This window comes from Canis lupus, unplaced genomic scaffold, assembly GCF_011100685.1.
Source record: "Canis lupus familiaris isolate Mischka breed German Shepherd unplaced genomic scaffold, alternate assembly UU_Cfam_GSD_1.0 chrUn_S1883H2082, whole genome shotgun sequence".
Classification (NCBI taxonomy): domain Eukaryota; kingdom Metazoa; phylum Chordata; class Mammalia; order Carnivora; family Canidae; genus Canis; species Canis lupus.
Genome location: NW_023330746.1, coordinates 97,611 through 160,276, shown reverse-complemented (window position 1 = coordinate 160,276; position 62,666 = coordinate 97,611). Strand labels below are relative to the sequence as shown.

General features: G+C 42.2%; 3 protein-coding genes and 1 pseudogene across 3 annotated transcripts; 1 reads left to right on the top strand and 3 right to left on the bottom strand.

Annotated features, from left to right (window-relative positions):
* The first annotated feature begins 2,210 nt into the window (after window positions 1–2,210).
* On the top strand, window positions 2,211–4,010 carry LOC119878762 (annotated as a pseudogene).
* A 4,317-nt stretch (window positions 4,011–8,327) lies between these two features.
* LOC119878755 (zinc finger protein 512-like) lies at window positions 8,328–31,379 on the bottom strand. The gene is made up of 6 exons (XM_038589330.1): window positions 31,369–31,379; window positions 21,655–21,898; window positions 15,721–15,822; window positions 14,731–14,793; window positions 13,523–13,621; window positions 8,328–10,349 (listed from the first exon to the last, which is right to left on the bottom strand). The coding sequence occupies exons 1-6, from the start codon at window positions 31,377–31,379 to the stop codon at window positions 10,041–10,043; spliced, it is 828 nt and encodes a 275-aa protein (XP_038445258.1). The 3' UTR covers window positions 8,328–10,040.
* Window positions 31,380–34,543: 3,164 nt separating this feature from the next.
* On the bottom strand, window positions 34,544–42,586 carry LOC119878761 (uncharacterized protein C2orf16-like). The gene has a single exon (XM_038589349.1). It carries the CDS (start codon window positions 42,525–42,527, stop codon window positions 35,175–35,177), a length of 7,353 nt encoding a protein of 2,450 aa, XP_038445277.1. The 5' UTR covers window positions 42,528–42,586; the 3' UTR covers window positions 34,544–35,174.
* Window positions 42,551–58,235, bottom strand: LOC119878754. The gene is made up of 6 exons (XM_038589329.1): window positions 57,743–58,235; window positions 53,831–53,873; window positions 53,129–53,183; window positions 52,819–52,914; window positions 42,598–52,266; window positions 42,551–42,554 (listed from the first exon to the last, which is right to left on the bottom strand). Exons 1-6 carry the CDS (start codon window positions 57,884–57,886, stop codon window positions 42,551–42,553), a joined length of 10,011 nt encoding a protein of 3,336 aa, XP_038445257.1. The 5' UTR covers window positions 57,887–58,235.
* Window positions 58,236–62,666: the final 4,431 nt, after the last annotated feature.

The following is a 62,666-nucleotide window of genomic DNA, read 5'->3' as shown; positions in this document are numbered from 1 at the left end:
CCCGGACTCCAGGATCATGCCCTGGGCCGAAGGCAGGCACTAAACCGCTGAGCCACCCGGGGATCCCAGGCTCCTAGATTCAATCAAGAATCATGACAATGCATCATATTCACCCTTAATTTCTGTCAGAGTCACAGATTTCTCTGGAAGTCTGATGATAACCGGAAACCTTTCCCCAAAACAATGCATATATGCATATCTATGTATATGCCTGTGTCTCTGCCTCTCTCTCTCTCACGAATAAAGAAAATCTTTTTTTTCTTCTTTTTAAAGATTTTATTTATGTATTCACGAGTGACACAGACACGACCCCGGGGGTTGCGTGTCTCCAGGGTCACGCCCTAGACTGAAGGCGGCGCTAAACCGCTGAGCCACCCGGGCTGTCCAAGAAATAAGATGTTTAAAAAATACAAATGAAGTAACAATAGCCTGCCACCCTCGGATCAGAACGAGCGGAGACACGAGAGTGAGAGGTAAGGAAACTAATATACTTAGGGAAAGGAGTCAACAAAGAAAATGGTTTAGAAGTCTTAGGAAATTCAAGGAAAATGAAAGATAGTTTAGAGAAAACGAAAAATGAAAGCATTAGAGATTTGCCCGGCTGGAGGCTTTTGGTTTTCTGAAGAACTTCAGAGTTCTGTTCCAGTTTACTCACCAATATTGGCAGGAAAGGGTACTTCATGTACAGCCGGGTCCAGATTAACCACATAAGGTGGAGAGCCTCGGCTATGCAGATGTCCAGTAAGCCTCTGCAGAGACGCGAGAAGAGCGGTGGAGTGAGGCCGAGGGAATGATAAGGGGCCGAGATTCCTTTATGGATCACAGCTGAAGACTTCTGCACTACGTGTCCCTCCCTCTACCTGAAACGCTCGTCCCCAGGATCCGCCTCCAGCATTCAACTCTCAGGTGAAATGCTTTCTTTTCTTGATCATCCCGCCAACAGGGCCTCCCCTATTGTCGGTCGATCACTTAATCACTTGATTCGTGTGAGGTTTCTCCCCATCACTCCCATTAAAACATCAGCTCCGATAAAGCGGGAACCTTGTCAAATTCGATCGCGGTCTCTCCAGCGCTCGAGACGGAAGAGCCGCGCAAGAAGCCACACCGTAGTAATCCCCACCCAGGGCCTGGGCGCCAGCACCGCACTAACTGCCGGCGACGTGGGAGCCCCCCCTTCCAGGGGGCGGCAGTGTCAGCGGCAAGACGATTCCAGAACAACGTGGCAAGCTGTAGCAAATACGAACTGAGGGTGCGGAGAAGAGAGCCCTAACCGAACCAGGCTAGAGCCCGAAAAGGCTCGGGGCCGGAGCTGCTGGCGAGGTCCTGAAAGCCCCACGCGGATCCCCTTCAACTCGCGAGCGCGTCCTCGAGGTCCCCCTGGCCTTCCGCCCACCACTGACAACCTCTCGAGCGCACCTCCTACTCCCGCGCCCTGTACGTCACCTGTACAAAGGTGGTCTTCCCAGATCCCGCCATTCCTAACACCAACAGACACACTGGGGGCCGAGGACCCCCCGAAGCCCGCTCCTCAGCGGCCTCCGCGGGCGCCGCCATCTTCCTCGCGCTCCGCCCGCTCCACCATAGAGACGCCGCGCACCTAGAGAGGCTTCCGTGCCGCCGCGGGCCGCAAGGGACGCTAGAGCCTCCGCCGCGCGGCCGGGGAAGGCGGAGGGGCGGGCCGCTCGCCAGAGCATCCTCGCCTCCGGGCCAACCAGGGGCAGGGGCGGGGAAATGGAGGGCAGGGGAGGAAGGGGAGGACCCGGGGGACAGGCGCTCACCGCCGCAACGGAACGAAGGGTCTGGGAGAGACGACGCTCTGGTCCCCAGGAGGGCAAGACGAGATGCGGTCCCCAAGGCAGGGCGCCCCCAGGTCGCAAATGAGGAGAGTGCGCTTCTCCTTCCGCCCCCAAGGAGCGGGGGACGGAGCCGCCGGGGAACTGGCTGCTGGGCCTTATTCGGCAGCCGACGAGGTTCAGGAGCTCAGGGCTGGACAGGCTGGGACTGGGGCGGAGTGCGACCCCGGGGGTTGCTGGGCGGCGCCGACCCCCGGGAGCACAGAACCGAGAAACTGCGGAAACGTTCCGCAAGGGGGCCGCGTCCGCGCGTCGGGGGCCCCTGACTCGAGCGCTCCTTCCTTGGCGGTCCCCCTCGGTGAGCCTCACCGTCGCCTTGGAGACGGACGCTCGGATTCCGGGAGCAAGTAGGTACTGAAAGGGGCGCTTTTCCCTCCACGGAAGTGTCCCCGGATACCGGGAAGGGGCTGGAAAAGCCGGGAAATGTATTGCTGCTCTCGCCCACCTCAGCGGGTCCCGTCGCCCTTTGTGGCTACTGCAGTGTTCAGTGAATCTTAAACTCGAGGTTTCACACCCACGCGCTGCCACTGCTGGCGTCGTTTAAATTCTCTGAACTTGTTTTCTCCTCTCTAAAACGGAGGGAATGCCTTACGGGGGTTGTAGTGAATGCGTGCTTGTAAATTGTAAGCCACATTCATTCATCTCTACCCTGGTGCCTCGCAGAGTGCAGAACCATAATAGGTACTCAAAAAATTTTTCTCATGTGAATTAAAGTATACTTGTGCATTTTGTGTTTACTAAACTTTCATTAAGAATTGATGGGGAGGGGCAGCCCGGGTGGCTCAGCGGTGTGGCGTCGGCCTTTGGCTCCAGGCACGATCCCCGAGTCCCGGGATGGAGTCTCAGGTCAGGCTCTCTGCCTGTGTGTGTGTGTGTGTGTGTGTGTGTCTAATGAATAAATAAATAAAATCTTAAGAAAAAAAAAGAATTGATGGGGGAATGTCTTACTTGTTCTTCCTTCAGGTTTGCTAAGGACTCTAGGAGTTCCTCTCCACCGTATCTTAGTTTAATAAATGATTTTTTCAAGCCAGAGAAGCTAAGCAAGTCAGAGATGAGGTTTAAAGAAAAGGCAGTGGTGGAAATGACAAAGCTGAACAACCAAATAAAACAAGCTCAAAGCCAGCAAGAGTCACTAATGGAGGAAACCAAGCAGCTATATGCTGAGAAGTTACTTGTCCAGACTGAAAACAAATTCTTCCTGGAATATCTAACCAACAAAACTGAAGAGTATAGAATGCAGCCTGAAAAGCTGTGGAACAGCTATTTACAAAAAAGTCAGGAGATTGAACAAAGGAGACGAGACTATGCCTCCAAATATGCGAAACAAACTTCAGTGTTTAAAAGGGAGCTTTTGCAGAAGGAAAAGATCCAATGCAACTTAAAGCAGCAGTTGCAGACACTGAGGAAAATTTCACTGTTAAAGGAGAAACAGGAGAGAGAAATCCAGATATTACAGGACGAGAAAAAGAAAACCCCAGCTGAGACAGATGCCAAGAAACAGGAAATCCAGGTCCAGTTACTCCAGGAAAAAGCATTTCTAGAGAAACAACTGAGTGAGCCAGACATGGGGCAGTTGGGAAAGAGGAAAAGAAAGGAGCTTGACGGGAAGGCCCAGGCCTTGGAGTTGGAAGCAAAGCAGTATACTTTTGAGTTCTACCGTGGCATCAGGAGAGAGAACCGGGAGTTACGGAAAAGAAGTTACTGCAGCAAACTCAGCAGTGCCAGGAGTTGCAAGCTACTAAAAGCCAGTTAGAAAATCAGAAGCAGCAGCTGCAGCTGGAACAGTGGTATGTGGAGGGCTTAATCCGGGCGAGGCAACGATTGCAAAGAAGGCGTAATTGGTGCCCAGGACAGGATGCTCCAAGGACCACATTAACCTCTGAGTACCAAACCAAAGATTAATCCAAACCAATTCCTAAAATAACACTGCGTAAATAAAGACTGGAGCAAGTATTCTTATAAACCGATGGCTGCATAAACTTAGTTAGGAAGGCTTTAGGATCTCAGATTGCTATGGCAAAGTATCCATCATGATGTGTTAGTGTGAAATATTAGGTGCATTTTTCCAGCAGTACTGCTGGATATTTGTGCCACCAGCTTCCTTTAATTAGATTTTTCCTTAATTAGATCTTGTTAATAAATGGGATGTTCCTCAAATCTCTAGATAACACCATTTCCCAAACACCAGTACATTAAACTAGCTCAAGAGACCACCTGGAGGTAGTGAAAGGAAGACAGTGGTGTGATTATTTCGTGTGGCCAAGTTAGATTTCTAAGAGTAGCATTTCAGATTGACTTTATATAATACCTTCCTCTCTGTAAACAAACTGCTTATCCTCATGCCTCCTGGCCAGCTCCACACAGAAAAGGGAAAGTGATCAAAAAAAAAAAAAAAACAACAACAAAAAAAAAGGCAAAGTGCTTTTAAGGTCTTTTTCAAGTTTGCACCACTGACCAGGCAGCTGCTTCTATAGTTTTGTCAAGAGTGGAAAAGTAATTTAAGCAATATGTTCATTAAGAGCTAGGCAAAAAAAAAAAAAAAAAAACACTGGGCAGAATGACCTTTTGTCTAATGCTCAGCCCCTACAATTTTAGCTTTGAGTAAATTAAGGGAAGAGCAGATATTAGGTCAACTCTTAACTTTTGAAAAACCTTTTCTGTCAAGAAATACATCTAGCATTAATGAGGTAACTGAATGCCTCTACTTATTTCAGGAAAATATGTGAAAAACGTTTTAAAATATTGGGACAACTGTAAAGAGTCTTGTGCCGTCTATTTCCCTAACAACATTCTGAATTCTAAGACAACGAGTAAGATTACTTAAATATAAGTACTTCAGGTTTAGGTCACTTCTACATTTTCTTACTATGTGTGTACCTGATAGTACATTTTGAAATGCCTTTTATAATTAAAAGTGCCTTATATTTATGTCTATTGAGAAGAACAAGCTTTGTGCAGTGGCAGTATCCATCATAGCCAAAGAAGTTTATTGCTAATTTAGAAGAACTGGAAATAATATTTTTAATTAGTAAGACTTTTATGGTAGTTTTTAAAAATTTTTTTGCACTGAGGACATATAGACGGTTAGACTAGTTATTTATTTGCATGCTGAATCCTAGTACAGAAATATAATCCCACATTTTAACATTGCTCCTCTATGGGAAAATAAAGTCAACTTTATGTAATCCAGAAATTGTCAGTGATTAAAAACTTCAAAATAATTTTCCTGAGTTTTCAGTTTCATGCCTAGGTAAAAATGAATTCCTTTAAAATTGTGGAGTAAAACGTTTTTTCTCCCTCAATGCCTTCACCGTCTACCTTTAACAATGTTTTTAATGTGTAGCTTATTAGAAATAAAAACCTTAGATTATACTGTATCCGTTGACTTTTCCCCAGTAACGGATTTCCTGTTTCATCACTTTTCTCTTACTACTGCTTCTGTATATCTCATTCATACTAGTATGGATATAATAAAACCAATTTCGATACAGAAAGTAGAATTTTAGATAGTATGCAGGTAACTTAACCTTCAGTTCTTGAGCCGAAAATACAGAAAGACTGAATCTGAAAAATGGTAACCAACACAAATTTGAAGCCTTATTCTCTGTAGATGCAAAAATGTGCCAAAAAGCGTAGGAAAATACATACCAAGGCTCGATAAGGAGTTAGAAAGCAAGAGGGATTTAGAATCTTAGTATTCTGCTGTTAATTTCCCTCCTGCCTTTGCTGTCCCAGTTACCTAAGTGGGGAGTGGATAATTTCCATCTCATACGTTTCTTTTTCATTCCTATTATCCCAGATCATGAATCTGGTGTATTGCTGCTTTACGTCTGTCCCTTTCCAAGTGAGGCTTTGAGAGCCTGAAGACTATTTAGAGAGTGAATCATCTGATAAAGATAATTTGAAATGCATACCTGCAAGTGAGCAGTAGGCTGGCCAACTAATACTTCAATCTACTTTGAATCTGCTTTGCAATGAAGAAAACTAAACACAGTGATGTTACAGAAAGTGCATTTAGGTGGAAAAGGACCTCCGAGGTGAAATGTAGGTTAAGACCTAAATGATACAATGAAGCCTACCTTGCAAAGCCCAAGGAAGAAGCCATTCCAGGCAATGGGAACAGTGTATGCAAAGGTCCTAAGATGGGAATGAGCTTACTAGGTTCCAGGAACAAAAAGGTCAATATGGCTAAAGGTTAGCTGGGGAATGGTCAGAGAACAAAGGAGTAGGGGAAGAAGAGGCTAAATGGGTTGGCAGGAGGAGGAGAAGGCCTTGTGGGACAAGGAGGGAGTGATTTGGATTCTAAGTGGAATGGGAAACCAGCAGGCTTTGAGCTGGTGAACGAGCTCTGATTTACAAGTTTAAAAACTCACTAAGGCTGTTATGTGGAGTGTATCCAAACCAGTAAAAATCAGAAGGAAACAATTAGGAAACTTATAGTCTAGGCAAGAGGTGATGATGGTTTGGAGTAGGGCGCTGAAATAGACGTAAATAGAAAGAAGAGCAGACTAAAGGGTGAAGGGAAAATGAAAGGTTAAGACAAGTAACATTTCTAAGGTGTTCCCTATTAAAGGAGGTGAGCAGAACAGTTTGTGGGCACTGATTTTTTAAAAGAAGTATTTCAGACACAAAATACAGAAGATCAGAACAAACTCACTATCCACCTTAAGAAATAAGAACTTAAAAATTCACTTGTAGTCCTTCTGAGTCCCAGAAGCACTGTCCTAAATTTGGTGTTTATCATTCCTGTGCATGTTTTCATGCCACGTATACATATACATATGATATTAAACTATAAATGTATACTACATACACATATTTACATATATAGCATATAAATATATTTTTATATATCCATAAACCATATAGAGCATTGTCTTTAAGCCTTTTATAAATGGCCTACTTCATGTATTCTGTAACTTGCTTTTCCCAGGAATTATTTTTGAGATGTATTCATGAAACAAGGAGCCTTAATTTTATCGCTGTATAGTATTTCAGTATATAACTGTATCCCGATTTATCCCTTCTCCTGATGGAAGATTAGATTAGTTTTAAAGTAGGTTAACAAAGAGACCCAAGAAGGTATAGTGCCTCAAATAACAGATCTTTTTTCTCTTCAGATAGATGTTCCTGGTTGGTGATTAGTTCTTCATGGGGTGATTCGGGGCATCAACCATTTCCATTTTGTGCTCTGCCACCCTCTAAAGCCATTTTATCATCTGCATCTGGCCCAAGGAAGGGGGAAAAGAAGCATAGAAGTACACTCATTTTCTTAAAAATTCTAGCTTGGATGTGACACCCTCACTTCCATTCACATTCTACTGGAGAGAAGTGAGTTGGCTACCCCTTCGATACAGGGGCAGGGGGTTAGAGAGCTGGGAAACATAATCTAACCATTTGTCCTGTAATCCTATAACTCTGCAAGGTGAGAGCAGATTATGGTGGACAGCTATTCGTCTCTGCTATGTGGTATCAACCGTACTACAGTATCATTCTTTGTTTATGTCTCCTGGTATACCTGGGCAGGAGGATTTCCCTCTGTATATACCCAGGAGTAAAACTGCTGCATCTTAAGGCATATTTTCAGCTTGACTAGATACTAACAAATCGTTTCCAAAGTGATTGTACCATGTTACATTCCAAACCGTGCATGAGAGTTCACATTCGCTACAACCTGGCTATGTTCGATATTGTCAAATTTGTATTCTAATGAACTTTGTTTAAAAACTTAAAAACTCAGTAGAATGATTATGATACTCTCTACTGAGACTTGCTGAGACCTGGCCTCAGGAAGGAAAAGTTTTTTTTCACAAATTTTCTTTCTTTTTTTTTTTTTAAGATTTTATTTATTTATTCATGAGGGACACGAGAGAGAGAGAGAGAGAGAGAGAGAGAGAGAGAGAGAGAGAGAGAGAGGCAGAGACACAGGCAGAGGGAGAGGCAGGCTCCATGCAAGAAGCCTGATATGGGACTCGATCCCCAGTCTCCAGGATCACAACCTGGCTGCAGGCGGCGCTAAACCGCTGCGCCACTGGGGCTGCCCTCTTTCTTTAAGAGAAGGAGAGAGAGAGATAGAGAGCATGAGCAGGAGGAGGGGCAGAGGGACAAGCAGACTCCCTGCCGAGTGAAGATCCCGACGTGGGGCTTGATCCCAGGACCCCAAGATCATGACCTACACCTAAGTCAGGTGCTTAACCAACTGAGCCACCGAGGCACCCCAGGAAGGAAAATTTTTTTAAAGTGCCTACAATGGCACTAGATGGACTGGACAAGTTTCCTATACTAATTCACTTTAACCTCAAACAAATTACTCGTTTTAGCCAACACATTTCAGGAACTAAAAAACTACTGAGACACCGCATTTGGTACTTATTTCAAACCCACTCCCATGTCTAGCCATCTTCTTATCCCCATACACTGTGTCGGCAAGGAGTCGGGCAGCAGGTTGGAGTCAATGAACACCTGGAAACATCATTCTAACCGACAGTCATTTATTTCTTTTGTCATTGCCCAACATTCCCCAAGTCTTACTCACCAGAAATTAATATAGCTTCTTCATTTCTCCTCCCTGACCATCCTCACCTACCGAAAGGGTTTCAAGGGTGCAACTGCCAATGAAAAGGTAGACTGGACATACCACGTCATTGACCTGTTTCAAAACTATCTATCTGGCAGTATCCAAATCTGGTTTCAGTGCTCCCTTGTTTGAAAGTGGTCTTCACAAAAGCCCACATTTTAAAGCTATGTGGAGCAGCACAGAATACAGAGTTAAAGAGCAGTAACAGCCTTTCAGAATTTGAAAAGGTAGTATTTATCCATATCAGGGTTAAGGGCCCTTGCTTTTTATGTGGCATATGCCACAAAAGTTGGCAAGAATATATAAGACCAATATTTATGGAAGAGGGGAAGAGAATCTAGAAACACAACAGAGCTGTTCTAAACAATGCTCCAGAGAAAGCCAGCCTTGAAGAAGAAAAGTAGCCCACTAGACATTACCAGGTAGGCATGAGGTACAGAAAAGGAATTTTTCTTTCCAACACCAGAGAAATACCTACATCTGGTGTCAAGTCTCAAGATATAAAGAGGATAAACGCCACATACAAAAGAGGACAGAGGACGATATTCTCAGAAAACTCCAAAAGACAAGACGTCGGCTAAGGGGAGGAATAAGGACTTAGCGTGGTGTAGACGAACAAGTGAGGTCAAGCCCAGGGGAGACGGAATGTGCCCCTTGGCTGCCAGTCTATGGCATTACTAGGAACACTAGGATTCTGTGTCAAAACATCAAGTGCAATGCGGTAATTCTTCATCCTTAAAACTGGGGGTTGGGAGTTGAGGGGTTGGGGGTGGGGCACAAGCGCCCAGAGGACACTGATCATAGCAACAGATGAGGACTCAAGCCCTAGGAAAGTCAAGGCAGTATTTATTGCTTCGTCTACTTCCTGCTTTCCAATCATTTTCATGTTTGGGACATTTTGATGTTTGGGCTGCTTTTCATGCTTGTGGGTCTAGCCAGTCACTGCTACTTGGGACAAACGAAACACTTCCCAGTAAAACCAGCATAGAGAGGTTCTAGCTTTTTCATCTTAAGTCCATTTTCTTACTTTCAATCCTAAAACCACACTGAGAGAGAACAAACGGCCTCCATAAAATCTGTTACCCAGGGAGACAGGATAAGCTTATTACATGAGTGACAACAGTTCTAGCTTCTAGGATTGTTATATCACAAATACAAAATGATAAATCAGTATGATTCTTAAAAATTAATTTGGAATTGTTTTATAAGCGAAATGATGGAATGACTAATCAGTGGAGAGTCCAAGAACATTCTATAGCCCGGGAAGGAAAAGGACAACCAAATGGGTTTCTCAGTTTTGTACAGAGCAAGAATGGCCCACAGTTGGCCTGAAGAGGGAGCTCTTTGGGCAAAATGAGAGAACAACAAGAGGACTCCAATGAGGAATAGCAGGAACACCTACCCAAGAGGGGGTGGGGGGGGAGTGGGGTAAAAGTGAATAAATAGAACAGTGAAATTTACACAGGAGGAAGGAGCTGAGAAAGTCACAGCCTTACACAAACAAAAGAGTACATTTCTCCTCGCTCAGCCCCAGTGACTCAGTCCTCCCAGCACAGGTCCCCGTGACAACAGCATCCCATTTGCTCTCTAGGAGCTTTCACACTGCCTGCCTATTTCCTTCCTCGTTTATGATGAGTCTTTGGGGGCTTTACTTTCTGGAACTGTGCTGGCACTGGCTCCTGCTCCGGTTCCTTATAGGAGGTCGACACTAGCAATTCCTCGTTATTCCTCCTCTGATCCTTCCCTACTCTAAGACTCAGCTCCGCCTCAGGCAGCTGGATGCCTGGCTGCTGCAGCCTTCGCAGAGACCTTCTGCTCCTGTGCTGCTGTCTCCGCTTTTCTTCTTCCTGCTGCCGCTGCTTTATCTTCATTAGCTTTTCAAAGCTTTTGGTGGTGGTTGGGTTTACGACGAACCAGTCCTACAGAGGCAAAATGGAAAAATTATCCAGTCAATACACAGTAGAGAGCACAAGGAATGGGTTTGGGAAGAAATTCTTTCGTTTTTGAAAGATTTACTTATTTATTTGACAGAGAAAGAGAGCACGAGGAGGGGGAGGGGCAGAGGGCAAGAGAGAATCTCCAGCATATACCCACCCCTGCCCACCAAGCATGGAGCGCCTAGGCTGGGGCTCGACCCGCGACCCTAAGATCATGACCTGAGATGACATCAAGAATCCATGCTCACCGAGTGAGCCACCCAGGCGCCCTGGTGTGCGAGAAGATTTTCTAAAAGGCAGCGGCTAGGGCAGAACACAGTAAGAAGGAACGGATAGGGGAACCACGAGCTTATAATTCTGTACTTTAATGGGAGAAATTCATACAGAATAGTGAGTAGTCATTATAAGCATTTATTGTGTAGCACACGATTTGGGGTACGTCATACTTCAGTAAGTGACACTACAAAGTCTGTTCACTTAGCATCATCCTACTTATTTATCTCCTTGTAAAAAATCTCATGAGCTATAAAGCTTCGGGCCACAGGACATTTTTTATTTCATGAAAGTATAGTGGTTAAGGGCATGCATTCTACAGCCAGACCGTCTAGTGCAAATCTCAGCTGTTTCTGGCTCTGTGACCATGGGGAAATTACTCAACCTCTCTGAGACTCAGTTAAAAAATTAACAGTTGAGGAACATGCAATCCAATTATGAACACTCTTGGGGAAGGAAGGAATGAAGGAGGAAGGAAGGAGAGGAAAGGAAGGAAGGAAGGAAGGAAGGAAGGGGAGGATTTCAATGGAAATCAAGTGATCTGATCAGTCTTCTAGGTCTACTACCGATTCACAGGAAATACCCTGAGAGAGGACACCACCACCACAGGAATGCCACTCAGCAAAATCCAAATGTGTATACATGTGACAAATGACCGTTTCTCCAACATATAAAAAGGGGGAGGTAGGGGAAACTTCTAGACCTCAATTGAGATATGCTTTCAATATAAAAAATACACATTGTATTTCAAAGACTTAGTATGAAAAATGTAACGTATCTCATTATTTTATTAACTACAGGTTTAAAAGATAATATTTAGGTATACTAGGTTAAATAAACTATATTATCAACATTAATTTCACCTATTTTTATTTAAAAAAATTTTTAGAATGTGTGTACTAGGAAATCTGAAATTATATCCAGACTCACATTACATTTCTATTGGATAGCACTCTAGATTAAAATATACAGTACATGGACATTTTTTTTCTTCCTCCTGAACAAGCCAACTCTGAAAAAAAATTATGAGGGCAATCAAGGAAATTTAAATAATTTCAATAATGACTAGGTATATGATGATATTCAAGAACCATTCTTTGCTAATTTTTTAGGTGTAATGATGGTTGTGCTTATACAATTTTAAAAGTCCTTATATTTTAGACACACAGATCAAAAGAAGCAGTGACAGTTGACATGGTATGTGGAATTTGCTTTAAAATAAGCCCTAAGGGACAAGAAAAGTGGGTGTGATTATAAAGGAAAAGAAGATTGGCCACACACTGATTTCTGTTAGGCTGTTCATTATACTATTCTGTCCATTTTCATGTATTTGAAAATTTCTGTTGAAAAAAAGTAGCTTCAGAATATGTGAGGCAGAGAGGGAGGAACAGAGTGAAAATCTTTTACCACCACGTATAATTTATAAATATAGGCACAAATCATTGAACTAATAAGACTTGGAGAACAAACTCCAAACCAAGTGAAATTTGTTGTTTCTAACTTTTTAAGAAGAAATTGGAGAAATAGGCTCACTACATAAAGGCTGGATTTTGTTAGGAGATTAATTATCTTTTAAATACTTCCTGAAGTATTTACACTATTACTATGAGAAAGATATGACCGACTGCCTTCCAGAGGAAATCTCAGGTATAGAAAGCGATTCCCAAAGCTTAAACCTGTAAAACAACAGAGACCACATTTCATGACACTAACTATAGCCCATAGCGTTAAGAACTATTAAATGTGAGGGCAGAAAACAGTTGACGGTGTTTGCTCTTTTTCCTTATTAGGCCACAATAGCTTCTGCGGTAAGATATTCCAAGAGAATGCACACTCTACTCCTTAAGCTTTTGAAATACAGGTATTTAATTACACAGGAAACAATTTCTCTATTGACCTGTATAACTAAAAACTTGCCCCAAGAGAAACCTCTTGACTTTCTGTACTTAAAGTATTTTTATGCAGAATTGATTTTATTTATTATTTATTTATGTATTTATGTATGTATGTATGTATGTATGTATTTATTTATTTATTTATTTATTTTTTGAGAGAGGCAGAGACATAGAGGGAGAAGTAGGCTCCTGTGAGGAGCCTAATTTGGGACTCCATTCCAGGACCCCAGGATCATGACTTGAGTGAAAGGCAGACGCTCAACCACTGAACCACCCAGGCACCCAGAATTGATTCTTTAATTTTGAAAATTTACAGACCTTAAGAAAAGTGACAAGAATTCAGTGAATCCTAGATTTACCACTGCCTACCTCTCTTCCCTTTCTTCCTTCTTCTCTTCCTTTTGCTGAACCATTTGCAAGTTATTTGTAGACATATTTCATCCTAAAAACTTTAGCATAGATCTGCCTGAGAACAAGGGCCTTCTGCACAGCTACAACACAATGATCACATTTGGGAACATGAACATTGACTCATCACTGTTATTTAATAGAGCCAGTATACCAATTTCTCCAGTTTGTCTCACTGATGTCCCTTATCGTCATTTCTTTGCAGTATTTGAAACATTAAAAACAGATTGCTCAAAGGCCTTAGAATAGGAGAAAACAGAAGTATAGAGACTGCTATAAAACAAGAATTCTACAGCTATAAACTCAGCCCAGTGCCCAAACTCTTGGTTTAACTGAATTTAAAAGAATCACAAGAGCTCAGGGGTGCTCACACTTACAGTGATTTCAAATGCTTTCACATAAAAATACAATTACACATCTAATTTCACAAAGTATTTTAACTCTGTCTCTGGTAAGCACTTTCAAATTCCTTTTCTCAACAGTCCCCAGCCCACAAAACGCACAAAATCCACTTTTGGGGCGCATACGTATGGGTTCCACAGGATCACAAAAACATGGCGGGGAAAGCAGGGACCTCACCTCAGCATGGACAGAGTTGATGTGATACTTGACACCACTCTCTGACACAAATTCTTTTTGACACAGAAGACACTTGTATTTTCCAGCCACAAAAGTTTCCTTGTTTTCAAGAGAGAAAGAAAAGAGAATTACTCGTAAATTCAGGAACACATACCGGAGCCATGTGGGAGATTGTTAAGAGACAGAAAGGGCGGGGATTTTACTTCAGCAAAGAAGGAAGAAAATCCAAAACAGCAATACATTTAGGAAAACTCGGTGGGCAGACTATCACCCACTATAAATCTATCCTACTTATAATTCTATACGTAATACCCCCCACCCATTCAACACAAACTGAGGTTCTCCTTCTTTTGCTATAAAACCTGTCACACTTTTCTAACTTCCTTGTTTCTTTCCCTTCCTGGTTCTCTTGGAATGACTCTTGGACTCCTGAGGTTCACCAGAGGCACCAATGCATATAATTCTTCCCACCATAATCCACTGTTTCAAAGAGTGCCTTGGACATCCAGAATTCGAGAAGTATCATCTGCAACACCTAGGTTAAGGACTCTGAAACTAAGATCATGACGACAAACTCCTAAGCATTCCTGGACAGATGCGGTTTGGATGTCTACACTCCCGTGCTGCCTTGACTCCTGAAGCTCTGAGTGCCCATGGGGCTCCTTTTGTGTGAAGAGATATTTCTGAATGGGAATTAAAAAGTTACAGCAGTTTGTAGGGCACCTGGGTCAACACAAAAAAAGATTCAGTGAGGTGAACAGCCATCGGCCTGACAGCAGATAGAGCCTACTTCTCATCCCCAGAGGCCAGTATAATTCAGATGGGAGTAGAGGATCTTCAACAATCCAGATAAACACATGTAAGTTGATTCAAGAAAGTTTAAGGCCCGATAAGATAGGGAAGCCCCAAGGCAGGAGAGGCTCAGGTGGAAGATGTTAAATCCCTGGTAGAGACTCAAATTAATAATGTATTTCTCCAAATTCCTTAACTGATAAGACTTCAGGCTATGTTGGCTTTTCCTGTATCTTGAACATATCCGGGCATCCCCTCTAATAACAGACCAAGCATCTTTAGGACATGAAAAAACTAAGCCAGCCTCTGAAGATAATGGCAACAGGACAACTAGCTGTTCATCTAAACTGAATTCTCTTCCATGTCAGACTATTTTAGACGTCATGTTAAGATAAATTGTTCAGAAAGTTACAAACCAAGGTACAAGAGCCCAGGTGAGCTTTAAGGCCTGATACACTACTGTAGACCGCTTCACAACCCTGAAAAAGAGAAGAAGAAATCCATGAAAACTATAGCAAACTGCATCCTTCTCTTAGCAACCTGGTCATTTATTTACACTGACCAGCCCTACATTTGGAGGAAGAAGCCCAATAAATCACGTTACAAACCAAACAGGAAAAGAATTCACACACAAGCCACAAAAGCAAAAAAGAAAAACCAAAGAAAGGTTTTAAAACAAATGGTGAACAAGTTGTTGAGAATAGCTTAAGATATTCTCTTCCCTGCTACTTTTTCTCTGACACTCTGAGAAACAGAAAATTGCAGTTAGATATTTTTTTAAAATCTGCCTTCTTCAGTACAAATGTGTCTCCTATTTCTTATATATTTGCTTCTTCCCAAAGTTCTGCATATATGGTTGTGGTAGAGTAGAAGATGGCTGGAAATTCTCTGCCACTCTTTCCTGCAAGAAGTGGAGGCTACTTACCCTCCCTTTGAATCTGGGTGAACCCTGTAATTCCTCTGACCAATAGAATCCCATGGAAATGATGTTGAACAAATTCTGAAGCTAGGCCTTAAGAGATCTGCGGCTTCCATCTTCGTGTTCCTGGGATACTCTGAAAAGTCAGTTGCCATGTGCCCTGCTGGTAACCCACTACACCCTGATGGAGAGAGGCCATGTGGACAGCCGAGCTCCCAGCTCAATTGGCTGCACAGAAGCCATCTTGGACATCAGGTCCCATCTGAGCTTGCGGCTAAATACAACCCACGAATGATCCCAGTTGTTGCCACGTACGACAGGAGAATGTTCTTTGAGCCCTGGCAGAATTACTGATTTATAGAACTCTGAACAAATAAATAACTGAGGTTTTAAGCCACTGAGGTTCATGTACTTCATCATGACGGAATAAATAACTGAAACAGCAGTTTGATAAACATTTATGGAATAAAAAAATGAGAAAGACCACCTGGTTAGGGCACTGAATGCGATGGTATTTCTTGATATCTGACTTCCATTTGTGTAGCACTTCCTGGCTGAAGGTAGGCAGCCCAGGGCGAGTATATTTTAACTATGAGACAAGAAATATTTTATTGGAGGAACCCAACTTCCAACCAAAATACCCCAAAAGTTTCACACCCAACTCTTCAGGTTATGTAATTCTGGAGTTCGACAAGCATCCTTTCACGTGCAAAAAAACTGTAGTAGGTATGAGCCTTTAAGTACAAGTTTACCCAACACTGGTAAGTATAATTTTCTATAGTTTAATCTTAGAATAGTTGGATTTTTACCAGAGGGCAGGATACTTTCAGATATGGCACTTCATCTATAGTTTGAAAAAGCTACTGACAGAGCATTTATACAGCTAAAACACTTGTTACAAAAAAAAAAAACCAGGGATACAAATATGTACTACATGTAAATTATACTTATTATATGTATACATAAACACAAGGTACATACATACACGCACATATATAATACATTTGATAGAAATATATGTAAATTGGGAAAAGGCTAGAAGGTTATAAATGAACACGTTAACAGTAGTCATCTCTGGGTGGTGGAATTTTGAGTGGTTTTAATGTCTGTTCCCTGCTCCTCTGCATTTCTCCTTTTTCTTCAGAAGTGTCACGTTAATTCTGGGTATTTTTAAATTCAAACACAAACACTGAGATTCAACCTAAAAATGTGAAACATTTTAAAACAGAATGTGGAAAATAAAAGATGTGAGAGAACTCAGGGGATGGAATACACTATCTTTCCTGATACTGCCTGAGAGGAGAATTAACTATTCCTCGCACTTGCCTTCATGTGCTTTGACACAGGTTAGTCTCTTCGCAGAAGTACTGCGCGCTAACGATTGCGCGACTGGAGCTCCAGGTTAGTCTCTTCTTAAAACAACAACTGTAGTTTCCAGAAAAGAGACAGCTGGCACTTGGAGAGACAGTTCTCACAAAGCCCACCACAAGTAATAGCTATGTTTCCAGTGAGAAAACAATCCTCCTGCTTGAAAAATTTAAGTATCTGAAACAGATACTGAGATAGAAAAACAGAGCCAAAGCCCATAGAGGTCAGGGGAAGTAAGGAAGTCACCTTCAGGAAACGCTGACAAATCTATAAAAGCAATCAGAGCACAGAGCTGGCTTCATTTGTAAGTACCTCCTCTCCTCTGCAGCTAGTGTATATGGGACCATCTAAAATCCTTTTATAGCGGGGCAGCCCGGTGGCTCAGCGGTTTGGCGCCACCTTCAGCCAAGGGCCTGATCCTGGAGACCTGGGATCCACTCCCATGTCAGGCTCCCTGCGTGGAGCCTGCTTCTCCCTCTGCCTGTGTCTCTGGTTCTCTCTCTCTCTCTCTCTCTCTCTCTCTCTCTGTGTGTGTCTCTCATGAGGAAATAAATAAAATCTTTAAATAATAAAATAAAATCCTTTTATAGTGATAGCAGAATATTTACATAAGCTATTATATTCATAAACTATCATATTTATGCAGAAATGAGAATAATCTATGAGCACATATGGAGTGATTTCTAGGACAGACTTTTAAGTGAAATAAAGCAAAACACAAAAAAGCATCTATGTAAGAAAGAAAAGAATATAAGAAAATATGCATTATCTGGTTATCCATCCCATAAAAATATAAGAAGGATAAACCAGAAACTACTGAGCATGATTATCTTTGCAGGGAGCAAGGTGGGAACGGGATGGAAATAGAAGGGTATTAGGAATGGGACAGCTGGGAAGAGGGCAGTAGCCCTTCTCTAAGAAGACTTTTGGTACAGGTCTGACTTTTAGAACCACGGCAATGTTTCACATACTCCCAAGATAAATTACTCATTTCAATTAAATGGGATGTAGGGGGAACCCAAAATGTAGTAAGAGTAACACATGAAGCTAATGATGATAAATGAGAAACCAAATGAAGTGAGGAAGGAGCCAATCTAAGTAACTGTAAAATAGTACTTTGACTATATACTGTAAGGCTAAAGATTAAAATAACTATAACAAATATTGTTCTCTAGGTAGTAAATCTGTTTTTACAGGGGTATGGGTTAACAATTGTGAAACTAGGTTATACTAGAACTAAGCAAGTAAGTAAATATATTGTACACTATGAGAGGTCTCTCACTGTTGGAGAAAGAAGTTAGAAATAAGCACAGAGGAAGGCAAGAATGAAACTTGTGTTGGATTGGAATTGAAGGTATCATGGCCTTAAATCTGTACACTGATACCCAGACAGACATGAACACAGAGGGGAGTGAGTAGCTCAGTCAGTTACGCATCCGACTCTTGATGTTGGCGCAGGACATGATCTCAGGGTCATGGGATCAAGCCCACGTCAGGCTCTGCACTCAGCATGGAGTCTGCTTATCCTTCTCCCTCTGCTCCTCCCCCTGCTCTCTCTTTCTCTTCTCTCTCTCTCTCTCCCTTAAATAAATGGATAAATAAAATCTTTTTAAAAAAGAACAGAGTGTGTGCATGTATCCATGAATATACATATAGATCCTAGCTCTATCCACTAAGAGGGCCCAGAAACAATGACACCCTAGCAGGAATGAGTACACCTAGCATTCAAATCTTGGTTTTTATTTTATTTTTTTTAAAGATTTTATTTATTTATTCATGAGAGACAGAGAGAGAGAGAGAGAGAGAGAGAGAGAGGCAGAGACACAGGCAGAGGGAGAAGCAGGCTCCATGCAGAAAGCCTGACGTGGGACTCGATCCTGGGTCTCCAGGGTCATACCCTGGGCTGAAGGCGGCGCTAAACCGCTGAGCCACCCGGGCTGCCCCAAATCTTGGTTTTTAAATATATTCTCCAATAAAAGAAATCAGGATTCCTTAGAGAAAGGGTTGATTCCAGGGCTGGGACAGGGAATATATGAGATGACCCTATAGCATCTCGAGGTGTCAAAACAAAAAAAAGGGCTCAAAAAAATGATAGAAGCATTTCAAAAAGACATAGGAACCCACTTGGAAGAGCTCTTGATGGCCAAATCTGAGACAATTTGAGCTATAAATTGAACAACAATAATAGCACTGGATGATAATGCTACAATAAAATATCCATGAGTCCATATGGATATAAACAGATTAATAGAATAAAAGGACATATCTTTCTCACAGTAGAATTCCAATTAATAACTATGGAAGAAATAATGGAAACACTAACCATCATTAGGCAAACCACCATAATAATAATTATAATTATTGCAGACAAGAATCACTGACAGATGCTATGGTAAGTGGGCAGAAGTATGATAAGACACAGGCTAGTTGCATACTGTCAATCTCCCCCCAAAATATTCACTAATTAAAGAGGGGAAAGTATAATTTTGCCTTGGAGAAAATTGGGCAACACCCTCATCAAGTGATCAAAGTTATCAGTAAAAAGACACATCAATATCACGTACCTCCTGATACGGTGTAACACTGCTTCAGTGGTATTCTTGACAAAAACATATAACCCTCAATCTAATCTCAAGAAAACACTAGACAAATCCATTTGAGGGATAAAGTTTGGCACTTTCAGACCAATTCCCCATTCTCTGGAAAGGCAAAGGGGCTAGAAATGGAGTTAATCAATCATGCCTATGTGATGAAACCTCCCTAAAAATCCCAAAATTATGGGGTTCAAAGAGCTTCTGAGTTGATGAACATATATATGGCCAAGAGGGTGATGCACCCCCAACTCCACAGGGCTGGGAGCTCCTACTGTGCTTGGGACTCTTCCAGACCTCACTCTATATAAATTTCTTCATCTGATTTTTCATCTGTAGGTTTTATTATATTCTTTATAACAAACCAGTAAGTGTGTTTCCCTGAGTTCTGTGAGCCATTCTAGCAAATTACCAAAACCAAGGATGGGGTTATAGGAACCCCAATTTATAGCCAATCACTCAGAAGCACAGGTGGCAAACTGAGACTTGCAATTGGCATCTGAAATTGGAGCAGTCCTGTGGGACTGAACCCTTAACTTGTAGGATCTACCACCAAGTCCAGATAGATAATGTCGAACTGAATTATTTGTAGGATGTCCAGGTGGTGATAGAAAATTGGTCTGTATGGGACAAACCCACACATCTGATGTCAGAGCTTAAGTAGCGTGAGAGTAAAGGAAAACACAAGAGCTTCTCCTAGACAATATTGCTTGTGTTTGCATCAAGAAACATTGGCAGGAAAAAAAGAAAAGAAACATTGGCAGGACACAGAAATCAGTGAGAATGGTTAACCATGGAGACAAGACAACAAGGATGGGGTGAGAGTGAGATACCTCAATGTTAATCATCATTTTGACATTAATGACAACAATGTATAATCTATTCAAACAAATTAATATCTTTTTATTTTATTTTATTTTATTTGGGAGGGGCAAATGGAAAGGGAGAGAATCTTACGCAGGCTCCATGCCCGGTGCAGACCTGACATGGGGCTCGCTCAATCTCACAACCCTGAGATCATGAACTGAGCCGAAATCAAGAGCTCGACACTTAAGAATGAGCCACCCAGATTCCCCTAAAATTTTCGTTTAAAAAAACAAAATAATTCCCTTAGCCTACACAAAGTCAAAACATAAAACAGATGATTTTAGTAAAGTAGCTGCTAGATAAGACTATCAAAACTTATCAATGAGCTAACAAATATTTATGTCAAATTCCCTACCACAGACCATGCACAGATGAGACTATAATATCACAATGTACTTACCAATGTATAAAATTCACATTTAAACTGAATTTAGATAACCATATACTTTAGTCTGTGGCAGGAAATATCAATAAGTCTGAAACAAGACAGGATGCCTTGATATTCAATTACTCCTTGGACTGATTTTTAGGCCAAATAAGAGGTATCAACTTCTGAGATTTGACAAATTTTCACATAACTTACGACATTCCCATCGCATGAGTGAAAGCCCTAGGCCAAATCTAAACTATTCTTAAAAAAAAAAAAATAAATAAACTATTCTTGTCCATACCATGGAGATGGATAGGTCCTTAGCTCTAATCTTAATCCTTACTGTATATCCTCCAAGCTCTCGAATGACTACTCCCATTAAGTCATATACCCCTTGTCTCCTCTTGGCCAAATAATGTTCCTCTGGTCTTTGATCTGTTTTACACCAAAGGCTTCCAGGGGCACCTGGGTGGCTCATTCCTTTGAGCGTCTGCCTTCAGCTCAGGTCAAGAAGATCCCAGAGTCCTGGAATTGAGCCCCATATTGGGCTCCCTGCTCAGTGGAGAGCCTGCAACTCCTTCTCCCTCTGCTGTTCCCCCTGCTTGTGCTCTCTCACTTTCTGTCAAATACATAAATGATTTAAACAAAAAACAAACAAACAAAAAGCCCCAAAGGCTTCCAAGCTGGGTTCTGTACCACTCACAAGTACACTTGGAACCATGGAGGTAATGATAAAAGTATCAAGGAGAAGGCCAAGTAGACAAGGCTTTGGGCTCACTACCTCTAGTTATTTGGAGTGACTCCATTTTCAGTTATTTCACATACTGGTGTTTTAGATAAGCATTCATTTGGAAAAAAGAGTGCGTGGGGAGAGGAGTTCTGTGGCTAGAAAAACAAATGGAAAGCATTAACTAAATATAGACTCCCACACGTGAACTAACAAAGTGGAAACATGCTGGGCAACAACTAAGCAAAAGACTAATCTGGGAATTCTGGTTCCCTCGGGAAGTAGACCAGAAATAATGGGGTTCCTTAAGAAACTTCTGGAACAGACTGTCTCTCTAGGACCCACATGAATCCAAACACTGAAAGTGGATTAAACATATCCCATCTCTAAAAATAAAGAAGCAAAATATCATTTATCATGTACTCAAGTGCATTTACTTTTCCGTACATAAGCACAGTATTAGACATGGTTCTAAATTAATACAAGTTTCTACTTTACCTTCCGATCATCAGGTACCAAATCCTGAAGCACCTTCCTCTTAGGCCATTCCTTGGCCAGTTCAGCAGAAGCCAGCTCCTGCAGGTGGTACACAGCTATCTTGACAGAATGCCTCTGAACTCGACCCCCACTCTTTGGCTCCAGACTCATCTCTTTTAAGCACTCTGACTGTCCTGACTCTGGAAAGAATGAGATCTGCAAGAATGAGACATAGCAAAACACAGGCCTGAGACCTGTGTAAGGCCTGTGTTAGGTCTATGGTTTAGAACAGTCACTCTGAATGCTATATGGAAGATGAAAAGAAAAAAAAAAAAAAAAAAAAAGGAAGATGGCCCATGGAGGAAGAGTGAATAAAGGAAGAGGGGTTAACAGTACAGGGAAGAGGTAAAAGGACGACTTGAACGAGGGTTTGGTAGTATAGGTAAGTTGGCAGATTCAAGATAACACGTTAGAGGTAGACCAGATAAGAATCACATAGAGGTTTGTGGTAGGAAGGAGTTGGAAGTAACACAGATGACCTTTCTTAAGAAAATCTATACATAAAAAAAAAAAAAAAAAAAAAAAGAAAATCTATACATAAAATGTGATATATGTCTGTTATGGAATAGTATGTAGTTGTTGGAAGCAACAAACTTTCTCTTTTTTTAAGGATTTTATTTATTTATTCATGAGAGACACAGAAAGAGAGAGAGGCAGAAACATAGGTAGAGGGAGAAGCAGACTCCCTTCAAGGAGCCCAATGCGAGACTCGATCCCTGAATCCCAGGATCACACCCTGAGCCATCCACGCGTCCCAGCAACAAATCTTTTCTATACATAAGACATGAACATAACTGAAAAGCATACTGGTGAATGAAAAATAGAAAACAAGGGTGCCTGGGTGGCACAGCTCATTAAGCATCTGACTCAGATTTGGCACAGGCCCTGACCTCAGGGCTGTTAGATCGAGCCCTGAGTCAGACTCACTGCTCAGCACTGAATCAGCTCGAGACTCTCTCTCCCTCTCCCTGTGCCCTCTACCCTCTACCCCGAGCATGTACACACATGCACGCTCTCTCTCTCCAAAAATAAATAAATCATTAGAAGAAAAAGGAAAAAGTAATAGAACAAGATTTAACTTCAATGTGGTAAATTAAAAACTAGTATACATGTAAACAACACTAGCTACTTTACAAGGATTCATAAATATTTAAGGACAAATATCAAACTCGCTAACTCCGTTGTCTTTGAAAGGGAATAGAAATAAAGAAAACAGAAAATACTAGGGACTGATGATGTCAGTATGCTATGAACAGGGAAGAATGATTTTCAGTTCTTTGCACATGAGATCCAAAATTACAAAAAAGTTTAATACAGTGAAGTTATCATTCTGCCGCAGTGCATAAGGCCACTACGACCCATCCCTCCTGCTGATCACAACTGAAAATCCTCGACTCCGAAAAGTAAACAAAGCAGGTGGATTGTGGAGGGGAATCAAAATCAGGAGGAGTGACTCATATTGAGTGTGTTTCCCCATTTTTTGTTTTTCCTCACGTGGCTCTGCAATTAAGGGTGGGCCCCATTTGCAGAGCAGCATAGGCAGCCTAAATTCTAATAGAAACTCTAGAAACTCTATCTTTCTGGCAAGAGAAACCTGGAAAAGGGATCTCCATGGACAAACCTGTGTAAGAGAACTGTGGAGAAGAGACAGACAAGGAGGATGATCTCATAATTCTCTGTATGAATCTACACAAATCATGGCTTAATTCCAAATCTCATTGTGTGGAGCATACCCAAACCAGCTTAGCAAAGGCTTTGAAAAATGAAATAAGATATGAACAAGCTGCACACCAGATTAACCTGCGAGCTGCTAGTAAAAGACAGACCCAAACCAATGTATCAAAAGCTTGGAGAAATGAAACAAGACTTGAAATACCTGAAAAAGTCTCAGACGAACCCCTAAGCAATTTAAGCAGAGGTAAACCAACATAGCAAAGACTCAAAGAATGAAACTAAGACTGAACCAATACCCTCAGAAAGCAAGACAGAACTATGGTCTGAACAGGTTACTTGCTAAAAGAAAAACAGCAATGATCACCCAGAAGATTCTTTTTTATTTATTTGAATTCAATTAGCCAATCCCCCAGAAAATTATAAAAAGACCCAAAGTCTATACAAATAACATTCACTATCTTAGGAATAAATTCCATAATGATGTAATACACAAAAAATCGGAAAATGTGCATAATTCTGAAAGGATAGGAAATGAACAAATGTCAACCCCAAGATGATCCAGATGCGAGAAGTATAAAAAATTTCGGGCAACAATTATAACTGTGCCCCATGCAATACAGGAATACACACTTGAAATGAAGGACAAGGTAGAAATTCTGAGAAAAATAAAAACCATAAGAAAGAACTACTTGAATTTTTAAATATATTTTATTTATTTATTTGACAGAGAAAGAGAGACCACATGTACAAGCAGGGAGAGCAGCAGGCAGAAGGAGAGGGAGAAACTCTCTCTCAGCAGAGAGCCTGATGTAGAGCTCGATCCAAGGACCTTAGAATCAAGACCTAAGCTGAAAGTAGATACTTAACCACCCAGGCAAACTACTAATTGAAATTTTAGAACTGAAAAATACAATGTTTGAAATAAAACCAGAATGGGCTCAATAATAGAATGGAGATGACAAAGGAAAGAACTTGAAGACAAATTATCCAATCTGAAAAACAAGGAGGAAAAAGGTTGAAAAAGAGTAAACAGAGCCCCAACCACCTGTGGGTCAATACCAAAAGGTCTAACTTAAGTGTAGCCACAATCCCAGAAGGAAAGGAAAACGAGACTGTGGCACAAAAATACATTTGAAAAATTTATGGTAGAAAATCACCGAAATTAATGAGACATAAATTTATAGATTCTAGGAGCTCAACAAATACTCAACACGATAAACTCAAAGAAAAACACACCTAGACACATCTTAATGAAAATGTTCAAAACCGGGATGCCCGGGTGGCTCAGTGGTTGAGTGTCTGCCTTTGGCTCAGGGCATGATCCAGGGTCCATGATCGAGTCCCACTACGGGCTCCTTGCAGGGAGCCTGGTTCTCCCTCTGCCTGTGTCTCTGCCTCTCTTTCCTCGTCTCTCATGAATAAATAAATTCAATCTTAAAAAAAAAAGAAAGAAAGAAAGAAAGAAAGAAAGAAAGAAAGAAAGAAAGAAAGAAAGAAAGAAAGAAAGAAAGGATAGCTGGGTAAATACATTAACAATGACAACAACAGAAAACCCTCTTTAAAACAAATTTTTAACATTCTCTGGTAAGGTTTTCAACATATGTAAATGTAATACTTATGATAGCTATAACTTATTGGTCAGCAGGCAGGGGTTAAACAATCTATATGGTTATAAAGCTTCTACATTTAAGCAAAGTGGTAGTAGTATATTAACTCAACGCTATGAAACAATAGGTATGTATATTATACTTCCTAGAGCAACCACTACACACAAGAGAAAGAGAGAAAAGAGAAAGAGTCAAAAATCAGTAAACTAAAATCAGACACCAAATATTCAAATAATCCAAAAGAAGGTATAAAGGAACAAAAAAACAGGGTACAAAGACACATAATCAAATGGCAGACCTAAATCCAACCATATCAATAATTAATTCAATTGTTTATGGTCTCAACACTCCAGTTGAAAAGTCAGAGATTGTTTAAGAGTGAATAAAAAGGCAATACTCTAGTACTCTAGTAATACTCTTGAACAACACAGGTCTGAACTGTATGGATCTACTTACACATGGATTTTATTTAATATACAGTACAGTATTGTAAATGTCAATAAATAAATAAACTTTTTTAAAAAGATTTTTTATTCGTGAGACACACAGAGAGAGGCAGAGACATGGGTAGAAGGAGGAGCAAGCTCCCCACAGGGAGCCCGATGCAGGACTTGATCTCAGGACCCTGGGATCACGACCTGAGCCAAAGGCAGACAACCACCGAGACACCTGGGTGCCCCCTTTTCCTTGTCATTTTAATAATATTTTATCTCCTCTAGCTTACTTTATTGTAAGAACACCATAGTATATAATATGTATAACACACAAAATATGTGTTAATTGACTGTTCATGTGATCAGTAAGACTTCCAGCAACAATAGGCTATTAGTAGTTACTTTTGGGGGGAGTGGATTTTCAACTGTGTTGTGGTCAGCATGTGTTGTTCAAGGGTCGACTAAGTGTAAATTGTGCCAAAAGTGGCAGACTTTTTTTCTTTTCTTTTTTTTTTTAAATATATTTAAGTAATCTCTATACCCAATGTGGCCCCTGAACTCGTGACCCGGAGATCAAGAGTCAAATGCTCCTCTGACTGAGCCAGCCATGTGTCCCCACACTTTCAGTGTAAAAACATGTAGATACTGGAAATAAATGGATGAAAAAATTAAACTACACAATCAGCAAACAGAAGTCTGAAATGGCTATTTTGATACCAGATACAATGGACTTCAAGACAAGAGTATCACCAGAGATAGAAATAGACACATATCATAACGATAAAAGTAACAAATCATCACAAAGACACAATTCCTCATTTTATGTGGCTAGCAGTAGAGGATCAAAGTACACAAAGCAAAACTGATAGAATTAAAGCAAAAAAATAACAATTCTACAGTCTTAGAAGGAAATTTTAAGACTTCTTCTTTCAGGAAGTGATAGAACTAGACAAAAATTCAGTAAAGACATAGAAGATCTGAACAACAATATTAGCTACCTTATTCTAGATCACTTTATTGAACACCACATTCAACAACTACAGAATATGCATTCTTTTCAAGTAGACATTGTGCATTCAACAAGATAGAGCATAACTCTAAACTTAAAAAGAGGAAAATCGGGCAGCCCCCGTGACTCAGTGGTTTTGCGCTGCCTTCAGTCAAGGGCCTGATCCTGGAGACCCAGGATCGAGTCCCATGCCCGGCTCCCTCCATGGAACCTGCTTCTCCCTCTGCCGGTGTCTCTGCCTCTCTATCTCTCTCTCTGTCTCATGAATAAATAAATAAATAAATAAAATCTTTAACAAAATAAAAAGAGGAAAATCATACATGTATTCTCTGACCACATCAGAATTAAATTAGAAATCAAGATCAGGGGATCCCTGGGTGGCGCAGCGGTTTAGTGCCTGCCTTTGGCCCAGGGCGCGATCCTGGATACCCGGGATCGAGTCCCACGTCGGGCTCCCGGTGCATGGAGCCTGCTTCTCCCTCTGCCTATGTCTCTGCCTCTCTCTCTCTCTCTCTCACTGTGTAGCTATCATAAATAAAAAAAATAAAATAAAATAAAATAAAAAAGAAATCAAGATCAGTAAGATATTTAAAATAAAAAAATAAATCATAATTAAATAATCTCCTTGTAAATAATTCATAGGTCAAAAAGAAATCACAAGAGAAATTCAAAATATTCTGGAGTAATAACAAAAATACACATATCAAAATTTGTGGATTGCATCCAAAGCGGCACTCAGAAGGAAACTTAAAGCTCTAAACACTCCTATTAGAAAATTAGACCTAAAATCTAATTTCCTGACAAGACTTCATCTTAAGATACCTTACAAAGGGCAAAGTAAACCCAAAATAGAAGGAAAAATATAACAAAGAGGAGGAATTCATAAATTAAGACAACACAGAAAATCTGGTTCTTTGAAAAGATCAACAAAATTGACAATCCTGTGGCTAGATTGACATACTAGCAACAAGCAACTAGAAATGAACTTATTAAAAGTTATTATTTACAGTAATATTAAACACACACACACACACACACACACACACAAAACACCTAAGAACAAATCGAATGAGAGATAACCAAGACTTTGATAATGAAAACTACAACATGTTGGTGAGAGAGAAGTTAGGGATCTAAGAAAAGGAAAAATACGGCATGCTCATAAGTCAGAAAACTCAGTATTGTTAAAATTGCAATTTTCCCCCAACTGATCTACTGATTCAATATAATACTCATCAATACTCCAGCATGCTTCTTTTTATAGAAATTGACAAACTAACTCTAGAATTTATATAAAAAGACAAAGAACCCAGAATAGCTAAACAAATTTTTAAAAAGAACAGTAGGGGGATCCCTGGTGGCGCAGCGGTTTGGCGCCTGCCTTTAGCCCGGGGCACGATCCTGGAGACCCAGGATCGAATCCCACGTCGGGCTCCCGGTGCATGGAGCCTGCTTCTCCCTCTGCCTGTGTCTCTGCCTCTCACTCTCTCTCTGTGACTATCATAAATAAATAAAAATTAAAAAAAAAAAAAAAAAAAAAAAAGAACAATAGGGCAGCCCGGGTGGTTGGGCAGCCCGGTGGCTCAGGGTTTAGCTCTGCCTTCAGCCCAGGGTGGGTGTGATCCTGGAGAGCCAGGATCGAGTCCCACATCAGGCTCCTTGCCTGGAACCTGCTTCTCCCTCTGCCTGTCTCTCTCTCTCTCTCTCTCTCTCTCTCTCTGTGTCTCTTATGAATAAATAAATAAAATCTTTTTAAAAAATAAAAAAAAGAACAATAGAGTTAGATGACTTACCCCATCTGATTTCAAGACTTACTCTAATCTCACAGTATCAAGACAGTTTTAGTATTGGCAAAAAGATAGATATGATATATACACCAGCAGAACAGAATAAGAAGTCCAGAAACAGACCCACACATATATACGTTTACGTAATTTCTGACCAAGGTACCAATGCAATTGAATAAGGAAAAGAAAGTCTTAACAACAGAATTTACAAAATTTAAAGAAATTGACATTCTTAGGACACACCATGCACAAAAAATTAACTCTAAATGAGTCATAGACCTAACGTAAAATCTAGAAAAAGTCTAAGTATTTCTTCACTTTGGTTAATAATTGATTTATATATTTGGCAGCTCCCACATTCGGAGCATATATATTGAGGATTGTTAAGTCCTCTTGTTGAATAGATCCTTTAAGTATGATATAGTGTCCCTCTTCATCTCTCACTACAGTCTTTGGGGTAAATTTTAGTTTATCTGATATAAGGATGGCTACCCCTGCTTTCTTTTGAGGACCATTCGAATGGTAAATGGTTCTCCAACCTTTTATTTTCAGGCTGTAGGTGTCCTTCTGTCTAAAATGAGTCTCTTGTAGACAGCAAATAGATGGGTCCTGCTTTTTTATCCAGTCTGAAACCCTGCGCCTTTTGATGGGGTCATTAAGCCCGTTCACATTCAGAGTTACTATGTTGAGATATGAGTTTAGTGTCATCATGATATCTATTCAGTCTTTGTTTTTGTGAACTGTTCCACTGAATTTCTTCTTAAAGGGGAATTTTAAGAGTCCCCCTTAAAATTTCTTGCAGAGCTGGTTTGGAGGTCACATATTCTTTTAGTTGCTGCCTGTCTTGGAAGCTCTTTATCTCTCCTTCCATTTTGAATGAGAGCCTTGCTGGATAAAGTATTCTTGGTTGCATGTTCTTCTCATTTAGGACCCTGAATATATCCTGCCAGCCCTTTCTGGCCTGCCAGGTCTCTGTGGAGAGGTCTGCTGTTACCCTAATACTCCTCCCCATAAAAGTCAGGGATTTCTTGTCTCTTGCTGCTTTAAGGATCTTCTCCTTATCTTTGGAATTTGCAAGCTTCACAATTAAATGTCGAGGTGTTGAACGGTTTTTATTGATTTTAGGGGGGGATCTCTCTATTTCCTGGATCTGAATGCCTGTTTCCCTTCCCAGATTAGGAAAGTTTTCAGCTAGAATTTGTTCAAATACATATTCTGGCCCTCTGTCCCTTTCGGCGCCCTCGGGAACCCCAATTAAACGTAGGTTTTTCTTTCTCAGGCTGTCGTTTATTTCCCTTAATCTATCTTCATGGTCTTTTAATTGTTTGTCTCTTTTTTCCTCAGTTTCCCTCTTTGCTATCAACTTGTCTTCTATGTCACTCACTCGTTCTTCCACCTCGTTAACCCTCGTCGTTAGGACTTCTAGTTTGGATTGCATCTCATTCAATTGATTTTTAATTTCTGCCTGATTAGCTCTAAATTCTGCAGTCATGAAGTCTCTTGAGTCCTTTATACTTTTTTCTAGAGCCACCAGTAGCTGTATAATAGTGCTTCTGAATTGGCTTTCTGACATTGAATTGTAATCCAGATTTTGTAACTCTGTGGGAGAGAGGACTGTTTCTGATTCTCTTTTGAGGTGAGGTTTTCCTTCTAGTCATTTTGCTCAGTGCAGAGTGGCCAAAAGCAAGTTGTATTGGGAAAAAGAGAAAAAGAGAGGAGAGAAAGAAGGAAAGAAAAGAGAAAGAGAAAAAAAAGGGAAGAGAAAAAAAAACGAAAGAAAAAGAAAAAGAAGAAAAAGAGAAAAAGAAAGGAGAAAAAAAAGGGGGGTGGGGGAAGGAAACAAAGCAAAACAAAACAAAACAAAAAAACAAAAAACAAAACAAAACAAAACAAAACAAAACAAAAAAAAGAACCACAGGGGAGTATCTTCTGATTCTGTGTTCTTTAAGTCCCTTGGCTTCTCCTGGAAGTTGTCAGTCTAGCTGGTGTTCTGGGGGAGGGGCCTGTTGTGCTGATTTTCAGGTGTTAGCAGTTGGGGGAGCTGCTGTGCCCCTGCCTGGTGCAGGGCTCAGTGGGGGTTGTTTACCCCGTGAGGCCGCAGGAGGAACAGCCCCAGTGGCGGGGCAGCTCTGGAAACCTGGATTCAGCTCCGGCAGGAACTCCGTCTGCAGGGCCTGGAGGCTCCGGGGCGGGGCCGCTGATCTGCTCAGCTCGGGGCAGGAGCGTCCTTGCTGTCCTGGGCCCTCCCGGTCTCTGCCTGTCCCGGGGGAGGCCGGATCCTGGGCTGTGTCCCGGCGCCCTGTGCTCCGGAGCCTGCGCTGTTGGATTCGCGCTCCCGGGCCGTGCAACCCCCTCCGCGGAGCCGCCGCCCGAGCCCCTCCGAGCTGCTCCTGGAACCGCGCAGGCCCCTCTGCACGGAGCCTCTTCCTCTGCCCGAGCCCGGCCGAGCTGCTCCCGGGGCCGCGCAGCCCCCTCCGCGCAGCCCCCTCCGCGGAGCCGCCGCCCGAGCCCCCCGAGCTGCTCCGGGTCCCGCCGTGCGCGCTGCAGCCCTTAGGGAGCTCGGCGCACTCTCCTGGGCGCGGAGTTGCTGTTACTGTCCCGGGGAGCCAGAGGGTATCCCCTCCCTCCTGGGTCCTGCTCCAACTCCCCGCGAGCCCCTTTCCGCCCGGGAAGGTCGGTGCAGCTCCTGCGTCTCCGGGACGGGGCTCTCCTGTCCTGGGGACACTCGCCCCGGCCTCAGCCCGGCTCCTCGCGGGGCTCCTCCCCCTTGGAGGCCTTTGTTTCTTTATTTCCTTTTCCCCGTCATCCTACCTTGATAGAAGCGCGAACTCTGGGATCCCTGGGTGGCGCAGCGGTTTAGCGCCTGCCTTTGGCCCAGGGCGCGATCCTGGAGACCCAGGATCAAATCCCACATCGGGCTCCCGGTGCATGGAGCCTGCTTCTCCCTCTGCCCCCCACCCTCTCTCTCTCTCTTTCTCTCTCTGTGTGTGTGACTATCATAAATAAATAAAAATTAAAAAAAAAAAAAAAAGAAGCGCGAACTCTTCTCACTGTTGCATTCCAGCTGGTCTCTCTTTAAATCTCAGGCCGAATTCATAGATTTTCAGGATAATTTGAAGGTTTTCTAGGTAGTTTGGTGGAGACAGGTGATTTGGAGACCCTACTCTTCCGCCATCTTGCTCCCAATTCTAGAAAAAGTCTAGAAAAAAAAGGAGAAAATCTTTGCAAATAGGGATGGCAAAGTTTTCTCAAATAAAAAAAAAAAAAAAAAGCTGACATATATAGAAGGGAAAATAACGTTATAACTATTTTTGATAATAAATTAAAACCATTGGTCTTCAAGGTGCCTCGTGCTCAGTTAATTGAGTGGCTTCAGCTGAGGTCATGATCTCAGAGTCCTGGGATAGAGCCCCAAGTTGGGCTCTACACACAGCTGGGAGTCTGCTTCAGAATTCTCTCCCTCTGCTCCTCCCCTTTCTCAGTAAACTAAATAAATAAATCTTTAACAAATAAATAAAACTATTGATTTTTAATTAATTAATTTTTTAAATTTAGTGTATATTTTTTATTGGAGTTTGATTTGCCAACATATAGCATAACACTCAGTGCTCATGCTGTCAAGTGTCCCCTCAGTGTCCCCTCAGTGCCCATCACCCAGTCACCCCAACCTCCTGCCCGTTTCCCTATCTACCACCCCTTGTTCATTTCCCAGAGTTAGGGGTCTCTCATGTTCTGTCACCCTCACTGATATTTCCCACTCATTTTCTCACCTTTCCCCTTTAATCCCTTTCACTATTTTTTATATTCCCCAAATAAATGAGACCATATGTTTGTCCTTCTCTGACTGACTTACTTCACTCAGCAAAATACCCTCCAGTTCCATCCACGTGGAAGCAAATGGTAGGTATTTGTCATTTCTAATGGCTGAGTAATATTCCATTGTATATATAGAGCACATCTTCTTTATCCATTCATCTTTCAATGGACACCAAGGCTCCTCCCACAGTTTGGCTATTGTGGACATTGCTGCTACACACATTGGGGTGCAGGTGTCCTGCCGTTTCACTGCAACTGTATCTTTGGGGTAAATCCCCAGCAGTGCAATTGCTGGGTCATAGGGTAGCTCTATTTTTAACTCTTTGAGGAACCTCCACACAGTTTTCCAGAGTGGCTGTACCGGTTCACATTCTCACCAACAGTGCAAGAGGGTTCCCCTTTCTCCACATCCTCTCCAACATTTGTTGTTTCCTGTCTTGTTAATTTTCACCATTCACCCTGTTGTGGGGTGGTATCTCATTGTGGCTTTGATTTGTATTTCCCTGAGGGCAAGTAATGCGGAGCATTTTCTCATGTGCTTGTTGGCCATGTCTATGTCTTCCTCTGTGAAATTTCTGTTCATGTCTTTTGCCCATTTCATGATTGCATTAACACTATTGATCTTTAAAACACACCATTAAAGGGATGCCTGAGTGGCTCAGTGGTTTAAAAATAAATAATATTTAAATAATGAATGAATGAATAAATGAATGAATACACCATTAAGAAAAATAAAATGCAAATCAGAGACTGGAAGAAAATACTCAAGACACATCTATCAAAGATACGGCATTCAGAATATAATTTTTAAGAAATACTACAATTCCGGGCAGCCCCGGTGGCATAGTGGTTTACCGCCACCTGCAGCCCAGGGCGTGATCCTGGAGACCCTGGATCGAGTCCCATGTCAGGCTCTCTGCATGGAGCCTGCTTCTCCCTCTGCCTGTGTCTCTGCCTCTCTCTCTCTCTCTCTCCCTCTCTCTCTCTCTCTCTCTGCATTTCTATGAATAAATAAAATCTTTATAAAAATGCTACAATTCCATAGCAAGACAGACAACTCAACATTTAAAAATGGGCCAAAGAGGGGTGCCTGGGTGTCTTAGTTGGTTAAGCTTCTGACTTCAGTTCAGGTCATGATCCAGGGTCCTGGGGTCGAGCCCCCAGTCAGGCTTCCTGCTCGGCAAAGAGTCTGCTTCTCCTTCTACCCCTCTCCCTACTTGTGTCCGTTCTTTCTCTCATACTCTATCAAGTAAATACATTAAAAAATCTTTATTTTTTAAAGATTTTATTTATGTATTCATGAGAGACACAGAGAGAGGCAGAGACACAAGGCAGAGGGAGAAGCAGGCTCCAAACAGGAAGCCCAATGCAGGACGTGATCCCAGGATCCTGGGACTCAGGGATTACACCCTGAGCCAAAGGTAGACGCTCAACTGCTGAGCCACCCAGGAACCCCAAAAACAAAATCTTTAATTGGGCAAAAGATATGAACAGGTGCTTCCCAGAAGATATATGAATGGCTAATAAGCACATGACAGATGTTCTATATCATTATTCATCAGGAAAATGTTAAAATGACAATGAAACACCACTATACACCCTTAAAATTGGCTAAAATTAAAGACTTATTCCTATACACTGCTGATAGGAATATAAAATTATACCACCAATTTGGAAAACAGGCAAATTTTTTTAAAAAGTTTAACACACTCCAGACATATGACCAATCAACCTAAGATGGCATATCTTGGTAAAACAATACCATCTCAGGTATTTATCAAGAGAAAAAGAAAAAAAGGGCCAGCCCGGGTGGCTCAGCAGTTTAGCGCCGCCTTCAGCCCAGGGCGTGATCTGGAGACCCGGGATCAAGACCCACATCGGGCTCCCTGCCTGGAGCCTGCTTCTCCCTCTGCTTGTGTCTCTGCCTCTCTCTCTGCATCTCTCTGTGTCTCTCGTGATAAATAAATAAAATCTTAAACAAAAAAATTCCCACAAAGAAGTGCACATGGATGTTCGGAACAGCTTTATTTTAATACTCCCAGAAGGCAAAGAACCCAAATGTCTCAAGGAAGATGGCTAAACAAATTATGGTATTTGTATAATGAAATTCTATTCAGCAATAAAAATTAGTTCTCATTCAAAACCACTATTTTGAATGAAAAAAATCATGCAAAAATAGAACATACTACCTGATTTCATTATATAAAATCCTAGAACATGCAAACCACTGTATGGTGACAGAAAGAAAGGGCAGTGCTGTCTGGGAACAGGAGTAGGGAAAAGAATGGATGACAAAGGAACCCAAAAAAACTTGGGGGAGGGATAGTGACTGTAGTGACACTGTTATGGTTATTTACACATGTCAAAGCTAATCAGTATGGTTTCACTCATACATGGAATATAAGAAATAGTGAAAAGGATTATAAGGGAAAGGGGAGGGGAATTGAGTGAGAAAAATTAGGAAGACAAACCATGAGACTCCTAACTGGGAAATAAACCAAGGATTTGGGAAGGGGAGGTTGGTGGGAGCGGGATAGGGTAACTGGGGGACGGGCAATGAGGAGGGCACTTGATAGGATGAGCACTGGATGTTATAATCTATATTGAAAATTTGATTTAAATTTTAAAAATGTAAAAAAAAAGAGCTGATCATACTGTATGCTTTAAGTATGTATACTGTAAAGATGCATTCTATTGTACTTCAATGATACCTCAATAAAAGTATAAAAAAATTTTAACAGGAATTAGCAGTACTCTAGGACCAAAACCCACCATCCAAAACAATGGGAGAAATCTCTACTTGGAAGACTTGCTAGTATCAGGAGGCCAATAAGAGTCAAGTCCCCTCTGACTCCTCTTAGTAAACTGTCACCATAGGAATTTCATCACTGTCAGTGTAAGACTCAAATATACCCATATCCCTTCTCATGAATAAGCATAAGCACATTAAAAACAATAATAACAACAACCAAAAAAAAACAATACTTCATATGATCAGCATGATTAACATCTTGGGAATTAATCAACATGGTTAAGAAATCACTCCCCCTAGGTCTCTTTTATTTTTCAAAGTTTCAACAAAAACGATTGTTTTACAATACTTGTCAAATGAGGGTACTTGATTGCTCACAAAATCTCAGATTAATCCTAAACTTCAATGGCTCCTCTCAGAGGGACTGCGACATCTCCTCTCAGAGGGACTGCGACATTTCCTCTCAGAGGGACTGCGACATCTCCTCTCAGAAGGGCTCCGATGGCTCTTTACAGAGAGACTGTGATAGCTCCTCTCAGAGGGACTGTGATGGCTCTTCTGAGAAGGACTGCGATGGCTCCACTGAGAGGGACGGTGATGGCTCTTCTGAGAAGGACTGCGATGGCTCCTCTCAGAGGGACTGTGATGGCTCTTCTGAGAAGGACTGCGATGGCTCCTCTCAGAGGGACTGTGATGACTCTTTTGAGGACTTCGAAGGCTCCTCTCAGAGGGACTGTGATGACTCTTTTGAGGACTTCGAAGGCTCCTCTCAGAGGGACTGTGATGACTCTTTTGAGGACTTCGATGGCTCCTCTCAGGGGGACTGTGATGACTCTTTTGAGAAGGACCGTGATGCCTCCTCTCAGAGGCACTGTGATGGCTCTTTTGCGAAGGACCACGATGGCTCCTCTCAGAGGCACCGTGATAGCTCCTTCCAGAGAGACTACGAGGGCTCCTGTCAGAGGGACTGTGATGGCTTTTTTCAGACAGACTGTGATGGCTCCTCTCAGAGGGAATGTGATGGCTCTTCTGAGAAGTACTTTGATGGCTCCTCTCAGAGGGACTGCGACATCTCCTCTCAGAGGGACTGCGATGGCTCCTTACAGAGGAATTATATGGGGTTCTCTCCCTTAAGAAGCCGTGGTTTTGCTTCTTGGGTGCGAGTTTCTCTTTAAGGTGGCTGTGTGAGGTTCTGTGAGGTGAACCATGTAGATTTCTCCCTCCGACTTGAACTCCGGTTCCTGTTTTGGAGTTCTTGGACTCCTGGCTAGAGATTTCACTTCTGTAGAGCTTTTTCTTACCTTTGCTGCTAGAGTCATTTTGAACAATACCCATAGGCTGTCCAAGTGAACTGGTTTTGAAAGCGGCACTTCCTTGGGAAACTATGGGCTTAGGCAGTTGGGTACGTCTGAGTTGGAAAGAGCTATCTCTTTCTGGTGGTTGAGCTGATCTGAATTGCTCTCTTTCTTCCCATAACATGTTCTGCTTAGTGGTTATGTCTACTGGCTTTACCTTAACAACTGACATCCTGTCTCTTTTGATATCTCTTGATAGGTAATCATTTCTGGCTCTTTGTTTTAGATGCTGGTTTTTGCTTGACCACGAATGGTCTGGCCGTGGCCTGTCCACGGGCTTCTGCCCAGCAGAAGTCATAATTCTGTGTGCTGTCTGCAATGCTTGCTTTAGGCCTTGAAAAAGCAGTTGAATGAATTTGGGTTGGGAGGATTTCTTAGATTGTCTTCTTAAAGACGCAGAGGTAGTTTGAGATGTTCCAGTCCTCTTGCTTCTTACCTGGGCTGGTAATTCCCTAGAAGGACTCTGTATTATGCTTCTACCGTTTGTGTAAAGTTTTGTGTTTTGTGTTCTGCTTCCCTTGGTGATTCTTTTCATTGGGTATGGGTATTTTGGATTATGGGTCTTTTTGGTTTTCCTTTTAGCCCATTTTACATTCTGATTGCTTTCAGAGACACTCTCTGGTAGAGAGTGAACCTGACTAAATTCATAGAGCCCCGGCTTTCTAATTTCTGTCTTTCCTACTAGGTCAGGGCCTCTATACTGCCTTCGCCTGATGTGGACTCGTACAGGAGAAGGAGACTGGGAAGATCCAGACTGGAAATATATCGTAGAAGAAGTAGGACTCTTGGAAGCTCGAGTATAGACTTTCGCTGACCTTAGCGATGGTGATATAGGACTTCGTGGTGTGATGGGTCTGTCTCTTCTGTGGTACTTTGGGACTTGGGGTCTTTTCCCAGTTTGCAACCTAAAGCCAAGTTGCAACCTAATCTCTCCGTGGCCCTCAGGAGTGCGTACAAGGTGGAGCTGTGGATAGATAAGAAGGTAAGGTCCGAAAGTGCCCTGTAATTTATGACAGCAATTAAATCCTGCACATCGGCCACACTGTAAGCAGATAGGGTATTTTAAAACCAGACCTGAAGTTAGAGGCGGAGGTACATTTGGGGGTATTTGACTCCTTAACAGTTTTGCTGCTATTTTTAGCTGCAGATCTTGTAGCAACTGGAACTGTTCTGAGAAGTCAGTCTTGGCCTGGTGGGGAAGATAACTTGGCTTGAGACTGTGTTGGGACTCAAAACTCAAAGAGTTCTCACTCTCTTCCACTGGAACAGAATCTTTCCTGGTGAAAACTATATTGAAGGAAGACTCTAGCTGTACTGGGGCAGGAGGCTGGCCCTCTGATGTGCTGAATGGTATGTGCTGAAAGATGTCCTGGGATATATCAGTGAGCTTTGAACTTTTCTTTAATCTCACTCTAGTCCCAGAATATTGCTGTATTATGGAGGACATGGAGCTACGTGTCCATATTCTTAAGGCTGTTCTTTGCTCGTGACCACGACATGAAGTGTGCCTCTGAATGTAGTTTCTGGCCACTGAAGGCTGAGGAATAACACCTCGACCTTTCTCTAGCAGACTCTGGGAAGGCTTCATCAGTTCAGCTGGAACCCCAAATAAATTCTGGATAGATTGACGGATATCTCTAGTGGCTCTTTCCATTAAAGATGTTGGAGAACAAAGCTTCCTTTCCATCGTGGTTCCCAAGACATCCCCCAACATTAGCATATTGGAGAGATATTTTCGAGGTAGTCGCTGTCTCCAGGAGTGATTCTCCCAGACGTTCTGTTGTCTGCCCAGGACAGAGCTGGTAAGGCCTCTTTGAATTCTTGAGCCTGAGTGGAATGTCCTAGGTGGTGATCTCCAGCTTTGTGGTGGATGTTGGGATAGGCCCTGGAGTGAGTTCCCTAGCTCTTCCACCTGCTTCTTGTCAGTCGTCTTAGATATGACACCCACTCCTGAGATCTCAAAATGTGGAGTTTCTACAATGTTAGCTATCTTATCAGAGAGTTGATTATGAAGGGAAAAGGGAAGAGTTGAAGATTGTATCATAGTAGGGTCTATAAAGGACTCTTCAGGCTGAAAAATATCTGTCCCAATGTTTCTTATATCCAAGGCCCTTGATACTTCTGGCACCTCAAAATCACAAAGGCTTCCGAATTCTGTTTCACCAGAACTTGTGATGAGGGAGTTGGAAGAGTTATGGAGAAATCTAGAGAAATAGTTCCCTATTTGTAACTCCTCTCTTGATGTAAAATCCTCACATTCCCTATTCTGATATACCTGTCGTAGATTCAAATCCTCAGATTCCATCATTTGAGGAGGCCTTATTTTTATCCCTATTGCTTTCACAGCCTGAAGCCCTTGTTCATGAGTGAACACTGCAGGCTCCTCAAAGGGACATGCTGGCTGTGAGAGTAATTCTGCAGATTTCACATGGGTATTTGGCCTTGGAGTTAATTCCACGGGTTCTACAATTTCTTGAAGATCCAAACAATCTATTACTTCTATCGCTGATCCTAATGCTACTCCTATTGGTTCTACAACCTGAGGAATTGGCCCTGGTGCTAACTCCTCAGATTTTACAATTTGAAGTGGTGGCCATGGGATTAACACAGTCTTTACAATCTGAAAGCCTGTCAACTTCATTATGTCCAAAATTTGGTGTGTTGGCTCTGTGGTTAATTCTTTAGATTTTACACTTTGCAACCACAGCTCTGAGGTAAACTCAGAGGGTCTCACATCTTGCAGTTTTGGGGTCAGCTGAACATAGTCTATCATTTGAAAGGCTGGTCCTGGGGTTAATGCTACAGACTTCACAACCTGAAGTGGTGGCCCAGGAGTCACTTTCACATACTCAGTAACTTTTTGGGGGGCTCCCGGGGTTATTCCTATTGAGAGCGCAGCTTGAAGCTGTGTCTTTGTGGATCCTGGGACTTGATCTAGTGGCTTTGGACTAATCCTCATAACTTCTGTAATTTGAGCCCGTACTCCTGGAGCTCTCTGTGAATATTTTATACTTTGATTCTGTGACTGTGGTAGCCCCACTGATCCATCCCCTGGCTGCCATGTCTCAGATGTGAGCTCTACAGACTCTGTGTGTCCTACAGCTTGACCTGTTTGCTTTTGGAGCAACGCTAAAGATTGTCTCCTTTGAAGCCACTGCCTAGAGGTTAAACCCACAGATTCAGGAACTTGATATCCTAGCCCTGATGTCATTTCTGGAGATTCTGGAACATGATGCAATGACTTTGTAATCAGTGCCTCAGATTCTCCTCTTTGCAGTCTTTTCTCAGAGATCACCTCCACAAATTCTAGTGCTTGAGGATAGGGCCTAGGACATCTCTCTGAATATCCAGTGGTTTCGCTTACTGGCTTTGGGGTCACTCTGAGGAATTCCTTCCCTTTTTGCCTTGCCTTGGAGGTCAATCCCACAGTTTCTGTAGTGTGATGCCTGGGCTCTAGTGTAATCTCTTCAGATCCTACAGCTTGCTGCAGTGGCCTTGTATGTAACTCTCTCAAATCTCTAAGTTGAGGCCGTGACTCAGAGAGCAACTCTAGAGTTTCTGGGATTTGGTAGCTTTTCTTTAGGGTTAATTTCGAGGATTTAGAACCTTGATTCCTTAGCACTGGAGTCAGATCAACAGATTCTGGTACTTGAAGATCTAGCCTTAGAGGCACTCTTGAAGAATCCATGGCTTTACTTGTTGGCTTTGGGGTCAACTCCACAGATTTTTCTGTGGTTTCATTGCCTTGATGTGCCAACCTTTCTGTGATGTGATAAACTGGTATTGAAATCAAATTCATAGATTTAGGGACTTGATGCTTTGGTGTCGGGATCATCTCTGCACATTCTACAAACTGATGCCCTGGCCTAGGGATTATCTCAGAGTCTGTGATTTGATAGCTTCTTTTCCGATTTAGCATCTCAGCTTTTGTTCCTTGAAGCAGTGCCCCCGGTGCTAACTCTACAGATTTTGTATCTTGCTGTAGAGAGGCTGAGGACAATTTCACATGTTTTATACTTTGCAACTTTGGATCTGGAGTAAACTCCAAAGATTTCTCACCTCGTTGCTGTGATTCCGGAGACCAATCCGAAAATTTAACGCTAGTCAACAATGGTCCTGGTGCAAACTTTTTAGTTGCCTCTGGTGCCAACACCACCGATTTCATACCTTGCCATCCTGAAGTCAGCTCTCGACAATTCGTACCTTGCTGTTGGAACCCTGGTGTCAATTCTACCGAGTTCATATCTTGAAAACATGGCTCTGGTGCAAAGGCCTCAGAGTTAGCATGTGGTGACTTGAGGCACGTTGACAACCCTAAAGAATTAGCACTTTGACAATGTGGCAATAGGTTTGATTTCAAAGATTTCACATCTTGAGAACGTGGCTCTGATTCAAACATCACAGATTTCTGCCAGAGGCAAGAACTCAAATCCTTAGAATTCACATTTTGAGTTTGCGGTCCTGGTTTCAACTCCAGAGATTTCACATCTTGAAAACACAGCTTTGGTGCAAACACCACAGATCTCACACTATGTTGTCTAAGGTGTGAGGGCAACTCCTCAGAATTCATACCTTGAGGATGTGGCCCTGGATTTAACTCCACATATTTCATTTTTTTAAAACATGGCTCTAGTGCAAACATCTCACATTTCAAGTCTTGCAGCTCGGAGCCTGAAATCAGTTTCACAGAATTTGCACCACAAAGCAGTGGCTCTTTGTTCATCTCCACCGACTTTACATCGTTCAGCAGTGGCTCTGGTAAAAATAACACAGATTTCATACCATTTAACGGAGAGCCTAAAGTGAACACCGACTGTACAACTTGTGGCTGTGACCCACAGTGATTCTCCAAAAACTGGATTTCTGGAAACTTTGTCCCTGGAATTAACTCAGAAGATTTTACACCTTGCCAATATGCTCCAGCATTGAACAGAACAGATTTTGTACCTTGATATTCTGATGTAGGGTTAGTTTCAGAGGGCTTTGTGCCGTGCATCTGTGGCCCTGGATTAAACTTTATGGAATTTATGCATTGAAGTTCTAACCCTGGTTTCAAATCAGAAGAATTCATGCTTTGCAGCTGTGGGCCCCAGTTGAACTCCCGTGATGTTATACCTTGAAACTGTGTCCCTGGAGTCAATTCACATTTCACATTTTGTAAATGTTGCATAGGGTTGAACATAACAGATTTTACACCTAGAACTTCTGTTCCCAGATTCAAATCAAAAGGTCCCATACCTTGACATTTAATCCCTGAAGTCAACTCAAAAGATTGTATACCTTGCAAAGGCGGCCCAAGTTTGCACCCCGTAGAATTTACACATGGTAATTTTGACTCTGGATTCAACTCAGAAGAATTTACACACTTCACCTGTGGCCCAGGGTTGCATTCCATAGGTGCTACACCTAGAAACTTTGACCCTGGAATCAATTCAGATTTCAAACATTGCAAATGTGATTCCAAGTTGAACACCACAGATGTCTCACTTTGCTTCTTAGTCCCTGGATTCACCTCAGATCCCATACCTTGACATTTTGTCCCTGAAGTCAACCCAAAAGACTGTACGCCTTCCAAAAGTGGCCCACGTTTGCACCCCATAGAATTTACACATTGTAATTTTGGCTCTGCATTCAACTCAGAAGAATTTACACACTTCATCTGTGGCCCAGGGTTGCATTCCATAGGTGCAACACCTAGAAACTTCGACCCTGGAATCAATTCAGATTTCATATCTTGCAAATGCCGGTCAGGGTTGAACACCATAGATGTCTCACTTGCAATCTCTGTCCCTGAACTCACTTCAGAAGACTTCATACCTTGAAGTTTTGAAACTAAAGTTAATTCAGAAGGGTTTATACCTTGCAAAGGTGGCTCAGGGTTGCATCCAAAAGAATTTACGCACTGCAGTTTTGGGTTTGAAATAAATGCAGAAGAATTCACACCTTGCACATGTGGCCCAAGGCAGAACACCTGAGATTTTATACCTTGAAGCCCCGGCTGAGGGTTCAACTCAGATTTTACACCTTTCAATTGTGGCCCAGTGCTGAATGCCACAAGATTTGTACACTGAAGCTGTGGCCCTGGATTCAATTCAGAGGATTTCCCACCTTGTAATTTAGGCTCATGCTTGAATTCCAGAAATTGCTCATATGGAAGCTTCACATCTGTGCACAACTCAGATTTTATCTCTTGTAGCTGTGGCCCAGGATTGAGCTCAAAAGACTGCATACCTTGAAGCATACCTGTTCCCTTGCCTAACTCGGGAGATTTCACATCTTGCAACTGCTGCTCGGGATTGAATTCCATAGCTTTCACATCGTGAAGCTTTGTCTCTTTGCATAATTCTGAAGATTTTATATGTTGCAGATGTGGTCCAGGATTGTATACCATAAATTTCATACTTTGAAGCTCTGGCCATGGTTTCAACTTACAAGATTTCTCTTCTTGCCACTGTTTCCCAGCTTTGAACTCGGAAGATATCACACTGCAAGTCTTTGATTTCAAGGCTAACTCAGAGGGGTTTGCAACCTGAAATTCTGGGTCATGTTTGACTTCTGTCGTTTTCATTATTCGAAGGTTTATGGACTCAGGAGATTTTGCACCTTGCAACTTTGCCCCGGGGTTGAATTTCATAGATTTCACACCTTGAAGGTGTGCCCCTGGTGTCAACATATGCAGTTTCCTGTTTTGTAACTCTGGGGCTGACCCAAACCCCAAAGATTTCACATCTTTGACCTTTGCACCTAGAGTCAATTCAAGAGATTTCATATCTTGCTGCATGGGTCTGGCAAGGAACTCCACAGATTCTCCACTTTGAAGCTTTGTTTCTGGTGCCAACTCAGAAGAGGTTACACCTTGTAACTGTGGAACAGGTTTTAACTCAACAGATTTCAAATCTCGAAGCCTGCACTCAGGTATCCAATCAGATTTCTCACCTTGTCTCTGTGGTCCAGGGTTGAACTCCACCGGTTTCATACCTTGAAACTTCCTCTTCTGGGTTAAATTAGATTTCCCACCTTGTAGCTTTGGACCATGGTTGAACTCAGAGGATTTCACTTCTTGAAGCTTTGACCCTGGGATCACTTTAGAAGACTTCATACCTTGAAAGTGTGATCTAGAACTGAACCCCGTAGATTTTGTATCTTGAAGCTTTATACCCATGATCAACTCAGAGCATTTCACATCTTGTAACTGTGGGCCTGATTTCACAGCTGGAAACTTCCTCCCCAGGGTCAAATCAGAAGATTTCTCACCTTGTAACTTTGGATTAGGTTTCAGTTCTACAGATTTCATACCTTGAAGCTTTCCCCTTGGGATCACTTGAGAAGACTTCACATCCTGCAAGTGTGGTCCAGACTTGAAATTCGTAGATTTAATGTCTTGAAGCTTTATGCCCATGATCAACCTAGAAGGTTTCATATCTTGTAACTGTGGGGCTGACTTGAAATCCACTGATTGCACCTTTTGAAGCTTTGTCCCTGATATCAGTTCGGAAGATTTCATACCCCTCAACTGTGGCCCAGGTTTGAACTTCACAGATTCCACATCTTGACACTCTGTTTCTGAGATTAACTTAGAACATTTCTCTCCTTGAAACTGTGGCTCAGGGCTGGACGCCAGTTTCATATTTTGAAGCTCTGATCCAAGGTTCAGGTCCGAGGATTTCACAACTTGCGTCTGGGGACTGGGGTCGCTTTCTTTATGTTTTACACTTTGAAGCTTTGACTGTGAGGTCCCCTCAGCAGCATTCACACCTTGTAACGATGACCCAAACAAATCTGTAAATTTGGCACCTTGAATCTTTGTCCCTGCAGTCGGTTTAGAAAAGGTTATGCCTTCCATCTGGGAACTTGGATTTAACTCAATAAATGTCATATCTTGGGACTTTGTCTCAGGTGATAACTTAGAAGATTTTAGATCTTGCCACTGTGACCCAGAGTTGAAATTCTCAGATTTCACACCTTGAAGCTTTGTCCGAAGAGTCAGCTCAGATGACTTCATCCTTTTCAAGTGTCGTGGGGAGTTCAGCTCTATAGTTGTACCACTTTGTAATTGTGACACTTGGCTTAATACCCCAGATTTTGTGTCAGGAAGCTGTGGCTCTTGCGCAAGCACTAGAGACCTCACACCTTGAAGCTGTGCTCTTGGGGATGACTGTAAGGATTTCACTTCTTGAAGCTTTGGTCCTGCAGTCAATTTAGTAGATTTCCTATCATGCAAGCAAAGCCTAGATTTGAATGTCATAGATTTTATATCACAAAACTTTGACTTTGAAGTCAGGTCACATGATTTCACACTTCTAACCTGTAGACAAGGTTTCAAATCGAAACCTTGAGGCTGATGTTCCTGGAGTGATGACGAAGATTGTATATCTTGGAGCTTTGGCCTTGGAGTCAACGCAGATGACCTTCTATCTCTTAACTGTTTCAAAGCTTTCAACTCTACAGACTTGACACCTTGAGATTGTAACCCAAGATTTAACTCTACAGATTTCACAGCTTGGAAATCAGGTCCTGGTATCCACTGAATACGTCTCACAGTTTCAAGCTGTGGCTCTCTTTTGAACCCAATAGTTTTTACATCTTGAAGCTGTGGCTCCGAGGTGGATGCCAAAGCCTTCCCTTTTTGCAGCTGTGGTCCTGGTAGCACCTCAGGGGATTTCACATTCTGCAGCTGTGGCCCAAAGTTGAACTCTGTATATGTTGCACTTTGAGGTTTTGGCCCTGGAGTCAATTCAGATGACTTCACATCTCTTAACTGTATCGAGGATTTCAACCCTGCAGATTTAACACCTGGAGAATGTGACCCAAGATTTAACTCTACAGATTTCACGGCTTGGAAATCAGGTCCTGGTATCCACTGAATACGCCTCACAGTTTCAAGCTGTGGCTCTTTTTTGAACTCAGTAGTTTTTACATCTTGAAGCTGTGGCTCCGAGGTGGATGCCAAAGCCTTCCCTTTTTGCAGCTGTGGTCCTGGTAGCACCTCAGGGGTTTTCACATTCTGCAGCTGTGGCCCAAGGTTGAACTCTGTATATGTTGCACTTTGAGGTTTTGGCCCTGGAGTCAATTCAGATGACTTTACATCTCTTAACTGTGTCGAAGATTTCAACCCTGCAGATTTAACACCTGGAGAATGTGACCCAAGATTTAAGTCTACAGATTTCACGGCTTGGAACTTAGGTCCCGGTATCCACTGACTACATCTCATACTTTCAAGCAGCGGCTCTTGTTGTAACTCAAGAGTTTTTACACAAAGCTGTGGCTCTGAAGCTGACTCTGAGGGTTTTACTTGGTGCAACTGGGGCCCTGGGGTCAACTTAGGAGATTTTAGGCTTTGCAACTGTGGTTCAAGTTTGAATTCCTTAGGTTTTAAACCTTGAATATTTGATTCAGGAGTCCAATCAAGTGATTTTATATCTTCAAATCCTAACTCAAAATTGAGGTCTTCTAATTTTCTGCCTTTAAATTTTAGTTCTGGAATTAACTCCAAAGACATCCCATCTTCTGCCTTAAGCCTTCTCTTCAATTGCTCTGAATTCTTCCATTGCTGCTTTGATGAGATTACAGATATCTTGCCATCCTGTTCTGGCCCAGAAGTGAAATTCATGAGTGCCATCCCTTGAAACTGTTGGCTTGGGGCTAAGTCTACAGAGTTTACTCCTTGAAACTTTGCTCTTCTGGTCACATTCCCAGATTTTACTTCCTGCTTCTTTACCCGTGGGGTCAATTTCACAGATTTCACATGTTGCAGCTCTGAATCTGGAGTTTCCTCTACAGATTTTAAGCTTTGATGCTTTCCACATGGGGTACTGTCGACAACCTTCCTATCTTGCGTTTGTGGCTCTAAAGTCAATTCCTCAGGTTTCACATCTTGCGGTTCAGACTTTTGGAGCAATGGTCCTGGTGCAAAAGGCACAGGTTTCTCACCTTGCATCTTTAGCCCAAAGTTCAGTTCCACGGTTTTCACATCTTGCGGTTGTGTTCTCGGGACCATCTCCACTCCTTTGAATTCTTGAATTCTTGCATGCAGAGCCAAGTCAGGTGTTGCAACTTGAAGCTTAGTATCTTTGGTGTCTTTCACAGATTTGACATGTTCTATCCCTTGCACTGTGGTTGTCTCCATAGATTTCTCACCTTCCAGCTGTGGACTGGGGGTTAACAACATAGATTTCATACCTTTTAGACACTGTCCTGTAGCTAAGGCCACAGATTTCACATCTTTCAGCTCTGAGATCAACAACTCAGATTTTAAACCTTGACGTTTTGAGCCTGGTGTCAGCTCCATTGGTTTCACACCTCCCACGTGTGGCCCTTGGATCATTTCAGAAGACTTTATAGCTTGTAAATGTGGTCTTCTAGTCGACTCAGAATAGTTTACTCTTGGCAACTGTGACTCAGGAGTCAACTCCATAGATTTTGCATCTGGTTTCTGTGGTTGTGAGATGAATTTATAAGGACCGTTACCTTCCAAGTTAGACATTTGGCCCACCACGAAATGTTTTATGCCTTGAAACAATGTCTCTGGTACTAATACCTCAGGCTTGACCACTTGCTTTTGAGGTCCTGGGGACAACCCCATAGATCTGATTCCTTTCATCTTTGGCTTTGGGGTCAACTCAAAAAATTTCACATGCTGTAGCTGTGGCCCTGAGTTTAACTCTGAAGATTTCACACTGGAAGGTTGACTTCTTGATGTCAGATCACAAAATTTGATATCTTGTAGCCATGGCCCTGAGCTAAGCCCCACCTGTTTTAGATCTTGAAGCCCCGAAGACGTCTTTGCTAATTTAGAATATTGAAGCCCTAATTCTGGGGTCATCTCCACAGAATTCACACCTTCAAACACTGATCCTGGGGTTTGCTCCCCAAATTTGACACCTTGAAGCTTTGGCCCATACGTCAATTCAGAAAATTTCACCTCTTGCTGCCTTGGTCCTAGATTCCGTTCCTGAGACTTCACACCTTGATACTGTAGTTCTTTGGTCAATTTCATAGATTCCATGCTGTGAAACTGTAATCCTTCAATAGGCAGAAGAGATTTCATATTCTCATTCAAGAGCCCTTGGTTTGATTGCAAAGATGATTCTGTTTCAAATCCTACGGACTGTATATCTTGAAGCTGTGTTCCTGGTACACACTGCACACGTTTGAAACCTTGATGCTTTGGTTCTGAGGTCAAATCTGAAAATCTGACATCTTGCAAGCGTGGTCTTGAGTTTTGTTTCACAAATTTCATACTCTGAGTTTGTGATTCTGGAGTCAATTGTACAGACATAACGCTTTGATGGTTTGGCCCTGGGGTTAAATCTAAGGATTTCATCTCTTGCATTGGTGAACCTGGGGTCAGTTCATCAGATTTCACACTGTGATGTGGGGATCCTGAGATTAAATCTACAGGTTTTTCTCCTTGAAGAAGTGGCCCTGGGGATAACTTTGAAAATCTGACACTTTGTAAATGCGGCCCTGGGGTCAATTTCACACCTTGAAGCTGTGCCCCCTTAGTCAAGTCTTCTGATAGTATACTTTGTAGTACTGGTTCTTGTACCAGCTTCTCAGATCCTACCACTCCAGTAGTAGCTAGCTGTTGAATTACATTAACATATTCCACATCTTGTAATTGTGGCTCTGGCTTCAGCTGCATAGACTTTACTCCCTGGAGCTGTGGCTCTGCGGTCAACTCCATAACATGTCGTTTTGCTCCTGTGATAAATTGTTTAGATCCTTCCATTAATGGGGATGTTCCAGGGGTTGACATCACAGATTTCAAATTTTGCAGTAGTGGCTCTGATTTCTCATATTGCATGCCTGGTCCTAAAGTCAATTCCGGAGATCCTTGTACTAAATATGGTGGTACTGGCATTGTCTCCTGGATATTTTCAACTTGAAGCAATGCCAACCCAAAATTTTCTGTATTTTCATGTTCTGACCTTACGGGCATCTCTGAAGGCTCGGTAACTTGACAATGTGGCTTTAGAGTCATTCCTGTAGATTCCATAACTTGACCTGTTGGTTTTTGTGTTAATGCCATTTGGAGCAAAGCCTCAGAAGTCAGCTGCGCAGTTTCTGTGCCTTGATGGCCTGGTCCCAAGGTCATCTCTGAAAACTTTTGAAAATGTGGCCTTGGCATCATCCCAGCAGTTTCCGTGACTTGCTGTGGGATTAACTTCACAGATTCCTCCTCTTGTGGCCAGATCTCAGAAGCTAAAGCTGCAGAGGCTGTGTCCTGATGCCTTGATCTAGAAGTCGAACTCAGAGATTTCATTGCTTCTAAGTGTGGTTCCATGGTAACTTTCCTTGATTCAACATGTGTTTCAGGAATTAACCTCCCAGATGCTTCCAGTGGTACAGTTAAATCCACAAATTTATTATCATGCATTAGTGGCCCTAGAGTCAACGTCTCAGGTTTTGTACGTTGGGGCCGTGGTCCTGGGGTCAATGGCACAGATTTCACACTTTGAAATTGTGGTTCTGAGGCCAACTCCTTATAGTTCATAAATTCGGAATATGGTCCTAGATTCAGATGAACAGACTTCATACCTTGAGACTCTGGGTTCATCACTTCTGGGGTCAGATCTTGAATCTCTGATCCTGGTACCAACTCTGGAGATTCTTGTATTGTGTGTTGAGACATCCGAGTCTCCAAGGCTTTTACGCTTTGGAGCATTGTCTCAAGAGCACCTTGGAATGGCATTGAGTTCATCTGCATAGATTCTAAAGTCTGGCTCAATGGCCTTGGAGTACTTCCTAAAGATGATTGTTTCAACTCCATAGATTCTTTCCTCTGGTGACAAGTGTCAGAGGTCAACTCTGCTTCTGCTCCTTCGTATCCTGGCTCTGTGATCATTCCTGAAGATTCTAAAGCTTGATGCCATGGAGTCAATCCTTCGGGATCTATGGCTTCACGATTTGGCTTGAGGTTGAGCTCTGCAGATTTCACTGCTCGAATGCGTGCCCCTGAAATCGGCTCCTCGTATTTCATACCTTCCACCTGTGTTTTAGGAATCAACCTTCTGCATTCTACCATTCGAGGAATTTTCACATCTTTAAGTAAGAGTGCTGGAGCTATCTCCTCTGGTCTTTCATCAGGTAACCGTGGCTCTGGGGCCAACTCCATGGATTTCATGTCTTCCTGTAGTGGTCTTAGGGTCAACTCCGCAGCTTTTATATCTGGAAACTCTGGTGGCACGGCCAAATGAACATATTCCAGACCTTGCAACTGTGGACTGGAGGTCAACTGCATTGATTTCCTATTCTGTAACTGTGGTGCTGGGGCTAACTCAGCAGATTTTCCACTTTGTTCTTGTGTTCCTAGAGTTAAACGAATAGATTGCAGACCTTGAAGCTGAGACGTTGGGGCTAACTGCACAGAATTCCCACTTTCCAGCAGTGGAATGGGTGCCAACCCATCAGAGTTTACAACCTGCAGTTGAAGTTCTGGGGCCGATTCTATGGAGTTCACAGTTGGGATCAACTGTCCATATTTTGCCATTTGTGGGATTGAACCTGAGGTTCCGTCTATAGGTTTTACATTTTGTAATCCTGGGGATAACTTCATGGAATCCACAACCTTAAGCTGTGGCATTGGCTTCACCCCCAAATATTCTACATCTGGCAGTAGTGATGTAGTGGTCAATACTGCAGAATCTGTGACTTGATGCAGTGGCTCTTGATTCATTCCCTCAGATGCTGTACTTTGACCCAGTGACCTCGGGACTGTACCTAAAGATTCCATTATTTGATGAGGTGACTGTGTCAACTCAGTTAGATTTGTGACTGTGGGATCAGAGGCCAACCCTCTAGTCTCTATAGTTTGGTGGCTTTGCCTTGGACTCATCTCTGAAGGTTCTAAGATTTGATCCCACGGGGTCATCCTTGAAGACTCTATGACTTGATGAGATAGGCCTGGGGTTAATGCCATAGTTTCTGTGCGTTGATGATATGGTTGTGGAGTCATCCCCACAGAGTCCAGCACCTGAATCCATGACCCAGGGGTCAACTCCAGAGGTTCTTTGACTTGAGATACTGGCCTTGAGGTCAAATCCGGAGTTTCCACAATTTGTGATTGTGATGCTATGATCATTCCCATGGGTGACCCCAGGGCTACTGGAGTTACCTTTAGAGAATGTACGGATTGATGTGATGGCATTGGAATCACCCCTACTGATTCTGTGACTTTAGGTGGTGGCTTTGGAGGTAAACCCACAGTTTCTACAACTCCAGGTGAACCAATAGTAGTAGGAGAGCCGGAAGTCAAACCATCTGGTTGAGTCACTCCTGGGGTCAATTTTGCAATTTTAGACTGTGAATCTCCATATTCTATAACATGTGACTGTGCTGATGGAATTATCCCCATGAAATCCACAGCTTGTAATAGTGCCACTGGAGTTACTTTTGTGTAATCTGTAACTTGATGCAATGGAGTGGAGATCATTTCCAGGGATCTTGTGTTTTGACACACTGGTCCTGGAGGAATGTTCAATGGTTCTATGGCTTGATTTTGTGGCCTTGAGGTTATGTCCACGGATTCAGCAACTTTAAACTGTGGCCCTACAGTCATTTCCACAGTTTCCACAACTTCATGTCCTACCTGTGGACCTATCTCTCCTGGTGGCATGACTTCATGATCCAACGATGTGTTTATATCCCCAGACTCCATGGCTGGATACTGTGTTCTTGGGGTTATTCCCTCTGATTCTATGATATGTGAATGTGATTTTTTAATCATCCCGATAGAATCCATGACTTGAAGCAATGCTACAGGAGTTACCTTCACATTATCTGTGACGTGATTTGGTGATCTGGAGGTCATCTTTGATTTCATAACTTGATGCTGAGTACTTGATGTTACCTCCACTGATTCAGTGATTTGATATGATGGTTTTGTGCTTACACTCACTCTTTTCATCGTTTCGTCTGGTTTCCCAACTTCATCTGGTGGCTGCGGGAACAAACCCACAGATTCTGTCACTTGTGAATGTGATTCTGGGATGATCCCCATTGAATCCATGACTTGAAGTAATGCCAATGGAGTTACCTTTATGCTATCTGTAACTTGATATGATAGCCTTGGGGCCAACTCCACTTTAGTCACTTGGGTCTCATGCTGCTGCATCCTTTTTTCCGGAAGACCTATGACCCTCTGCTCTATACTAAGCTCTAGGATGTGTTTTGGCTTCTTCTGCAGGAAATTGGTTTCCCCTTGAACTATGTCAACTCCTAAACTTTTGGGAGGTGGAGTGCCCAGTGATGTAACTAAGGGCCTGGATTCAACGATTTGGGGGCCATCCCCCAGTTGTGACAGCTTACCTGGGATAAGTGACTGTGAAATTTTTGTTTCTGTTCTATTCAATCCAGATTCCACTCCAATATTCACATGGAGCTGGAATGATGGACAGTTTGGGGATTTATTGTTGATACTTTGTTCAGTGCTTTGATGGGTAGGCATAGATACCTGCATTTGAGGTTTCTCTGGTTCAGGGACTACTCCTCCTCGTGCCTCAGTTAAATAATGCAGCATTTCCCATGATTCCTTCACAGGCAGAGGAACTGTTTGTTCCTTCAAAGTACAAACCTTCCAAGCCATATGTCCTTCTAACTTCCACCTAGCCAAAGGAGAGAGCTGGAGTGGAGCCCGCCCGGAGAATCGTGGTCTTGCCTTGCAGATAGAACTTGACCCATGATCCAATGTCAAATGACTCTTGCTCCCTCTCCCATTCTTTGTTTGTTCTTGTTGACAGAGATCTGGGGATTCAAAAACAGAGCTGATAAAAGAGCTTTGAGACCTTAATGGTGAAAGAGCTGCCAAATCCTCCAAAAGATTTGATTTCCCAAGCTGTGAGAGTTGAAAAGGGGGCAGGGATGTGCCTTGGTTCCTGAGCACAGAAGACTGGTTTTTGGGTAAAGTAGGTAAACTAAGGCTCTGGAGTTGACAGGTTGTTCCTTCAGAAATGACAGAAGGGTGTGACAGGCTGGAGCTGTTGCATAATGATCCAGAGGAGATGCTGTGATCAGTAGAATGTTTTGCCTTCTTACAGCCACAACAGGGTAGAACAGGCTCCTGAGACACAAACACAGAGGAGGTGGAGGAAGAAATCATATCCGAAGATTCTTGCAAACACGAGTGCATAAGACTTGATCTAAGAAATAAAGAAAAATTCCATTTGCTTTGAAGCAGGAGAAGGTAGGAAAAGTAGGAAAAGGGAAAGATAATGGCCATTTCAAATGTAAAATATTTTGACCTGAGGGAGTACAACAACAAAAGAGGTTGCTTTCCCCAACTTCAATTACTTATAGAAAGAATTCCTCTACCAGGAGGAAAGGGAGGCCATTGTCTCCACTGCAATCAGAAATGATTCATAAACCAGTTGTTCTTAAACCTTTGAACTCAGAATTTATCCCCACTATCAAAACTAACCAACCAACCAACTAACAATCTCGCTTTTCCCTCTCTCTTTCCCTCCCCTCCTTCCCTCTCTATAACCCTTCTTCCCTTCAGTCCCTTCCTTCCTCTCTCTTAAAAGTTCTACCAGCTTGGGGGTACCTGGCTGCCTCAGTCAGTATAGCATGGAATTTTTGATCTCGGGACTGTGAGTTTGAGCCCCACATTGGGGGTAGAGTTTACCTAAAAAAAAAAAATACCAAAAACTTCCATCACTTTCAACCCCCACCCAGAAACTACCTTCCCTGACCTTGTGCATTCCAGATGTTTGAAGATCTGTTGAAGACTTCTGTTCATTGACCAGAGTATATATTCCTGGGCCCATCCCACAGGGAGTCTTGAAAAGCTGGATACAACAGAGTGTGTCAGTGTAATTGAAGTGATATTAAAAGTACTAATAAGGAAACCAATAAGAAGAGTGGCTTAAGTTAGAAAGGAAACTACTATCACAGTCAGAAAAGTAAAACAGTACTAGGTATCTTTCTCCTAACTTTACAGGGTTTATCAGTAGGGTAGGCTGAAGAAAGAAAGAATAAATAGTGACGATCAATTTTACTCACTTTGTCAGGTTAGCTTCAGAGCAACCCATTCTGAGATTTTCTTCCCACTGGGAAGCTGGGAGCAGAGGTAAAGAATCTGTTAGAATCATAATTATTGATACCACCTAGTTCAAGCCACTTGTTTTACAAAGAAGAGATCGAGGGTGAAATCATGTCCAGAATCATAAAGTTAAGTAGTGATAGAGCTCAGACGTAATGTAGGTCTAAGTTTTTATATTTTAAAATATACTATGCCACCTTTACCATGTAGTGGATGTAAGTCATTGGAAACAGCTGGAACAATCACGGTAGTAGGGAGTTGGAGTAAGGGAAATAAATCTGTAATACATATTTTTTCCTTCAAAGGAGTCTATTCAGCGTCTATGGCAGGGGAAAAATGTATCGAAACTTCCCCCACTAAAGATCTCATCAAATTTCTTTCCTGATACTTTGAGTTTTGCATAAAAGGAAATTAGGAAAGAAAGCATGAGGAACAGAAGCATAGAAAGAACTATAAATCAGTTTACATCTCTTTGGAAGTTACCAGAAAGAATTCAGCATCTTTGCAGATGTTAGGAAGAATAGGCACATTTCTTTCACTTATACAATCTTTTTCAACCTCCCTCCCTCTACCTGTTATTAAAGTCTACAGTCTAAAAGCAGACCCACTGTTGATTTGTCATTAGCCTTGAGCTAAAGAATAAAGTATAAGATCTCTCTGACCTGTGAATTTCTGGATCTTTTTCAATTTATGCTGCCTTGAAGTCTAGAGGGGCACAAAAAGGAAAAAAATAAAACCAGAAAATGTTCTAGGTTAGAGAATTTATCAACAGCACATTTCGTCTTACAGATACAATTATTGATCCAGTTGGTAACCATAACCACAGCAACAATTACCACCCCATTCACTTATTCATAAATCATCTAATGAGCGCTTACTAACTTCTAGGCATTACGTTAGGTGCCAGGACTACAAAAGTAAATGAGATCCCTGTATTCTGGGAACTCCCATTACTGGGGAAAACAGAGGTCTAAACGCCTAAGTTACAATATCATGTGGTAACAGAAATATAAAGGTTAGGGAATAAAGAGGACAGTGGTTAACTGCCTGGGAAAAAAGGAAAAAATTACTCAAGAAATTGCCAATTGAACTGGAGTTTAAATTATCACCAGAAGATTTTTAGGTAAAGAGAGAGCATTCCAGCCAATGGGAACATCACCAAGAAGATTATAAAGTCATGATTTGTTGGGTGTACTTTTGCTAAGTAGTGAGAGATGAAACTAAAATATAGGTGGAAGCCAAGTTGTTCCAGGTCATTTATTTATTTATTTATTTATTTATTTATTTATTTATTTGACAGAGAAGAGAGCACAAGCAGGGGGAGTGGCAAACAGAGGGATAGGGAGAAGCAGGTTCCCACTTGAGTGGAGAACCTATTCCATCCTAGAATCCTAAGATTATGACCTGAGCCAAAGGCAGACACTTAATCAACTGAGCCACCCAGGCACACCCCAGATCATTTTAAAGACAGAAGTGATATGTGTTGCCACTTCAAATAAAATAATTTTTATTTCTTCCTTTTGATTCAGGACATCAGTCTCTGAGAGTATATTAAAACAGTCTATACAATTTCATTCATAATATTAGCAAATGTTTTAGCTAAGCAATCCGATGTTGGACAGAAGTGTTGAAAGTAAGATCTCCCAAGAACACTAAGGTGGTTTAACCTAAGAAAGTAAACCAATGTGATACACCACATTAATAACACAAAGAGAGCAGCACCTGGGTGGCTCAGTGGTTGAGTGTCTGCCTTTGGCTCAGGTTGTAGTCCCAGGGTCCTGGAATCGAGTCCCCCATCAGGCTCCCCATGAGGAGGCTGCTTCTCCCTCTACCTATGTCTCTGCCTCTCTGTGTGTGTCTCGAATGAATGAATGAATGAATGAATGAATAAAACCTTTAAGAAATAACATGAAGAGGAAAAACCTGAACAATTATGTCAACTGATGGAGAAAAGGCATTGGCAAAATCCAACACTCACTCATGATTTATAAAAAATAGAAACACTCAACAAACTAGGGTTCGAAGGGATGTCCTCAATATAGTAAATAGTATTTATGAAAAACCCTCTGCTAATATCATTCTTCACAGTGAAAGACTGAAAGCTTTGCCTTTAAGGGGGGGAACAGACAAGGATACTCACTTTCACTACTTTTCTTTAATATTGGACTAGAAACTTCAACCAGAGCAATTAGGTAAGAAAAATAAAAGCCATCTCAATTGGAAAGGAAAAAGTTAAACTATCTCCATGTCTATTCACAGATGACATAATCTTGTTGTCAGAAAATCCTAAGAATACACACACAAAAACCCAATTAGAGCTAATAAACGAATTTAGAGAAGTTGCAAAATACAGTAAATCAGTTGCATTTTTAAAAAGATTTTATTGATTTATTTGTGAGAGACCCAGAAAGAGAGAGAAAGAGAGACAGGGGCAGAGACATAGGCAGAGGGAGAAGCAGACCCCCACAAGGAGACTGAGGTGGGACTTTACCCTGGACCCCGGATCACCCCCTGAGCTGAAGGCAGACGCTCAACCGCTGAGTCACAAAGGCGTCCCTGACATGTTGTTTTTAACTTGCTTTAACTTCAGAGAACAAACTGATAGTTACCAGAGGGGAGGTGGGTGGGGTATGGGTAAAAACAGGGGATTAAGAGTACACTTATCTTGACAAGCACTGAGTAATGTACAGAATTGCTGAATTACTATATTGTAAACCTGAAACTTATATAACACTGTATGTTAACTATACTGGAATTAAAATTTTTAAGTAATAAAATAAAATTTTCTGTTCTGAAGAAAGAAAGTGGTCTGTAGCCTAACAGCAGTAACAGAACCTGGGAACTTGTTAGAAAGGCAGACTCTCCGGCAGCCCCGGGGGTGCTCAGGGGTCTAGTGCCGCCTTCAGCCCAGGGCGTGATCCTAGAGTCCGGGGATCCAGTGCAGGGATGGAGTGCTGGGATCAAGTCCCACATTGGACTCCCTGCATGGACCTGCTTCTCCCTCTGCCTGTGTCTCTGCCTATTCTGTCTGTCTGTCTGTCTGTCTGTCTCTCATGAATAAATAAATAAAACCTTCAATAAAAATAAAAGAATCACAGGGTTAACCAACTGAGCCACCCAGGCACCCTCTGCCATTTTCCTTTTTTTTATATAAATTTATTTTTTATTGGTGTTCAATTTGCCAACATATAGAATAACACCCAGTGCTCATCCCATCAAGTGCCCCCCTCAGTGCCCGTCACCCCCACCCCCCCGCCCACCTCCCCTTCCACCACCCCTAGTTCGTTTCCAAGAGTTAGGAGTCTCTCATGTTCTGTCTCCCTTTCTGATATTTCCCACTCGTTTTTTCTCCTTTCCCCTTTATTCCCTTTCACTATTTTTTATAGTCCCCAAATGAATGAGACCATATAATGTTTGTCCTTCTCCGATTGACTCATTTCACTCAGCATAATACTCTCCAGTTCCATCCACGTCGAAGCAAATCGTGGGTGTTTGTCGTTCCTAATGGCTGAGGAATATTCCATTGTATACATAAACCACATCTTTATCCATTCATCTTTCGATGGACACCGAGGCTCCTTCCACAGTTTGGCTATTGTGGACATTGCTGCTAGAAACATCGGGGTGCAGGTGTCCCGGCGTTTCATTGCATCTGTATCTTTGGGGAAAATCCCCAGCAGTGCAATTGCTGGGTCGTAGGGCAGATCTATTTTTAACTCTTTGAGGAACCTCCACACAGTTTTCCAGAGTGGCTGTAGCAGTTCACATTCCCACCAACAGTGCAGGAGGGTTCCCCTCTCTCCACATCCTCTCCAACATTTGTGGTTTCCTGCCTTGTTAATTTTCCCCATTCTCACCCCTCTGTCATCTTTCAATTGCATATGGGAATAATATTTATCAGAAGCATTCAGCCTGGCATTCAAAGCCCTCTACAATGTCATCTCTACCAATTTTCTAAAATTTTCTCTCATTGGGCTCCCTATTCTACGCTCCATCCTCATAGGTGTCCTCTCTACACACATCCAACACTCTTCAACTTCCCATGCTTTTTCTCAATCCATTCCCTACAACAGGAAAGTCTTCACTACTCTCTTCCATCCACACTATCCACCTTCAAAGCCCTACCCTTCCTCTGAAGCATAATTCAAACCCGAGCTTTCCAGAGGCATTTTATAGATCTCCCTGCTTCAAAACACTCCACCTCCAACGTCTGCAGCAATATTTATACTTCTGTTAACTCATCACGTTCTCTTTCCTTGGATTATATATACAGACCCATTTGATCATCTCCCCCAGTTCACCTCGAGCTCCTAAAAGGTGGGAGATGGTGTTTTATTTTTCTTCAATGTCTAGTATGCTACCACATATAATAGGTGCTCGAGGTTTGTTGAAACAAACTGAAAGGAACAGGATCGAGCATGACTTGTACTTATCGAAAAGACATGCATAGGAACGATCTCAACTCCCCTCTTTCCCCAGCCAGTTCCTCTCATGGCCCAAGATGTGGGAGTTGCCATGGCTTCGGGGGCAGAGACAGGGAGCAGTGAATTTCAAGGGAGGGTTGCATTACATACCTTGGAGTCTGTCTTGGTTGCCACCTGCTTCCTGCTCTGTTTCCCAGAAAAGAGTATCCAAAGTCCCCATGCAAGGAAACCAAATAATAGTAGAAGGCTGACATACGGTGGAGGCGGCATGGCCAGCCCCCAAATCAGTGCCATTATTCAACCCAATGCTCCTCTCAACCCAATGCTCCTCTCAGCTCCTCTCCCTCAAGGCTGTGTGTGACCCCATATGACGTCACAATGGAAATTTCAAGGTAAACCTGACAGGGCCCAGCCAATGTCCGAGCTGCTGGCCTCTCTCCTCTGAGCCATACCCATCTGCTGCCCTTTTCTGCACCTGCTCACGGGTTCTGTCCTGACAATCAATGCTCAAGGAAGCCTCCTTTACAATTCTACTAGGATTTGGCTGGACAACTTGTCATAAAGTAGAGAATGTGGAGTCAAATTTCAAAGGCTCCAAGTCACCTCTCTTGCACTAAAGCATCTTCTCTGGAACCAGTTATTCCTTAGAGGTTTAGGTATGGTGTCATATGTTCCCAAATCACAAATTAGAATACAGAGTCAAATACATTTAAGAAAGCTTGGATATCTTAAGTAAACACTCTCAGAAAAATGTGATACATATAATTTCCTACTCCAAGGCTTAACCCATTTCTTAGTTGCTATAGCACTGAAACAGAGAAGAGATGTCACGTAGGGAAATTAAATAATCTCAGAGGATCACTCTACTCCAGAATCCAGGGTCTCATTTTCTAGAACATTTATTATATCATTACACCCAGAGCTACCTGGATTTTCTATGCTAATTCACTGTAAACAAAATTTACAAGGAATCGGCCTATGCTATAATAAAGATAAATAAAACTGGCCCGGGTATTTTTTCTTATGCCAATGTTAATCTGGAAAATCAATTCAATTAAATAACTGTTGAATAGCAGGCACTGTTTTTGAAAAAGGCAATTATGGTTCTCACTTTATACAATTTTCAGTCTATTGGTGCAGCCAAAGTAATATTCTCAGAAAGCCCATCAACAAGGAAATGGCTAAATAACATATGGTATGTCCAAATTATGAAATACTTTGCAGTCACTATAAAGATAATTATAAAGAGCCATACTTGTCAGGCTGAGCACACATTATGTGGCAATACTACTATATGCCACCTGGAGAGCTAAGGTTAGGGCCGGAGGTACAGTTTTGGTTCTTAGAATACATTTGCACGGTTTGACAAGGACTTTTTAAAAAAGATTTTATTTTTTTAAAGATTTTATTCATTTATTCATAGAGACACACAGAGAGAGAGAGAGAGAGAGAGAGGCAGAGACACAGGCAGACGGAGAAGCAGGCTCCATGCAGGAAGCTCGACGCGGGACTCGATTCCGCGTCTCCAGGACCACGCCCTGGACCGAAGGCGGCGCTAAACCGCTGAGCCACCCGGGCTCCCCAAAGATTTTATTTATTAATTTATTTATTTGAGAAAGAGAGAAAGAGAGAGATCAAAAGCGGTGGAGGGGGGAGTGGCAGAGGGAGAGGGAAAAGCAGGCTCCTCACTAAGCAGGGAGCCCAATGCAGGGCTCTATCCCAGAACCCCAGGATCATGACCTGAGCCAAAGGTAGACACTGAAGCCACCCAGGCACCCCACTTTTTTCTATGCGTATATAAAAATATATATTCTTAGTGTCTTGAATATTTACTCACCATTATGTTTGAGCCATCTATGCTCTTTGGTACACCTAGGATTCATTTTTATTAGTTCATTACACTGCATAACTACTGCATAACTTATTTTCCAATTACGATATTGACGGACATTTGGCTTGTTTTCCATGTCTGGCTATTATAGACAGTGCTGTTAAACACATCCTTGCCCATGTATCTTGCTGGATATATATTCCTAGTTCTTTCCGGTAGCGGTTCTCAAGCTTTAATATACACCAAAATCACCAGGAGGGTTTGTTAAAACACAGACTGCTGGGCTCTCCCCCTAGTATTGCTGATTGAGTAAGTTTGGAGTGGATCTTAGGAATTTGGCATTTCTAAGGAGTTTCCAGGTGCTGCTGATGCTGCTGTTGGACCAAGGACGGCACATTAAGAATCCCTGCTCTAGGGCAGCCCCTGTGGCTCAGCGGTTTAGCGCCGCCTACAGCCCAGGGCGTGATCCTTGGAGACCCGGGATCGGTGAATGGCATTTCTTCCTGCCTCTTTTTCACACCAACGTGTGGTATTGTCAGGCTGTTTCATTTTAGCCAATCGGGTATATGTGGTAACGGTATTCCATTGCTTCACTTAAATTTCTCTGGTTACTAATAATTACTAACTTGTGAACACACTTTCATGAGTTAATTGGGCATTTTGTTTTTAAACATAATACTGTATTCTAGCTGCTAATATTTTGTTTAGGATTTTTGTTACCTATTTTCATGAGTGAGGCCATCCTATAATTTTTCTCTCTTGTTCTGTCTTTGTCAGGCTTTTGGTATGAGGGTTGTGCTAGACTCCTGAGTTGGGGAATGTTGTTTTGTCTTTTTCTGTAATGCCCTGAAAAAGTTTGCATCAGACTGGAACTACTTGATCCTTCAACATTTGCTATAATTTGTCGGCAAAGCCATACAGGCCTGGAGGTTTCTTTGAGTGAAGTTGTTTTTTTTTTTTTAAGATTTATTTATTTATTCATTCAGAGAGAGCAAGAGAGAGGCAGAGACACAGGCAGAGGGAGAAGCAGGCTCCACGCAGGGAGCCCGACGTGGGACTCGATCCCGGTCTCCAGGATCACATCCCGGGCTGCAGGCGGCGCCAAACCGCTGCGCCACCGGGGCTGCCCTTTGAGTGAAGATTTTTGACTAAAGATTTCATTTCCTTGCAGGTTACAATGCTATTGAGAATGTGTAAATTTTTTGAATCATCTTTGGTGTGTTATATTTTTTAGTGATTTTTCTTTTTTTTAAGATTTGTTTATTTATAAAGACACACAGAGAGAGAGAGAGGCAGAGCGACATAGGCAGAGGGAGAAGCAGGCTCCCTGCAAGAAGCCTGATGCAGAACTCCATCCCAGATCCCAGGATCAGGACCTGAGCACAAGGCAGAAGCTCAACCACTCACTGATCCACCCAGGCGTCCCTCTAGTAAGCTTTCTATTTAATCTACACTTTCAAATGTATTGACATAAAGTTATTCAAGCACAGTTCTGTCTCCTTGGTTTTATGATATTGGTTATTTGTGTCTTCTTGCTAAAGATATGTCAGTCTTAATTCTTTCAAAGGACCAATTTTCTGTATGTTTGCTTTCTACTTCAAGAATTTCTCTGTCTTTATTATTGCCTTACTTCTACTTTCGTTTTTGCCCCAGTTTTATTGGGACAGTTCTACTTCCTTTGGATTTATCTTGCTGTTTCGTTCCCCTAATTTCTTGAGATAAATGCCTAGATCATTCACTTTTAATCCCTTTTCCCTAACATATGCATTTGAGAGTATAAATTTTCTCCTAAGTACTACTTTAGCTTCATTCCACAAGTTATGATATGTAAAAATTTTATCATTCTCTTTCAACTGTTTTCTAATTTCCGTGATGATTTCTCCTTTAATCCATGGGTTATTTGGTAGTTCATTTTAAGTTTCTAAGCACAGGGGGATTTTCTAGTTATCTAACAAAGTTGCACTGTGGCCAGAATGTAGACTTTAATTTCACTCCCTTGAAATATTCTAAGACTTTATTCCCACTTCATGGTCAGTTAAAAAAATTATTTGCTTAAAAATACAATGTATTCGGCAGGTGTTAAAAATAGTCTCTTCAAGGACACCTCAGTCGGTTAAGCACTGGAATCTTGATTTCTGCTCAGGTCAAGATCTCAGGGTCCTGGGATGGAGGGCCACATCGTGCTCCACCCTCAGCAGGGAGTCTACTTGGGATTCTCTCTCTCTCTCTCTCTCCCTCTGCCCTCCCCTTGCACTCTCTCTCTCTCAAATAAACAAATCTTTAAAAGAAGTTTCTCCAGAGTTTTCCTTTGGTGGCGGGGGTGGGGGGAGCGTCTCTATGACCATTTGGTCAATTCTGTTCATCTCAGTGTTTTCAAGTCTATATTATTCCTTAACTTTTGTCTGCTTTTTTCCCACTAGTTACTAAGACAAGTATGTAAAATCTTTCATAATGATCGTGGGTGTATTTCCCCTTTGAACACGGAGGAGTTTTGCTTTATGTATTTTTAAGTGTTATTTAAAAACATTATTTATTCCTGGTGAATTAAATCTTGTATCACTATGAAGACCCTCTTTAACAATACTTTTAGCCTTTACTTCTTTTGTCTGATACTAATATTGCTATAGCAATATTCTCTTGACTGATACTTGCATAGTGTATCTTTTCCCTTTCTTTTACTTACAACTTTTCTATATCTTTTTGTTTTAATGTTGGATAAACAAAATCTAAATATATGCAATGTGCAAGAGACACATCTAAAACAAACAGATTTTATTGGAGCACTGATAGAGTAGGCAGTTAGGTAGACAGAAGCTGGAGGCAAGGATGGTGATAAATGGTTACACATTAGAAGCCTGAAGGGGGCACAGCATCTTGAAGTTGTGGCTTCCAGGACCCCTTGGCTAATAGACCAAGAGCCCCAGATGCAGGACGGGCCACTCTCCTCTCCCACCTCTGCTCCAGGGTAACCCCCAGACTCATTATAATGCATTCACGTTGTGTTTTAGCCCTACCCCCAATCCCAAGAGGGAAGGTTGCCCTGACGGTTCTGGGACAAACTTTGTAAAGTCAGAAACTAACCTCTCCCAACCTGTGGAAGGAGTCCCACAAAGGATTGGAAGCCTCCATTAGAGACCACCCCATACACACACACACATAAAAAGAAAAGACTCCTGTAACCTCGGGGCAGTTGCCACCACTGAGCCGGCCCACTCTCCCACCTTGAGGGTTTACTTCCTTAAC

What these genes read in the sequence shown, in the direction of transcription:
- LOC119878754 (XM_038589329.1), bottom strand. Translation starts at nt 57,886, where the DNA reads ATGGCACTGATTTGGGGGCTGGCCATGCCGCCTCCACCGTATGTCAGC. An exon ending in CAACCAAGACAGACTCCAAG is followed by an intron (nt 53,874 to 57,742) that starts GTATGTAATGCA and finishes GTGCCCCTCTAG; the next exon opens with ACTTCAAGGCAGCATAAATT. An exon ending in AAACATCTGGAATGCACAAG is followed by an intron (nt 52,267 to 52,818) that starts GTCAGGGAAGGT and finishes TTTATTTCTTAG; the next exon opens with ATCAAGTCTTATGCACTCGT.
- LOC119878761 (XM_038589349.1), bottom strand. Translation starts at nt 42,527, where the DNA reads ATGAAATTTATGGTATACAATCCTGGACCACATCTGCAACATATAAAA.
- LOC119878755 (XM_038589330.1), bottom strand. An exon ending in GCATTCAGTGCCCTAACCAG is followed by an intron (nt 14,794 to 15,720) that starts GTGGTCTTTCTC and finishes TCTCTTTTTCAG; the next exon opens with GGTTGTGAAGCGGTCTACAG. An exon ending in TCAACTCTGTCCATGCTGAG is followed by an intron (nt 10,350 to 13,522) that starts GTGAGGTCCCTG and finishes TTGCCTCTGTAG; the next exon opens with GACTGGTTCGTCGTAAACCC.